Raw genomic sequence first — 72,089 nt, forward strand, 5'->3', positions numbered from 1 at the left:
TAACTAAATAGTAACTCACAGCCACTTGGAAAAGTAACTGTAATCAGATTACTGGCTTGTAAAAAGTAACAAGTTAGATTACTATTTACTGAAAAAAGTAATCAGATTACAGTAACTAGTTACTTAGTAACTACTGGCATCACTGATATGCAAATATACAGTACTGTTACCCATAGATCCTAACAGAGATTATATACATATGATGGGGAGGAGACTGTACATTAGGAGGGGGTGGGGGCGGGTGGGAGAAAAAATATACATACGGTGGGGAGCAGCACTGTACATGTGTTTCTTTTTCCATACAGCAGACATTAAACATCTGAATTGATGAACCTTGTGTTTCCATTTCTTTCCATATAGCAGCCATTAAACTTCTGAATTGATGAACCTTGTTTTTACACATAGCAGACATTAATTAAACTTCTGAATTGATGAACCTTGTGTTTCTGTGTGGTCATGCTGGACCTACAAAAGGCCTTCGACACTGTCAATCACACCATTCTGATTGACAAGCTAAAAGCAATTGGTTTTGATAGTCTATCAGTGAGCTGGATGCAATCCTACCTGGAGGGGAGAGAGCAGATGGTGGAGGTAAACGGTATCCCCCCCCCTCACAGTAAGCTGTGGTGTTCCACAAGGAAGCATACTAGGTCCGCTACTGTTCCTAATTTATGCAAATGACATGTCGTCAGCTTGTGACTGCAACTTGTTCCTGTTTGCGGACGACTCAGCCCTGCTGGTCTCTGACAAGAACAAGTTACAGGTTGAAAAAACCCTCAGCTCAGAACTAGGCAAAATCTGCATATGGCTCGCTGATAACAAACTATCATTACACATGGGCAAAACAGAGTCCATTCTCTTCGGTTCAAATAACAAACTCAGCAAGACCGACGGCTTCTCAGTTACAGTGGGTGACAATATTGTCACAAGGAAAGAAGATATTACCTACCTGGGTTCCATCCTAGAGGCAAATCTTTCCTGTGACAAAATGGCATCCAATGTAATAAAAAAAGTCAACCAACGAACTCGATTCTTGTACCGGATCTCCTCACTGGTAAACAAGAATACCCTGAAGACTCTGGCAGGAGCACTCATTCAAGAGTACTACGACTATGCTTGCACCTCATGGTACCAAAGCACCTCAAAGGCACTAAAAACAAAATTACAAACATCTCAAAACAAACTGGTCAGACTACTGCTTGACCTTACTCCTAGAACCCACCTCACCCCTGCCCACTTTGACAACCTAGGATGGCTTAGAGTAGACGACAGAGTACAGCAACTTGCAATGGGCCTGGTCTACAAGATACACTACACGACCAAGGTACCCATGTACATGTCAAAATACTTCCCAAAGGTCAGTGAATACCACGATCACAACACCAGAGGGAGCTCCACAAATCATGTTAAACCCAGATTCGGCTCAAACAAGGGACTAAACACGTTTTGCAATTATGCCACATCAATGTGGAACGCCCTACCCAAAGCTGTAAAGGAATGTGAATCACTACCCACTTTCAAAAACACTCTCAAAAAACACCTACGGGAGACTGCAATTCTAAACTGGCCCCTGTAAATGTCCTAACACAACCCCCTCCAATGTACAGTAAATTACCAAGTATGGTCTTGTCAATATTCCAATGTACAGTTTTGTTTGTACACTACAGTTGTACAGTGAACCCCACCCACCCCTCCTACCCAACCCCCCCCCCCCCCCACTCCTACCCACCCCCCCCCCCCCCCCCCCCCACCCAACCACCTCCAGTGTACAGTCCCCCCAATGTACAGTTTCTACGTCAAATGTATATACTCTTTTTTTTCTGGACTCTTTTTGTATCACAAACAGTACTGTATTTGCAAATCTGGTATGCCATAAATGTATAGATGTAGCAGTACTGTCTATCTGTATGTCATGTATGTCATATATGTTACGATGAATTGAAAATGGGGGACCCTGATGTAAACAAGACGAAAGTCTTTCTCTGGTCTGCATCCCCTTAACAATTGTATGTATTGATCTGTACTGTACTGTACTGTACCCATTCTGCAATCTGTTAATAAAGTTTTCAATCAATCAATCAATCAATACAGCAGACATTAAACTACTTATTGAAACCTATGATCAGAATAGTCATTCTAATGATTCTTTCAGTAGTTTCAGACTAACTTCTTCTCAATTAATTAAATAACAGTGATTGTTCATTTAGCTGGGGACTCCCTGCTGCCTGAAACTGCTTTAACTAGGCTCCGTAGCAGAGTAGCGTGGAGGGATAGGGGCGGTCCCCTTTTCGAGAACCTCTGCTGCTCCATTCGTCGTTTAATGTAGACGACTACGTGAGCACCAATAGAAAGTCCACTAGCCGATGCGTATCCAATCAGCAACCCGGAGCGCCCGCCTCCGACAGGGATTCTCCTTCAATGCAAAGTGTCTTATTTTGGCGGCGGCTGTGCGGAAAACATGGCGGAACTTTTGAAAGGTATGAGGACAACACGCGAACGTATATTCATCAGCCGTGTGATTTTTCAGGCATATACTGTTATTATTATTTTACCTTGATGTATGTCTTGTATCATGTATGTGTATTCGATACAACCTTACGAGTTAGTGGTCTGTTAATTTAGTTTATTGTGCTTGTGCTCACTTCACGCGCCAAAACAAAGCGCTGCTAGTCACATACTAGTTGGCCAAACAACAGTTCAGAAATGGCGTTTTGACCGCTGTTCTGGGATCGTACTGTCTTCGATATCCACTACCCGACTTAACCGAAGGTAAACGTTAACTCCGAGTTGGTGAAGAAAGCTGCCAGCTAACCTCAGCGCTTCTTCTCCTGCTCCACAGGTTGCTATGTGCCCTGCAAGGTTTCCTTGGAAGACCTGGAGGTCGAGTGCCGCCGACAGAGGATCTACTGCAAAACTCTCGGGGTCCACAGACACAACTTTGACGACTATGAGGTTGAATACCTCTGTGACTACAAAAAGACAAAGGTAATTTAGCGTGATACATGTTGTATACTGTGTCTATTGCGTGGTGCTGTCCCTCCCCGTGTGCACCGATGAATGAATGAACTTTATTTAACAGATTGCAGAATGGGTACAATACAGTACGGCTCAATACACACAATTGTTAAGGGGATGCAGACCAGAGAAAGACGTTTGTCTTGTTTACATCAGGGTCCCCCTTTTTCAATTCATAGGTCCTGTTATTGTCGTATTGGTGTATGTCTAATTAGTTAATGTCTGCAATATTTCCCGATAAGATTATTTCCTGTCCATTTCATTGTATCTGGCGAATAAAAGTTTTTGCTTCTGAGTGATGTGGAAGGACAACATATTTATATAGTAGACCCGGTAACTTGAGTAACGTAAACAAGACTAAAGTCTCTCTCTGGTCTGCATCCTCTTGGCAGTTGTTTGTTTGTATTGAGCCGTACTGTATTGTACCCATTCTGCAATCTGTTAATAAAGTTTTCTATCATTCAATCAATCACGTTACTACAGTAGGCTACCTACCACTGTCAGACGTGCTGCTCATATGGACCATCAATGATTTCATACATCTAAGATATAATATAGATGATAACTATTCATCTGTCTTGGACAATATTTCTGTCCCATCTCTTGACATGTTGTCTCTCGAGAGTCGCCACTAGTACTATAGTGTCTCACAGAATATAACTATGCTTGTGGCAAGGCATTCAAGACTATAAAAGTTCTGCGAAAGTTCCAACACTGGTCCTACTGTCCACAATGCCTCCCTCCCTCCCTGACGGGCTAATTATTTTCTATGCCTGCTGCTTTGACACAGACCAAATCCCCCACCTGTGCTCACTCTGACCACTGCAGAGGTGGTCCCACTATGAGCACTAAGCAAAGTGAGCACACGGAAGGCTGCATTCCGGTACGGGTCCTTCTAGACTTCCTGACCAACAGACCCTTGTCTGTGAGGTTAGGTAACCATACCTCCTCCACCCTGACCCTTGGCACAGGTGTCCTCAGGGCTGTGTTGTGAGCTCCCTCTTTAGCCACGACTGCTTGCCAATCCACCATTAGGGCTTCAGGATTTTGGGAAATAATCTAATTGTGATTTTTCTGACAGATATTGCGATATTGCAATTTGTGATTATAAAATATTTTTTTAAAGCAGCCCCACAGAGGTTTATTGTAAAATGCGGCTTGCATCTGGCCTATGCGGTGGGTCTTTTCAGGACACCGAGCCTGAAAATGTTTCTTTTTAGGTTTATCTTTTTTTATTGGAAGAATTAGTAGATATTTATACATTTCAGTTATCCAAATTATACAACTGCCATTTCCTTCCCCATTCCTATCGCCTAATCCCACCCCATCCCACCCAGTGAGGGTGACGACAAACACATGTAAAAATAAGAAAAAAAATTAAAGAAAAAAATAAAGATTTAAATAATTAAACATAAGTACAGATGTGGCAGACAAAGCTACGCAAAAGAAATGAAGTAAAATTAAAAGAAAACAAAAGAGAAAAAAAAAATATATATATATAAATAGGAAAGACCGTAGTAATAATAATATATAATATAAGTAATATTCTCCATTTTAGTAGCGTGATTTCCAGATGGTATAACAAATAAAATGGAAAGTAAATTTAACACCCTTAGCAGACCACCACAATGCCATCTCCCCAGCCATACGTGGGCTAGCAGTGTCAGGAAGGTAGATAGGGGGGTCATGGGGTCCCAAATTTGGAAAGAGTCATATGGGTTTTGAAATGAGATGGGAAGGGCTGCCATGTTTTGTGGGATGTATCTGTGTGGCCTTGTGTTGTAAATCTGATTTTCTCTATATGTATAAGAGACATGACATCCCTCATCCAGTGTAAGTGTGAAGGGCGAGTGGCTGCCTTCCAGTTGAATAGGATGAGGCGTCTGGCAATGAGTGAGGCAAAGGCCATGGCATTGGATTGCCCAGTAGATATTGCAGCGTTCTCCAGTGTCAGACCAAATAATGCAATAAGAGGGCATGGGTCAATATTCATAAAAAATATGTCTGAATAAGATTTAAAAATGGAAGTCCAGAAAGGGGCCAGTACTGGACAATGCCAAAACATATGAATAAGTGAGCCAGGGGCTTGGTGGCACCGGTCGCATGTGGGATCCATGCCAGGATTTATCTTCGCCAGTCTAGTCTTTGACCAATATAGACTGTGGAGGAGCTTGAACTGTATCAGTGAATGGCGGGCACATATTGAAGAAGAGTGTATTCGGGCAAGAGCATTTTCCCATTCTTTGTCTGTAAATTGATGATTTAGATCGGACTCCCAGTTTTGTCTTATAGCCAATACTGAGGAGGATAGGGATATGATGTTATATAGTTTAGATATTGAGCCTTTGATTACAACCTTCACCTCCAAGAAAATGTTTCTTTTTACCTGGGAATCGATACCGGTACCCAACGGTACCTTTTTTTCTGTACTTTACTCTCCCTCTCTGAAGTCTAAACTTCACAACACACAATCTAAAACCCCTAACCTCCCTCTCCCAAACCGATCTTGTATCTCAATGGGACTTCCTGGTTAAATAAATGTAAAAAAAATGTAAAATAAAAATATTGCGATTTCTTTTTTGTTAATTGCATAATTCCAATTCGCGATTAATCGTGCAGCCCTATGCACCACTCAAACTTAACAGTCATGTTTGGACGACACCACTGTGCTGAATCACTGACCATGACGATCAGCGGGGCTGAAGTGGAACGTGTGTCCAGCTTAACATTTCTCGGGAGTCCACATCAGCGAGGACCTCTCTCCTGGACACCCAATACCGCTTCCTTATAACGAAGCCCCAACACTGCCTGTATTTTCTGAGGAGTGCGTGCCAAAATCCTCCAACTTCTACCGCTATACCATAGAGAGCATCCTGACCAGCTGCATCAGCTGACCAGAAAGCCCTGCAGCAGGTCGTCAAGGTGGCCCAGTATATATATATCACTGCCACCCAGCTTCCAGCTATAAAAGACATTTATCACAAACACTGCCTGCGTAGATGTCTCAGCATAAGCAGAGATCGCACCCACCCCAACCATGGCCTGTTCTCCCCCTGCCCCTCTGGGAGGAGGTGTTATAGGATCCTCAGAGCCTGTACTACCAGGCTCCGAAACGGCTTCTTCGAGTTCTTCCCCCAAGCTGTTACCCATCTAAAACCTGGGTACATGTATGCTGAACACTACCCACCCCCCCTGAACCCCTAATTTGCCACACTCGCTCAAGCACACGCACACTCCCAGGGCTCTACGCTAACCTTTTTCACTAGGGGCACAGGTGCTCCTAAATGAAAAAGTTAGGAGCACACAAAGAAATTTAGGAGCACCCAAAAATATTTAGGAGCACAGTGAAAATATTTCAAGTACATTTTTTTTTTTTTATAAATGTATATTTGTACTGTGCGTGCATGTGTGTAAATTAGCTCTTGCTACAACCCTGCATGTTTACATTTTGTATTTTGTACTTGATGTTCATTAACATGTGCTGTCCCTATCAAATAAACTATCAAATCAAACTACTGCTACAAAAGTAACAGTCACTTAACTTTAGCTTTTGCCCCTTTTATGCATACAATGCCTATGTTTTGGCTGTGTTGCTCTTCTAGAGAAATAATCCTTTCAGGGTTGCCTATTGAAATACTGTACACCTCCAGTACAGAAACATTGTTTATGAGTTTGCGTGTCAGGTAGACCATTGATTGACAGTCGAGTCTGCCAATTACGTCACACTGCTTGCACTCCGGCCGTCCGGCGCTGCAGCTGGACCCTATTGCCCACCTCTGCTGTTCATAACGCTAGCCAAGTTAGCTGTACACACATACACAGTGGGCCAGTTACTTTGGTGTAGGGGTGTAACAATGCATCGATCCTAAGGGGAAAATTCAACTGCATCGATTTGAAAATGTTAGAATCGATTATCGCAATTTGAATGTGTACACAGTGTTATGTTGTTATCATGTCCGTTACAGTCAACACAACGGCATACGCTTACTGCATCAACGTTATGATTAACAAAGCAAGGCATTCGTTTTGTTGCATTAACGTTATATTACTATTGCTATCGCTAAATCTAGGTGTTCTAAAATATATTGCTATTGGTAAGACTAGAAGTTACATGTCTCGGGAAACTCTCGCATATCGCAATGGTGGCGTTTCAGGAAGTAAACAAGCCAAATGAGAGCTTCCGATTGGTCATTTGCTTTCTTTCTCATGAAACCAGTCACGTCACTCTACTGTGATTGGACCGTTGGCTTGAGTGCAATGTGGGACTTGTAGTTTTTTAACGATCTCGCGGCGGAGGAAAAAAAAGACGAGAGGCTATAATCTGTACTAGTCGCACAGCGTGCGCGTAATTGATTTTTACGGTTCGCACACACATATTTTTAGGGGCATATGCGAGCAATTTGGTCGCACTGTAGAGCCCTGACTCCTATACCCTCACCTGACCCCTACACAGACACACATTATCATACACCCCGCTCCTGCACTATATTGACTTGTCATGTTTACATGCTATTTGCACAACAGCTCCATACATGACTCTACCTCATTCAATGCTATTTGCAGCTCAATTACATGATTCTATCTTATTCAGTGTAAGTCTACAAATATGATGAAATTCTTGTTATTTTTATTTTCATCCATAGATTATCTTTAGCCCTGCTGTGTTTTTAATCTGTATTTATCTGATGGTATGTATGTGCCCCCCCATTTTTTTTGCACTGTTTGATGAAGCCACAGCTCTCCTTTTTAGGGCTGTACCGAATAGTTCGAAACTTCATTCATAACGTTGACATTCGAATTCTAAATCTAAATTCTTCACAGTTGCAGATAAAGATTAGTCTATACTAATAGTATTATACTATTATAGTATATGACTTGTCATAAAAATTTAAATAAAACATTTATCAATGATGTAGCTTATCTGCATCCGCTCGGCGCTCCATCAAGACGTCACCATCACTTTCGTACCAACCATGCCATTATTGGATTATTTATGTTGACGAAACTGACTAGTTATATGCAATTCAGTTGCTTTTAACTTGACCTTATTATAGCCAAATCATACATCTATGGATAGGGGAAAAGCTCATCTTTCCAATGGCAGTGTTAAATCTGGATTTAGTAATTTCCTCGCAGATTTACGATAAAAGAGATAGAATTAGCATTTGTCTGAAGATTTTTGTTTTCACACGTGTCTGCACATTGTGTTAATGACATGCAATTGAATTGAAAAGATTGCTTTGAGCGCCACCAACGGCATACATTACACAGTACATTACAGACACATGCTGCGATCGCGGGGGGGAAATCATCGGCTCAACGCAAGATTGATAACATATAGTCCTTACCTCATCTATGATGTACTGCAAAAAGAATAATCCAATTATCTGATCGCCATTCCAAATACTGATCGCGGTCGTGTGTCCAACGTTATCCACCAAAACACATTAACCGGCGGTGCTCGAGTGTCCCCAATCCATGTGTTATAAACGTTACTCATGCCCGAGAAGGAAAACCTGGACCGGACTTCTTAGATCGACGTACAGCCCAAGCCAGAGTGTTTCCAATGATGTGCAATACCGGCCGCAAGGCGTTAGGCGGCGGTATTGGCCGTTTGCGATCTCGGAGCCATTCCCAATGATAACATCAGGCTGGATGGATGAATTATGAATGGATATAGCGAATAAAAGAAATAACGATTAAAACCTGGGTTTTCTCGGGTTTGGCGCTCAAGCGATGGCGAGTTAACCCGATTTATCCCGGGTCTGGCGCTGAATGTGTTAAAGGGGACATGCATTGCTATTCCTTTCACTATTTGGGCAACTTTACACAATTCCTGTGAGTCTATGGAACACATCTGAAAATAAAAAAATGCATTGTTTTATATTTTTAATCAAGTACTCTAAAGCAGGGGTTCTCAACCTTTCTGCTGCCAAGGCACCCCTGTGTTCAATAAAATATTCCAGGGCACCCCTACATACGATAAAGACTTTTCCGGTCCTGTCTTTTTTGCTACAATGATGACAAAGGTGCTTGCTTTCAAAATAATGTTTATTTAAGAAACCGGGAAACACGTGTGTGTATATGCAGGCTATATAATGCATTATTAGCAGGTGTTTCAGGTCTAAATGGCTTAGTACTGTTGACATTACACTGCTTGTGGTAGTAAATCAAATGGCAAATTACAGAGAATTATCACTAAAGTGCTATCTGTTGCAGCTGCACTCTTTTCCATAAAAATACCATATTTGGATAAGTGTGACCATTTCTCAAACTGAAAATCATGTATTTTTTTTTAAATACAGAAAAGGATCACTAAAGTGCTATCTGTTGCAGCTGCACTGTTCTCCATAAAAATAGCATATTTGGATAAGTGTGAACATTTTACAGAAAAGGATCACCAAGTTACCATTTCTCAAAAAATATAAATAAATACAGAAAATAAGCACTTGTTCACTCAGTGGACATTTCTAGCTCAATGCAAGGTCTGCTGCTGCTGGCTAATAATACGGTCAATACGTGGGGAGATCTTTGACAAGGCAACACGCATGTCATCCTCAAGGCTCAACTTGGCCCTATATTTTGTTTTCAGAGCTGTCATGGATGAAAAGCCAGCTTCACACAGATATGTGGTGCTGAATGGTATCAACACCTTAATTGCTGCAGTGCATCATGATATACTTGGTACTCAGCACCACACTATGAAACGAGCTCTCCGGGTGGTATCAGATGAGATTTCAATGAGTTCTTCCAAGAGTTTGGATGGAGATGTGTCAGGAAGCTTTGTCTAAATGTTGTCTGTAAAGTTTTTTTTATCCAGAGTAACTTGGTGATCCTTTTCTGTGTTTTATTAAATAATGATTTTGAGAAATGGTCAAACTTATCCCAATATGGTATTTTCATGGAAAACAGTGCAGCTGCAACAGATAGCACTTTAGTGATAATTTTCTGTAATCCAAAAATAATAATTTTTTTTTCCTCAAGGCACCCCTGGCAGCTCTCTGAGGCACCCTAGGGTGCCGCGGCACCCCTGTTGAGAACCGCTGCTCTAAAGCAAAAATGTTCCACTTCAAGATTTCAAGCTGTTTTGTGCTGGGCTCCGCCCATAAGCGCTTTTAGTGACAGTCACCCACAGTCTGCGACTGGCAGAGAGAGAGATAGAACGATTGAGGGGGATACTAATTCATTTCGCTGCGCGGGGGCATAATCCCACGGGACAATATATATACCCCTGTGAATATTATTGCACGGATCGGAATATGGGCATGCGCATGGGAGCGTGCGCAACGATATTTTGACAGTGATATGGGAGTGCTCTTGACTGCGGTGGAGAAGCTCCATCCCCGCGAGCACACACATTTACACACACTCCCACGCGGTCGGGAGGTTGTGTGTGTCCCTCTCTATCTCTCGCTCGTTCTCTGCTGTGTCGGCACCCACGCACGTCAACCCGTTTGAGGAAGTAATTCCACTCGCTCTGTTGTTGAGCGAATTGTTGATTGTGGGAGGTGACTACAACCAGTGCCTTACTTACGTCAGCAAAACGGTAAAATCAGAATGGCTTAGTTGAGTGAGGGAGGATCTCGTGGACTCGAGACTAGACTGATGAGTCAAAATGAGAATTAGAGAAACAGACCCCATTGATATAAACCCCCATTGCTAGGAAACCATGCTAAACACTGGAAAAGGCCATTTATAAGACACAGGACATTTAAACAAATTTTATTTCTAGCAAGGCATAGGAATAATAAAATGTATGTGGCAATGGGTATACTATTTCATATATATAATATAATATGCAAAATACTACAATAATATGCACATATTGACATTGAAAGCATTATAGGAATGGCATGGTTGGCCATGACCACCCTCTCAGTAATTTGATTCTAGACTGGCAATGGTAGGGGAAACACTGCGTTGCTCGCAGAGTTTTCCTTACACATAGAAACAGCGGAGAGAGCGAGAGAATTTTAGACCATTGGCTACTTTTCTCGCAGAGTTTTCCTTACACATAGAAACTGCTGTCACAGAGCTGTCAAACGAAGGGCTCAATAGCTAGATGTCATAGCTTCTAAAATTTAAGGTCCACGCTGCTCTGTGTATATTATGAAATTACACTTGTGCGTTGACACGCCCACTACGCAAAACCATTACTCGCACACTGTGCTCCTAAATGATTTCCCCGGTTCGCACAAATGAAATGAAATGAGTGAAATGCTTGCACTGTAGAGCCCTAGTAAGGCTGTCCCCGAAGCCTGTTTTTGGGATTCGAACTTCGTCAGGGTTTTTCGAACGAACATTCGAACCTTCGTTTTTAATAAAATTAAAAAAAGGTTCAATATATATATATATTTTCTTATCCTCACTAAATCCTCAATTTGAATAAAGTGATTAATCTGATTAAATTTGTCTTTTTTTTATCAACTTTCCAGACCCAGCCCAGGGAGAAGCCCCAGCCCAACTAAATCAACTTTCTTTAATGAATATAACTCATCAGTTTCTTTTAATACTATAATATTAGTGTAGCCTAATCTTTATCTGCAACTGTGAATAAAAAACCCCATTGGTTTAAACAGAATTAATAGAATTTATTTTGAATGCCAACGTAACGAACGAACGTTTGGGCTCAGCCCTAAGCCCTGGTGAGGAGGTTATAAAGAGTCCAGATTTTGCTATCAGCACTAGAAGAAAAGGGAAATCCCTCAAAACGGAAACGTTCTATAGTGTTGTCCCTGCGTGTTTCAGCTCAAAGCTGAACGTTCTATAGTGTTGTCCCTGCGCGTTTCAGCTCAAAGCTGAGCGTTCTAGTGTTGTCCCTGCATGTTTCAGCTCATAAATGGAGCGCTCTACAGCGTCTTGTCACATGACACTACTACAAAAATTATTATATTGCAAATACTTTTACCTGCAATGCTACTGTAAACCTATGGCATTATGCTGTCTTCCATTGGATCTCCCCAGTAATGACCATTCAACTCTTATTATATAGGCCTAATATTCCTGGGCTTGAGTGTCATACAAAAAAGGAGGTGATTAACCTGGTTCTGAACCGTTGTGTTTCAGGAGGAGTTTAACCTGGCATGTGTTCTAAACTGTTGTGTTTCAGGAGGAGTTTAACCTGGCATGTGTTCTGAACTGTTGTTTCAGGAGGAGGAGTTCTACCTGGTTAAATGGAAGGGCTACTCGGAATCAGAGAACACGTGGGAACCCCGAAAGAACCTCAAATGCGTCAAGCTGATGAAACGGTTCCATGAGGACTTGGAGCGGGAGCTGAGGCGCCAGAAGAGGCGCTGCATCCCCAAACGACTTGACAAAGAGGTCTCTTCCATCCTAGTCCAGAGAGCTAAACTCCGCCAGAGACTCCAGCGCTGGGAGGATCACTTGAACAGGACCCGCAACCACCCGGGCCGCATCCTCGTCATGAACCAAGTGGACCTGGAGGGCCCGCCCAAAGACTTCTCCTACATCAACAACTACAAGGTAGGGCAAGGCATCGTGCTGAACGAAATGGCGGTTGGCTGCGACTGCAAGGACTGTTTGGAGGAGCCTGTGAACGGATGTTGCCCTGGGGCCTCGCTGCACCGCATGGCCTACAACGACCGTGGGCAGTTGCGGGTGCGAGCGGGGCAGCCCATATACGAATGCAACTCGCGCTGCTGCTGTGGCCCCGACTGCCCCAACCGGGTGGTGCAGAAGGGCATCCAGTTTGACCTTTGCATCTTCAAGACGGAGAATGGCCGGGGCTGGGGCCTGCGCACTCTGCAGCATATCAGGAAGAACACCTTTGTCATGGAGTACGTTGGAGAGGTAAGCCTTTCTGAAGTATCTTATGTATATTTAATAGGGGTGGAACGGTTCGGTTCGTATCACGGTTTTGTGGTAACTGTTTTCGGTTCGGTTCGATATATACATTGTTTTTTATTAAAAAAAAATGTACACTCCAAAAATGTAAACATGCTTCTCATTTATTAATTTAAAAAAAAAAAAGCTTTACAGCGGTTTGCCATAAATAATGTTTGGCACACAAAGACCGAACTGACTGAAAAATATAGGCTACGGTACATTTGTCAAAGTATTAACTTAGTGCAAACAAACAAAATAATTAAACCTTTCTATTTTTGTGGCCACATTATAGACAAAGGCCACCAACTTAAAGTATGCATATGCTCATTCAGCACTAGACTTTCCTTTCTTTAAAATAAACACAAAAAAACAATGTCAACCATGTTTAAATTCCCTGATTGTCACTCAGTTCTTAACGCATTGTCTGCCAGGCATTGTGCCCATCCTTATGCCTAGTCTGCCAGTGCTGTAACCCTATGGAGATGTTTACCTTCTTTGCAGGGCTATAACTTTTAAAATATTATAGCTATATCGACATTACTATGGCCATTCAACATCGGGTATCTTATAGTTCCGGATGTGGGAACGTTATATTTTTCATTCATACATTGTTGTGTTAGTACCGTCGAGAATATAAGTGTTTTTAATGTTTTCTGCAGTAATTCCTAAAACGTGAGTTATAGGCCCTGACTCGTATGATAGATTATCGATTGCCGTTTCTTTCCTATACACGATATATTAAAAAATTCAAGTTTCAAGTTCAAGTTTCTTTAATATTTGTCATACAGAAGTACAGAATACTTTTATACAAAATGCTTCTTACTGTTACGCTCCAGAGACTGTGCAAGACAAGATAAGTATGAAATAAAATAACATAGTAAAATTAGAAGTAAAAAAATTAGGTCACAGTGTTCAGTTTAGACATATGTACAATGTTCGATGCAGAATAGACGTAGTTACCATACAATATACAATACTGTGCAGTGTACTAATATACAATACTATATAGTGCAAGGCAGAAATGGGACGAGGTGCAATTTAGGTACAATTCACAGTAGGTGTACGAGTTGTAGTGCAAATCCTTTATCAATAAATATAAAGTGTAAAGTGTGTTTGTGTGATCTAAAGTGTGGAGAGTGGGTGCTGCAGTGTGTTGTTTGTTTGAGTGAGTGTGTGCGTGTGGGTGTGTGTGCTGTGTGCATTTGATGGTTGTTGCATAGTGTTTATTGTTCGTTTAGCAGCCTGATGGCCTGGGGATAGAAGCTTCTTCTGTATATGATCGGTATACATTATGCTTAATCATGTGTGAAGGAAGGGGGGGGGTCGTTTATATTTCCTTGATCGTCAGTAGCGTCTTTTCTTACTATGGGTTGATACGTTGGTCAGATGGATTGCCGTGAAATGAATAAACAATCGGGCTGAAAATAATGTTATATTCCTCTTACCGTTCGCCGATGAGACTGGAGGAAAAATATTGACGTCGATCTGCTAGATCCATTTCCCATTTGTATGACGCAATAAACGCCTAAATCATATTGATTATTGCGTTTCGAAAGCGATCCCATGCACTCGAGTGTGTATCTAGACCCACGCTACAAGATATTACTGCCGGAGGAATTTCCTTGATGCACCGAGCGCCACTTCCGGTTTGGCCTGGAGTGTAACTCGTCCCGACATCAACCAAGCGGCGGTATTGAGGCGTTGCAATATCAGACAGGGGCCAGCTGCAGTCCCGGAGGGAGGCTGGATGAATTATGAATGCCATGGCGAAAAAACTAAATATTGATCCCAAAAACGAGTTAACTCGTTTCTGGCGCGCAACGCATGGCGGGCAATAATGACTTTACTATACTAGTTTTTATGTCCAATGTGTTAATGGAAAGATTAGTTTTCCGCTTGAAATTAAAGTGCAGTATTTGAAATACAATGAAAGGAATATGGCTGGATTTCTTATCAAAAGGAAAAGTGTCACTGTTATTTAAAATAAATATATAAACAAACAAATTAGAAGGCCATCAATATAAAATGCAGCATAAATCAAACTAACACACTGTACTGTTTCAAAACAACACATTTTTTAAATACGCACATTGTCTGTCTACATTTATTTAGACTAACATTATTTAAATATTGAGTGCAACACAGTAATTATTGTGAAACTGTGGTGGGTTAACGTAATTCTGTGAGTTGGAACTATCTATGGGTTGGGGGACCGCACAGACAATTTAGTGTGTCGTACCACTACCTTCAGACAATCTCGACTTTTTTTTTTTTGATCCACTTCTCCCATTTTCTATATTTTCTCCCATCGCAATTTCGTATCATCCAATTCAACCCTCCCCTGTCACGAACGCTGTTTCTTGCCTCCCACAAGCCGGCTGCAATGTGGACTAAGTCATACATAGCACAAGTCCCCTCCCCGGTACTTGAGGTAACAGCAGTCGCATCTTTTCACCTGCGCAGCTCGATCTCTCAGTGACGAGGAGTAACGCGTGGGAGGCTCACGCTGCCCCCGACACTTCCTGATTCTACTGCGCAGGCGCACCAACCGACCTGTAGGAGTCGCTGTCCACAACGCCTGATCCCCACCCATCAGTTTCCCACCCCCTAATACGGCCAATGTGTATTAGTATGAACGACCAGCTAAAGTGAAAGCAATGTGGAGCGTCTCTGCATTCGTGGCGAGCGCCTTGCCCACTACGCCACGTAGCCGCCCTCAGACCATCTCGACTCTTAACGTTACCGGAGTTGAATCGAGTTGATAACATGCAGTGGAAAAGCGGCAATAGTCCCGTTTGGAGTTAGTAAACACAGTTGGATGTTGAATAAACGCCTATCATTGTCTTTCAACACCCCGCCTCTCAGACTCATTTTCTCCTCTGCTAGCTAGTAGCTAGGGTAACAGTTCACTGGCTATATTAAAGCTGGCGGTCTACCATAGTTAAAGTGTGTTGTGTTGTACACTACAAACTGCTAACGTTATGGCAAGATGTGTGTAGGCCTATGTAATGTTAATGGCTATGTTTTTAAAGTCGTAATGATGATTGATTTATATTTCACTTGCCTTTTCCACAAACTGACTAGCACCTGCTGCTACTGCTGCACCTTACTGCTGCACCTCTCGCCTCGTTTAGGAGCCTCCGAGCACTTTAGTAATGTATTCAGGCGATGCGGCGCCAAACCGATTATTAAGTGACAGCCCTAATTCTCTTCCATCCAAACAGCTTTTTTGCCTTTTTAGCTAAGAAGAATAAAATTGTATTGTCCACTCCCCGTGTGGAAATTACTTTGCTGCAACAGAACGGCAATGTGATACAAAAGAGATACAAAATATGGAGTAAAAAAGATAAATACCGGTAAGTCACTTGAAAAAATATCCAGCAACACTTGGAAAACAGTGGAAAAACTTTAAATAAAAATTCCATGTGTTGTTAAAACTAAACACCATGGTGCTCTAGAACAGTGTTTCTCAACTGGTGGGTCGTGGATGTGTGTGTAATTTTTTTAATTTTTTTTTAATATATATATATATATATATATATATATATATATATATATATTTTTTTTTTCCCACTAACTATCTTTGTGAAAGTGGCTTCTCAGCTCTGGTCCAGCTGAAGACAAAGCGGAGGAACAGATTGGACATTGAGCATGACCTCAGAGTTGCTTTGTCTACCATCACCCCAGACTTTGAGACTCTTGTCAGGAGCAAATTTAACAAGTGCCTTGTTGCCTTGTATAGATAATTACACCCCATCACAAAATACACTTTAATACATTCCACTAATACTCCTAAATGTTTTATTTTATTGATTTAAGTTGATTTCATTCCTTTCGTTTTGTTTTATTGCACTTTTGGGAGTTAAGGCTTTTATTTTGAAATCGACACCCTTACTTTTCCGGTCCTCCGGGACACACATCCTGCCTGCTTTCTGGTGGCGAGCCAGTCCCACCTGAACTCCGTGGGCTCGTGCTGCAGATGTCGATGTGTTCCTAATGCTGCTGCATATTGTTGCCTTTGTAACCTAACAGGAGGGAAATAAAGACAGTCAACAGTCATCCATGTCTGTCGTCCTTAACACAACGCCGTCAGAGTACACCGGTCACACAAACAACATCCCCAGTTATCCCATTAGTTCCCTGCGATGTTAAGCTAAGAAGTCTGCTAAGAAGGATATATTATTTATTATTTTATTTCATTGGGTTTTTAGCCCTTAGTTGCACTTTTGTTGCAACCCCAGTTATCCCATTAGTTCCCCCAAACTTACTGTAGGTCTGTTATGTTAAGCTAAGAAGTCTGCTAAGAAGCATAATTATTTATTATTATTTTATTTCATTGGGTTTTTAGCCCTAGATGCACTTTTGTTGCAACCCCAGTTATCCCATTAGTTCCCCCAAACTTAGGTCTGTTATGTTAAGCTAAGAAATATGCTAAGAAGCATATTATTTATTATTATTTTATTTCATTGGGTTTTTAGCCCTAGTTGCACTTTTGTTGCTATCCCATTAGTTCCCCCAAACTTAGGTATGTTATGTTAAGGTAAAAAGTTTGCTAAGAAGCATTATTATTATTATTTTATTTCATTGGGTTTTTAGCCCTAGTTGCACTTTTGTTGCAACCCCAGTTATCCCATTAGTTCCCACAAACTTAGGTCTGTTATGTTAAGCTAAAAAATCTGCTAAGAAGCATATTATTTATTATTTTATTTCATTCAGTTTTTAGCAATAGTTGCACTTTTGTTGCAACCCCAGTTATCCCATTAGTTCCCCCAAATTTAGGTCTGTTATGTTAAGCTAAGAAATCTGCTAAGAAGCATATATTATTTATTATTATTTTATTTCATTGGGTTTTTAGCAATAGTTGCACTTTTGTTGCCCTTTTTGTGTTTATTTCATGTTTTGAAAGATTGCGTATTACTGCAATTTTTTTTTTACATAGATCATAGTGGTTCAAAATTTTGGGTCGGGACTTAACTCTTTCCTCGCCTATCGCGTTGTACGACGTGTTTCAAGTTCATGCGAATTCTGCCAATCCACGGTGTACGACGTTATTGAGATCATATTTCATATTTTCGCCATGTTATTCATATTTCCCTCACGGAGCCTTGTCTGATGCTGTGGGACTCGGCACAACTCTGCAACGCTTCAATACTGCCACCTGGTGGATGATCGGCGAGTTGCCAAACTGGAAATGGCCGGTTGGATATCGGTGCGTCTCCTAAATCCGTCCGGCCACTCGCATATCGTTGCAGGACTCTAGCTGCCATAACTCAATAATCGACATGATTTGGGCGTGTACTATTATTATACAAACCGGAAATGGATCGACTCGATCCCCATCAAATAACTGGGATCTTTTTGCTCCAGTATCATCGCCCAACGGTAAGAGGAGGCTGACGTTACTTTCAGCCTGTTTGTTTATTATTATCCATACAAACTGCTCTGATCTATTATCACCCATACTACATAAAGCATTTAACGACGATCACGGAATTATAAACGACCCCCCCCCCCTCCGTTCACCCGCGCATGATCAGTCATAACGTTTAGGACCATGTACAGTTGAAATGTTTAATATAGCGTGGATCGAGGGGGCGGCTACGTGGCGTAGTGGGCAAGGCGCTCGCCACAAAATGCTGGAGACGCTGGGCTCGTCAGTTCGAGCCCAGCGCTCCACATTTGCTTTCAGTTTAGCTGGTCGTCCGTACTAATACACATTGGCCGTATTAGGGGGTGGGAAACTGATGGGTGGGGATCGGGCGTTGTAGACGGCGACTCCTACAGGTCGGTTGGTGCGCCTGCGCAGTAGAATCAGGAAGTGTCGGGGGCAGCGTGAGCCTCCCACGCGTTACTCCTCGCCACTGAGAGATCGAGCTGCGCAGGTGAAAAGATGCGACTGCTGTTACCTCAAGTACCGGAGGGGACTTGTGCTATGTATGACTTAGTCCACATTGCAGCCGGCTTGTGGGAGGCAAGAAACAGCGTCCGTGACAGGGGAGGGTTGAATTGGATGATACGAAATTGGGATGGGAGAAAATATAGAAAATGGGAGAAAAGGTGGAGCAAAAAAAAAAAAACGTGGATCGGCAACAAACGGCATTTGATCATCTATATATGCATTTATGCCTATATCTCACGTTCTAGGAATTACTGCAGAAAACGATAAAAACATATTTATATTCTAGACGGTATTTTCGTATGAATGTGTGAATGAAAAAGTAAAACGTTCCTACATCCTGAACGATAGATAATCGATGTTGAATGGGCCATAGTAATGTCAATTTAGCAATACAATTTAAAAAGTTATAGCCCTGCAAAGAAGGTGAACATCTCCATAGACTTACAGTGCTGGCAGAGAATGGTATAAGATGATCAAACTCTGTGGCAGTTAATGTGTTAATGACTAAGGAAAATGTTGGGTCCCAAGGCTAGACCAGTTGAGAACCACTGCTCTAGAATACCCTTCCTATTCCACATGTGTTGTACTTAAAACTATAAACTCCATGGTGCTCTAGAATACAAATGATGGGAATCACCAGAGGCCTCACAACAATACAATCATAATACTAGAGTCACAATATTGTAATATTGATATTTATTACCTTTTTTCAACATCCCAATGGAAAACCTTATATACATCATCTGTTTTATCTAATAAGATAACGATTTCAGTCTGTTTATCTCGTTTCCAATCATTATTATTGCAGTAAAATGGGATTGTCAAGCAAAATTTATTTAAAATGTATACATGGCATCATTGTATCGATAATATATCTGCACAGTGCACACTAGGCCTGGGCGGTATGCTTTTTTTCACACCGTTATACCTTCATGACGTCATACCCCGGTGCACGGTATTTGACGGTATGACTTTCATTCATCAGCGAGCGGGGGGGGGGGGGGGGGGGGGGGGGGGGGGCGGCGCAGCTAAATATGTACTCGTTATTATCACCATACATAACGCTTGCTTATATTGAAACACGTTGAGATTAGGGCCGTTCTTTCAACCTGAAAGTGGACTTTCTTCAACCTCGAGGTAAACAAATCACAGAAGGTAGCCACTGCCACCTGCCGGCACCATCCAGGTATCGACGTGAGCTAGTTGCATTAGGATTAAAAAATGTCAACACTCACTCACCCCGTTTTATATTACATTCCCAAAGAAGTGCCTCCGTCTCTCGTAGTCTCGTTGTGCTGGATGAAGTCACTGGTGGCGAGTCGACTCATGGCCCGAGGGTTTTGCTTAAATCCAAACAGACTGCAGTCCTTTAATTGTCCAAATGCGAGAGAGCTCATCGTGGGCTGGAGTGACGGTGGTTAACTTCGACGCTTCATCGTTCAATAACATCATATTATTAATATTATTATTGCTTAAGCTTTAGCAGCTGCTCAGAGTTAGAGGAAATGCATACAGGTAGGTTAGTGTGACGCACATCTGTGTTCTCCTCACGTGACTCACAATAGCCAATCAATCATTAGGAAACAGAATTTGTCGCTTGTGACGTGGGAAGCACGCAAAGTGCAATTAAATACATTATAGAATAACGTAAATGTATTTGCTGATATATTTAAATTGTTACATAATGCACAGTGTACATAATAATAATATAGGTCTTTCTTAAATCATCCCTGTTGTAATAAATTCGTTACATTTTAAATTTGTCCCCGTTGTAATACATTCGTAATTTTTCCATCAATAAAACAGTTACAACTTCTATATGTTTCAGATTTATTTACACATGCACACAAATGTTTCAACGGATAACTTAAACTTAGGCCCTAATTAAATATGAAAACAATAAATAAATGGCATAAATGTTCTCAACAGAGAATGAAAATGACTTGCATAAGGCAGAAATAGTACAAATGGCACTTTTGGCTGAACAAGATAGAAAAATAGGGCCAGCCTATACAAATAAAAAGGCTGATAACTTAAACTTAGGCCCTAATTAAATATGAAAACAATAAATAAATGGCATAAATGTTCTCAACGGAGAATGAAAATAAGGGGAATAAACTTTTTATAAACTTAAAATAATTTAGGCTATAAGGAGGACAGCTTAACTAAAAAGGATTAATATAATAACTTCAACAAAAAACCTGTAATAAGCCTACAAGCATGGCATATGGTTTAGTACTGTAACCGTCTAGCCGAATATGAAATGGCTAATCAATTCACATTTATCTCGCGGACCTCAACCTATAGGTTCTTTGCTAAAGAAGACAAGCATATTAACTTTCTCTGGCTTTAGTTGTGCGCGTTGGGGTGTCACCGTGTTCCCTGCGGTGCTGAAAATACGCTCAGACGCTGCACTTGACGCACATATGCAGAGGTATTTGCGCGCCACCCTGGACAGCAACGGTAAACGTTCTCGTTTAACTTCCACCACTGAAGTGGGTTTTCCCCCGTGTCGATTGTGTCCTCCTGTGTGTAACACGACCAGCTCTGCGTGTGCTCGCTCCACTACAGTGAGGACTGGTCTCGCTGCAACCGCTCTCCTTGCCAGCAGACTGGCCAACGTGGCTTTCTTCTTCTTGGCGGGCTGCTCTTCTCCGCATCTTGTTGCGCGCTCTCTCCTTCCTCCACTCTGATTTGAACTTGACTCCTTCCCAGCACTATCATCTCCGTCTCAATCTCCCGTTTTGTCTCATCCACATCATTGCTGTATATTCACGGGTAGCGGGTGTCTACAAAGGTGCAGTTTCGCAGCAGTTTTTGCACAGAGGCATTGTCATATTTGGCGTCCAGCTTGCAACATCCCCGACTTCAGCTGAGCGGTTAACTCCACATCACTTTCCGATGGAGCCAGAATGTCCTTCTTAGGAGTTGTAGAATGGGGAGGATGGATGAGCTGGTCACATACGCTTCACCCGACAGCGCATCTGTGAATGTGCTCACTGGTTCCAGTCCCGCGTTGACCGCTTTAAGGACATCAATGTCTTGCCATGTCAGTTGGTTTGTTGCCCGTCTGGTCATCTGCCAGCACCTGTCGAATGGCTCGAGCTTGCTCAATTATCCGACCAATCATATGTTGCTTCGAACCCCAGCGAGTAGGGCAGTCCTGCACATGGAAATATAGTATTAATATTTAATTATGGCCGAAAATAATAATAATAATAATAGCCTAATAATAACGCTAATAATAGAAGCATTGCATAGTTACAGCAAGCAAGCATGTAAGCTATAAATTATAATTATTATAACTAATAGAGGTGTATCCTTATTTACCTAACCTAAGCAAATGACAGGATAGCTATAATTTGGATAGAATAATGATTTGCCAACTAAGCTTACCGTTATGAGACTATGCTCAGGTAGTCCCAACTCTTGCTGCTTTTCTTTAGTTCCCTCTTTCGTGGCCAGCTGTGGGAGAAGGCGGCTATGATGGTCCGGCATACTTCAAATGCCCTATCAGTCTTATTCTTCTGGTCTGCCAGTGAATTGGTTACGGCCAGGTTAAGGTTGTGCCCAAAACAATTGAGCCACGGCCACTTAAGGTTTTTTGTTACTGCTGCAGCCTGGATGTTTGCTGCGTTGTCGGTGGTTATGGCCAACAGTTTATTATCATCCAAACCCCAATCTGTGAGTGCATCGCTGAGGGCTTCACTGATGTTGTCGGCTGTGTGATTTTCTGGGAAAAAGCTGGTTTGAAGGCATTTTGATCCCAGTTCCCAGTCAGACGTTATGAAGTGCGCCGTCAAAGACATGTAGGGTACCATGTTTTGTGATGACCACATGTCTGTTGTCAACGCATAGTTGCCTGCCCCCATCACAAGCGATTTCACTTCTTCCCGAACTTTATTGTACAGGTTGGGTATTGCTTTTTGTGAGATATTTTCGTCCGGGTAATTTATACTGGGGATCCAACGTGTTGACCATATCGCGGAAAGCATGTTTCTCAACGGTATTAAATGATACCATATCTTTAGCAATATATCTGGTTACTGCCTCTGTGCACGTTTTCCACTTGTCGCTATCTTTTTTGTATTTTATTGATTTTGCAAAAGCACCCGATATTGTTGGTTGACCCGTTGTCGACTTGGCTGCGGTAACGTTGCTCCTTGATGACGATGGCTTCAGTTTTGATGCAGTTATAGGGTGGTGTACTTTAAGGTGTGAACGGAGGTTTGATGTGTTACCATCTTTTGCTACAACAGTCTTCTTGCAAATAATACACACAGCTTCGTTGGGGTTGACTGGCTCACCTTTTTCATTCGGAGTGAATCCAAATTAGTCCCAAACGGGCGCAGAAGCATTTTTTCTTTTAACCAATTCTCCGAGTTCGGGGCCGCCACATGCTGCCATCTTGCTCACTCAGCTCAGCTCTGTGCGGGGAAATACGGACCGCCTCCCCTGCCCTCTGCTGGCCGTGCTGTGTGTGTGTGTGCACGCACTTCAACTCGCACTTCAACCAACTCGAAAGTTAACTCCGTTTCACTAATGGAAACCGAAACCCAATGCCGTCCCTGTATAAACTCCGTTTCAGTGGAAATAGAAACTTAAACCAAACTCTGATTTTGACGGTGTTGAAAATCAATACCGTCGGTATTTCTAAATACCCCGGTATACCTTAATACGTCATACCGCCCAAGCCTACTGCACACAAAATATTGCAATATATTGCTGTATCGACCCCCCCCCCCCATAGAATACTCTTCCTATTTTGCATGTGTTGTTAAAACTATAAAAACAACATGCTCTAGAATACCCTTCCCAATTCCCATTCCATGTGATAAAACTATACAGCCAGAATGTAATATGTGATGGATAACGCATTGTTTGATAGCAGATCGAGTCAATGTCACATGTTCGAGTAAATCCTTAACAATCTATCCATCAATCTTCAATTAATTAACATCCCTAAACGTTAAAGATCAAAGAAAGCGTTCTGCAGATATCGAGCATCATGTTGTTGCCACATCACCGTGGTAACTCTAATGTGTTGTTAAAACTATAAAAACCAATGTGCTCTATACCTTTTCTATTCCACAATGTACCAAGCCAAACTCCTTATGTGGCAAATAAAGTTGATTCTGACTGCTGGATTTTTATTACCTCTAAAGTTTAGTTTGATTTAAATACCTCTGTAGACTAATGTGACAGACTCGTATGTGGAAGTAGTTGCATCACTGCTAAAATGGTGCCACCTTCGTCGTGTCTCTTCCAGATCATCACAACAGACGAAGCAGAGAAGAGGGGCCATCTGTATGACCGACAGGGCTCCACCTACCTGTTTGACCTGGACTATGTCGAGGATGTGTACACAGTGGATGCTGCTCATCTAGGCAACGTCTCCCATTTCGTCAACCACAGCGTGAGTATATTCATAGTTCAATAACATCGCTTGATACTGTATCGGCATGAGGTTCTTGGCGCTGAATTTGAAAATGTAATTGATAAGAAATAGACTCAAACGTTAATAAAGCAGTTTGGTTATGCAGGCAGTGTAATACAGATCTAACTGCTCGGGGTGTAACGGACGATACACGTTTCAGATTTCATACTGTGGTCAACTTGTCATGATTTTGATTTTCGCTTCTTTATGCCTTTAAATGTATTCATACTACATGGCTTTTACAGAATTATAGATTATATATATATATATATATATATATATATATATATATATATATTAGTGCTGTCAGGCGATTAAAAAAATTAATCTAATTAATTACAGGATTTGTAATTAATTAATCTAATTAATCGCATTTTAATCGCATAACCATTTTATGCCTGATATTCTATATTATATAATCATATTTCAAATTGCATGTGTCCGGATGGCAGAATTCAGTACTGTATCTACAAAACCTTCTGTTAAATCATCTTCCATCTATTAATTTGCTTAGATTTTTCAGGTCTGGTCAATTTGAGCATGGTGTTATTCACAGTCAAAGATACAAAAAAATGTATTGATATTCTCATTTGGTTCATTACAATTTACTCAAAATAAAATTTTCATTCAATCAATCACCGCGCAGATTGATTGATTGAATGAAAATGTTATTAACAGATTGCAGAATGGGTACAATACAGTACGGCACACAATTGTTAAGGGGATGCAGACCAGGGAATCCATTCTTTGTGGATCTAGCCCACAGTATTTCTGACACTGGGAATACATTCCCTGAGATAGATCTCCCTAGAATCAGATACCAAGAACATGCAAATGGACCATATTAAAAAATAAAAAAAGTCTGTAAATGTGTATTCTACATTATTATGGAATGAATGAGATACAAAAAAAATATTATATAAAAAAAAAAAAAAAAAAAAAAAATTTTTTTTTTTGTAATTAATTTTGAGTTAATTTTCATAACGCGATAATTTGCTGTGTAATTAATTAATCTAATTAACGCGATAAACTGACAGCCCTAATATATATACATACCAGACCGCTTTGTTTGGCTCAGAACAATATTTTCTTTAATTTCAAAGTCTTAAAGGTGCTATAAATAACATTCAGCCCCTAAATGTCGCACTAGACTAGAGCAGTGGTTCCCAAAGTCGGGGTCGCGACCCAAAGGTGGGCTGCGAGCAGCCACGGGAGGGCCGCGAGATTATTAAAAAAAAAAACGTTTTTTTTTATTTTTGTCAGGTCACTGAACTTAGAAGCAGGCCAGGACAGTGTTTCTAGTTGTATTCAAAAATTCTATTCTAAAATGTGACTATATGGTTTTATATTAACTAAATAAATAAACAAAAAATGAAAAATCTACTTATTTCAACGAACATTTCAAACTAAATAACAGATTATGCACATAAAACGCTGAAAACAACCGAAGCAACAATAGTATTTTAATGAGGCTATTATTATTATTATCATTATTATTTTGCAACAAGTTAGCCCTCTCATAAATAGCACATATAAATGAATAACTAACTTGAACTAACTTAATAGGATTGAACTTTATTTGGCTTAAAAAATCACAACCTTTTTTTAAATTATAAATTGATGATGATAATTATTTTGGGGAAAAGCAATACTTTTATTCCGCACCTTTCTAAAAGATCTGGATGTTTTATTTATGATGAATGGATTATTTATTTATTTTTTATTATAAATGATTACCGTACTCTACATGAAATGTTATCTTTAGTACCTTTAAACAATGAAAGATTAGCCTTAAACCATTATGCTAATAGTAGTAGCCATTGCCATACGACCAGTTAAACTGAGGGGGGGGGGGGGGGGGGGGGGGGGGGGGGGGGGGGGGGGGGGACCTAGGGGACCTAGGGGACCTAGGGAAGAGAAGGAGAGCGGTCGATGGTTTTACATTTTGATGTACTGTATTGAATCTTTTTCTAATTTTCAATTCTGTATTGAGATTAGGGCTGCACGATTCTTGCTAAAATGTGAATCACGATTTTTCTCTAAGAATTGAGATCACGATTCTCTCACAGACACGATTCTTATGTTTTCAATCAAATCATTTATTGTTCTCTTTCTTAACACATTGGGTGCTAACGATGAATGGCAAATTATTGCTTGGTTGCCACCACTCTAATCAATGAGAGGACGAGCACATTTGCGAACGCTTAAACTATATCTTAAATTATGGCTATGTGTCTAATACACCCGTCGCTTATCAATGACTTGCTTGCAGTCAACATGTACGAAACGGATTGTTTTTTCATCAGTACATTTCCGTTTTATACCGTTTTGAATAAGAGTATAGTTTTGGAAATTTCTAGAAAGAAAAGATTCTGCAGTAAATAATAGCCATTTACTGGAATACACACAACACGTTGTCATTTTCCGGCTGATTTATGAATAGTTTTCAAATAAAGGCTAGATTATCGATAGTATATGTGTACTTATGCATGCTAGAGAAGTGGGCTGAAAATCGATGTATCTATGCCGTGCCTGGCGCTAACGTTACGCACACACTGTACAAACACAGGAGACACGCTGTGATGGCGGTGATAGGAACATCTGATTACCCCAATACTGGTCAAATAAAGTCCTTACCTCAGATCAGATGTTCTGCAAAAAGATTAATCCAATTCCTGATCGCCATTCCAAATATCGATCGCGTTTATTGATCCAACGTTATACCTTGAAACACATAATCGACGCTTCTTCCAGTGCCCTCAGTGGATGCAATAGTCTCAGGTTACATGCCTCAGAGGTAAAATGTGGAGCCCGGAGTTTTTTTTCCTGATGCATTCCCATCGACTCCATTCCAAGGGGTGCAATACCATCCGGGAGACAATAGGGGGCGGTATTTGCCCTTTTTGAGCTCAGCCATTCACAATGATAACGTGAGGCTGGATGATGAAAAATGAATGGATATCGCGAATAAAAGAAATAACGATTAAATAATGAGATTTCTCGTCATTGGCACACAACGAATGGATATCGCTAATAAAAGAAATAACGATTAAATAATGAGATTTCTCGTCGTTGGCATCCAATGTGTTAAACAGACAACATAACATATGAAAGTGCTTCACTTAAACTTAAACATAACATATATGAAAGTGCTTGACTTAAACTTAAAAGTCTCTTCTAACATACAAAATAACTCAAGTCAGAATCGTCATCATTAAAAAAGAAAAGAAAAGGTCTATGAATCGAGGTCGAGTTTTTTTTCCAATTAATTGGGATCAATAAAAACAAATTAACTACATGTACTATCAAAGCAAATTGGTATGACCTGAATACAGGGCAAAAGATACCAGTACAACTAGCATATAGAGCAAAGTAAACAAAGATAGGCCTATATCCTTCAAATGCACCGAGTTACATTTCCAATACACCAGAGATGTTGATTCTTCAGACACTTTCCAAGTATGAAAACTATCTAATACGACCAAGAAGTTCCTGACGTAAGATTCTCTGGTCTCCTTCTGCAGTGCAACCCCAACCTGCAGGTGTACAATGTGTTCATAGACAACCTCGATGAGAGGCTCCCAAGAATAGCTTTATTTTCAACACGGTCCATCCGGGCAGGAGAGGAGCTCACCTTCGACTACAAGATGCAAAGTAAGTTTGTTATTTTGACCCAGTTACCTGCGACTGCCAGTTAGGGTTGGGTACCGTTCACATTTGAACCGTTACCTGTGAATCGATACCGGTACCCAACGGTACCTTTTTTAGTCTCTAAAAATGTTATCCACCTACCTCAGTTGTAAAAATTGTGTCCAAACTTCAAATGATTTATTATCATTATTTATTTAGAACAATTGGTTAATATATAATATTGCAGTGAGCGTTGTCTGCATCTAGCTTTGTAAAGTGTAACCACACCTGCGACCGTTTTCGGCTTGCCATTGCCCCTACTGCTTTGTTGCTGAATCAAGTAAAATCCTAGGTAAGCGTGTATTGTGCGCGTGAACATTGACGTGAAGAAACGTTGACATCACCGGACTAAAAAATAACTTGATTCGGTCGTTACCCTTAACACTTTCAGTGCCACGCTGTTTGGTTAAAGTTACCCTTAGAATGCCAGCCTTCTAGTTGTTTCCGTGGTCATTGCACTATGTTTACGAAGCTGTGTGTCACGTGTTCTGTATTATAGCTGTATGAGACACAGTGTGGCTCATTTTGACAAACATTACTTGTAGTCCAGCATGGGAATAATAGTTTGTTTCCACACGCTGTAGTTTGTAGTTTATTACACACTAAACATTGCACATTTCCAAGATAATAGTATTTTTTCATAGATCGTGAGATAAAACATATGTGCAATAAGCCCAAACCGTTCTGGCTGATCCCCTGAAACCCTGAATACTCTCATATCAAAGGTATATGACTATATATGTATCATCACAAAATTAGTTTTAACTCAACTATGATCGCGTGGGAGTCAAAGATATTTTGCCAGTGATATGCGAGTGGAGAAGCTCCAGCCCCGCGCGCACACACATTTACGGGAGGTTGTGTGTGTTTCCCCAAGAGAAGCTCCTGTCCCTCTATCTCTCTTCCTCTCTATCTCTCTCGTTCGTTCTCTGCCTCTCTCTGTCGGCACCCGCTTGAGGAAGTGTCGGTATTTCCACTCGCTCTGTTGTTGAGCGAATGGTTGCGCTACAACCACAGGCATTAAAGCATTCCATCTCCAGACGGATTTGCGTCAATTTGATTTGGAGTTCCGTCAATTTGATTCGGAGTCTGACAGAATTGGCTACCTGGTATAATATGATTTGTAGATGCATACAGATTGAAACTAAATTGAGCCAATCAGAGGCGTCAAATATCATGAAAAAGGTTTTTTTTTTCTATCGCGGCGCGGCCGCGCCAAGCAGTCATTGGCGAGCTGCGGAGCAATAATGGCACCACTCAGCGACTCGAGAGACAGGATTACGCTGCTCGCTCCGCGGTTGCAGCTGGAGGCTATTGGGCGAGTGACATTTGAGAGGTCTGTCCGCCACATGGCGGGTAACAAAATAGTCATGTAAAATAATTACAACTGCGGTGTGTTTTGGTTTTACGACGGTTGCCTTTTTTGCAGCCTCGAGCGTCAACTCTCCTTGTTTACCGACGTCACATCCACCACCTGCTTGCACTGTAACGCTGCTATACAGATTAGCTAACGTTAGCTTAATAGCATCGGTTAAATGGAAGGAGTAAGCCGGCCACTAAAAAGAAAAACCACCGCGGTTTTCTCAGACGAAAAGGATGAGCGGCACCACCCAACAAAAGAAAGTTTCGAGCGGAATGGAAGTTTGAAGATAGCGGTGTTTCAAGAGACTGGCTAGGCTACTGGGGGCTGTAGTGGTGTGTTAACTTGTTCCGTGTTCCACAACTATGTCATTGTCGTGTTACTTCACAGTACAAATACGTGAGTCCCCTGTTGTGGTTGTGAGTATCCTTTATTAGCTTAACTCCGTAGCAACATCACACAGGTGTATGTGTAGACAGTCTCCTCCCCACCGTATATTCTCTCCCCACCGTATGTATCTTTTTTCTCCCACCCACCCACCCACCCCCTCCTAATGTACAGTCTCCTCCCCATCATATGTATATACTCTGTCAGGATCTATGGGTAACATTACTGTATATTTGCATATCGTATATATGTCACAAATGTAACATTACTACTATATACCTGTAGTATGTCATGTATGTCCATATGCCATAAATGTCATGTATGTTGTGTATGTCATAAATGTCACTATGAATTGAAAATGGGGGACCCTGATGTAAACAAGACAAACGTCTTTCTCTGGTCTGCATCCCCTTAACAATTGTGTGTATTGAGCCGTACTGTATTGTACCCATTCTGCAATCTGTTAAATATTGATTGATTGAACATTTTATTAACAGATTGCAGAATGGGTACAATACAGTACAGCTCAATACACACAATTGTTAAGGGGGGGGGGGGGGGGGGGGTATATTGACGAGGCTTGACAACAGAGGTTCAAAGATAACTTCACATTTATTGGCTATTCGTTTCTTTATATTGCTTTTATTTTGGGACTCTCTCGAAAACGAGATACTGTATCTCAATGTGGTTTTCCCAATAAAGAATTTCAATATTTTATCCATCGGGCTGCTCCCGTTTCCAACTCTGTGTTGACAATGACATCCTGGTGTGACATCATCAACTACGGCGTTCAAACCTATTACATCACGCTCTCTCTCTCTCTCTCTCTCTCTCTCTCTCTCTCTCTCTCTCTCTCTCTCTCTACGTTGTCAAACATCAAAACATGTACACTTAAGTTAAGTTATGTTGGAAAGTTATGTTGGAGTTTTATTGTGTTTGAGTTGTTTGAGGGAAAGAAACCTGACCTGCTGTAATTTTTATTTTCACTTTGTGCCGCTTGATTTAATTGTATTTCATGAAAAAAGTGTTTTTCTGAGATGGAAGTAACTTGAGAAAAGGTTTTGCATTTTTCTATTGCAGTTTTGCACAATAAATGTTCTTAAAATACCTCTGTACTATGTGAAATATGTCCTAGTAATACAAGAGTACAGTAATAGCTGCCATACCAGTGGTTTACCCCTTCAGAAGCATTTATATAGACATTTTAAGATAAATGAATATACCGTATACCGTTACCGTCTATGCTTCAAATTATACCGTGATGTAAATTTTAGACCATACCGTCCAGCCCTAATGCATTCCCGTTTTATACCGTGGTGAATATAAGTATGCTTTTAGAGCGGCCTAGGGTAATTCATGGGAGGCTGGTAATAGCCCCCAACGTGTATTATACTAAATGCATTGGCGTTCCGTCCCTACACACGCTACAATTAAAAAAAATCAAATGCATATTATGTTCCATCATGAATGCATGAAAGGGTGGGGGGTTAATGCTTTGATCGTCACCAACGGAATACGTTATGGACTAGCGTTACACACATACGCTCGGATCGCAATGAAGGCATGCTTTGATCAATGCAAGATTGATATCGTATAGCCCTTACCTTGACTAGGATCTGCCACAAAAAGAATATTCCAATTATCTGATCGCGAGTTGCAGTATTGGTGTCGATCGTGTCGCCAACATAATCTGCCATACGTCATCCATCTGGAGCATTTGACACTCCTCAAGCTGATTGGGACAACCGCTCCCCTTGCCCGACATGGAGAAGTCCGCCCGGACCTATATAAGCGACGCACAGCCGTGGGCGGCTACGTGGCGTAGTGGGCAAGGCGCTCGCCACGAATGCGGAGACGCTGGGGTCGCCTGTTCGAGCCCAGCGCTCCACATTGCTTTCAGTTTAGCTGGTCGTTCATACTAATACACATTGGCCGTATTAGGGGGTGGGAAACTGATGGGTGGGGATCGGGCGTTGTGGACAGCGACTCCTACAGGTCGGTTGGTGCGCCTGCGCAGTAGAATCAGGAAGTGTCGGGGGCAGCGTGAGCCTCCCACGCGTTACTCCTCGCCACTGAGAGATCGAGCTGCGCAGGTGAAAAGATGCGACTGCTGTTACCTCAAGTACCGGAGGGGACTTGTGCTATGTATGACTTAGTCCACATTGCAGCCGGCTTGTGGGAGGCAAGAAACAGCGTTCGTGACAGGGGAGGGTTGAATTGGATGATACGAAATTGGGATGGTAGAAAATATAGAAAAATGGGAGAAAGTGGATACAAAAAAAATAAGCGACGCACAGCCCAAGACAGTTTCAAAGGGTGCTCGATACCGCCGCCTGGTAGGATGCGGCCGGTATTGCACTTTTGGGATCTCAGACCCATTCCCTATGATAACACCAGTCTCCCTGGATGGATAATGAATGGAAATATCGAATAAAAAAAAAACTGCCAAAACCCGACTATACTTGGGTCTGGCGCTGAACGTTCCGCGAGTTAACCCGACTATCATCGGGTCTGGCGCGGAATGAGTTAAATGTGAAAAAAGAAAAGAAAAAAAAAGAAAATGCAATGATATTTGTTCATTACAATTAGGTATCTATTTTTAGGTGAATTTTCAGAAAATATGGCTAGGGCTTAAGAGGTTTAGCTCATTGCCTTTTGTGGGGCAACAGTGTGATGGTCAGTTTAACATCAGAAGATTAAAGAGAAAAGTGTTTTGCTGAACTTCCTATGTCTTCCTGTACAGTTGATCCAGTGGACACAGAAAGCACCAGAATGGACTCCAGTTTCAGTTTAGCAGGACTCCCAGGCTCTCCAAAAAAGCGGACTCGAGTGGAGTGCAGATGTGGCTCGGACTCCTGTCGAAAGTACCTGTTCTGACGTGGGACTGCGCAGAGGACTTCAGGTCTGACTCATGGTTCAAAAATAAAGTTTTTTTGTTTTCTTTTGTGGGGTTGGGGGTTCATATGTTGTTTTCTATCTCCTTCACTTTCCTCCTGGCATCCACAATCACATCTCCCGTCCTTTCTGCTCTTTCTTTACCTCCCATCCACCCACTTGTTTCTTTACCTGCTCCCATCCACCCACTTGTTTCTTTACCTGCTCCCATCCACCCACTTCTGTCTTTACCGCCCATCCACCCACTCCTTTTTGAACCGTCATTCAGGCCTTTAAGGAGTTTGAAAAATGTGTACATATTTTTTTATAAGATTTTTATTTCTGTTTAACTTAAAGTGGCTTTAAAAGGGAACACCACCCAAATTAAGAATTCCAATATGTTATTTCCATAGTAGAGTGAAGTTCAATCAACATTTGTGAATATAAGCTACTTTCTCCCGAAACCAGAGAAGTGAAACTCAAACTTGTGATGTCATCGGGTATAAAGTCAGGAGCTGATCCATAGACAATGAATGGGAGTAGTGTTCTCAGTCCTGAAAATGATATTGTACCAGCTTCAGACTTTATACTTGATCACAAATTTGAGTTTTAGCACTCTATTTTTTGGAGTTGTGAGATAATTTGTGTTCACTAATATTTTTGGGTTGTCTTAGCCCATAGGAGTAACATGTATGATTTCTTAAATTGGGTGCAGTTCCCCTTTTTAACTGTCCCAATTCTTATTCTCAAGCAAAAAGTCACCCTGAAGCAATTTTTATTTTTGTGAACATGAACAGCTTGCTCTCTAAGCTGGAAAGCAGGAAGCCCACTCCTTGTCGGCTTCATTAGCAGTAAATTGGAGACTTTGTGAGCCCTTAGAAATGTTAAATGAGTCATATTTCATTGTAGAGACAACCGTTATGAACCAGAAAATATGCACATATACCATCAGTGTGACCACAAATTCATGCTCCCACTTGCTGTCAGTGCAGTAACTCTAGGATTTGTTTCTAGATGATGTCATCCAGATCATGAGTCATGTTTACAAATCAGCACCAAACTGTCCGATATTGTATCAATCTTTTTTTTCTTAAAACGTTTTTATTTTTTAAAATGTTCTATTTAATTGGAGTGGGCTTTATTAACACATTGACCGCCAATCACGTTGTACGACGGGGTTGCTGGTCATGCGAATTCTGCCAAGCCACGACGTTATTGAGATCATATTTAATTTTTTCGCCATGGTATTCATAATTTCGCCACCCAGCCTCTGCTGAGACAGTGGGACTCTGCACAAAGTGCAATGCTTCAATACCGCCGCCTGGTGGATGATCGGGCGAGTTACAACCGGAAATGGATCTGGTGATCTCTGTGCATCTGGGAAATCCGTCCGGCAGTCACATATTGTTGCGGGACTCTAGACACACATCCGTGTATATGGATCGCTGCCATAACTCAATAATCGATATGATTTGGGCGTTTATTGCGCCATACAAACCGGAAATGGATCTAGTCGATCAACGTCAAATAAGTGGGATCTTTTTCCTCCAGTCTCATCGGCGAACGGTAAGAGGACGGTAACGTTATTTTCAAGGCGATTGTACATTTCTTTATTTACAAACCATCTGATCAATAAATCAACCCATACTACATAAAGCATTTACTGACGATCACGGAAACGACCCCCCCCCCGTTCATCCGCGCATGATGAGTCAAAACGTTTAGGATCATGTACAGTTGAAATTTTTAATATAGCGTGTATCGGCAACAAACGGCAGTTGGTAATCTATATATGCGTTTATGCCTATAACTCACGTTCTAGGAATTACTGCAGAAAACGATAAAAACATACTTATATTCTAGACGGTATTTTTGGAAGAATCTATGAATGAAAAAGTATAACGTTCCTACATCCTGAACGATAGATAATCGATGTTGAATGGGCCATAGTAATGTCAATTTAGCAATACAATTTCAAAAGTTATAGCCCTGCAAAGAAGGTGAACATCTCCATAGGCTTAGACTGGTGGCAGTGATCATACATTGATGGATAGAAGCATGGCAGTCGATGTGTTAAAGGTGCTGTAAGTGATATGGGCATTTAGGCTATAACCTGTCAAAATAGGCATTTCAGATACAATATTAATTAGGATCTAGCAATTGCATACCCTATTTCTCACCTAAATGTTGTCAGAAACATATTTTAGTGAACCGAGTGTTTACGATCAAGTCATCGTGTTTCTCATGCTACCTGCACCCCACTTTGTGGTGTTCTCTCTCCTGATTGGATAAAGTGGGAAGTGGGAACAGGATACCAGAAAATATATTTTCTGCTATTGGAATGTAGAGCTATTTAATACAATACTACCGGTACTTACAGCACCTTGAAGTATTTTGTCAAAGTTATTGGGTTAATTGTGGTCTATGTATTTTAGCGATGTAGTCAAATGTATTGGGTAAATTGTGGCCTATATATTTTTTTTTAGCAATGTAAAGTTTTTTTTCACGTCTGGTGTTGGCTAATTCATGAAATATGATTTTGGCAGTGTGACACTGTGTGATGATTGAATGTATTTTGGGGAAGCCCATTTCCAAAACATCTGATAATGGGAGTCTGGAAGCTGTTTCTGCTCAGTGTGTCACTGTGGTCATGAGGTACATTTCCTTTTCAGGGACGCAGAGTTTCAGCCTCTACTGACAAACCAACGAAAGCCCATGTAACTGAATTTGACTTTGTCTTGCACACAATACACATAATTTATCTGATTGGTTCCTGATCAGCCCATGCTGAAAATATAAAACGTCCACTACATGCGCTCATGAATCAACAAGTAAATTCCAATGTTTACATACATTCAGTAGAGTTTATATTTTTTGCATCAGTTTTTTTCTTTTTTTTTTTCTTCATTATGCCTGCTTGGTCAATCTGTCAGATCAGAAGTCTTTTCTAATAAACAGATTTTTTAATAAACTTTTTCTCCATGGTGATTGCATCATAGTAGATACGATGGAAATGTACTTTCCCCTAAAGAGATTCTATTCTTAAATGTTCTAATTATATATTTGGATAACCCTCCGCTTGCGTCTTATTTTGTTTCATATCCATGTAATAAATGTGTAACTTAAAGGGAAGATCCACCTTAAAATGGATTTCATGTGTTATTTCTATAATCCTCCAGGGCCTCCAAGTTGGAGCTGTACAGAAACCTGGTAACAGATGCTCAGCCGACCTATTTGGTAACGGATGCTCTGCACCTGGGTTTCCTGTGTGTCCAAAGTGGCTGCAGTTTTAGTTGCTATTCATAACAAACCACATATTCTCAACAGAACTTTAAGTTATAAAATAACTGTTATTATGGCTACTAAAATCAAGAATAATAGTTGAATTTTAACCTGACACGAGAGTCAGGATGTAGCTTTCTTGCTTCTTGTTTTAATGTAGACTCTTGTAGAGCATGTTGATACAGTATAGGAGTAAAACTGAAGCAATAATAACATACATCATGTTACTCATACAACTAGCAAATGTATAGACAGTATGTTTGCTAAATAATTATCTGTAAAACCAGAATTACAAAAACTGCTCAAAATATAATAAATGTAACTCATTCTATTGTTTTACATATGCACTTGTGCGGTCGTCAATGTCTTTCTCTAAGGACTTCTTACTATCTTTGCTGGGCGGTGTTCTAACCTGCTCTTGGACTGCTACTTATTTTCAACCTAGAACCTATTGTTCTAGCATCTGGCATAGCTGTAGCTATGTAGCTCTGCCTGGCTCCAAGAAACAAGTAGGAACACCCTCAAATGTCCTTTTGAAACACTAAAATGCCTGTAGTAGTGTAATGTTTTTATTTAATACATACATACCAACTTAGCCTGACACGTCAAGACCCATGTACATACATACCAACTTAGCCTGACACGTCAAGACCATGTACATACATACCAACTTAGCCTGACACGTCAAGACCATGTACATACATACCAACTTAGCCTGACACGTCAGACTCATGGAAAGTATATCGGGTCCATACATTTTTGGACAGCAACACAATTTTCATCATTTTGGCTCTACTCGACCACAATGGATTTGAAATAGCATGGGTACATCTTCTGGTTGAGCTGTAAGACCTACATTTCCACAAAACTCGATGTAATGGCTCAACTAAAATAATTTGAAGCCCACGTCGCTGTCGAATCGATCAGAAAGTGTCTCTTTATGGCATCAAATATTGATGACATCACATATTGGAATCTTGCTGCTCAGATTTCCAGCTTAGGGAGACTGTTGTTTTGTGTTACTTACTTACTTACTTAACTTTTAAGATCATTGGGAACAATGTAAATGCATTTTCCTTTTTTTAATTCCTCCTGTGTCATTTGAAAACATTCATGCGTTTATTGGAAAACACTTTGCTGTGCTGTCAAGTTTATGGACTTCCAACATTTCTGAAGTGACCATGAATATGAGCACCATGTTATGGCTCCGATTGTGGACTCTTCACTAAGTCTCCTTTTGTCATTAAACTGTCCGTCCCTGTGCGGTGTCTTTTATCTGAAAGGTGGAAAGCGCATTGTAAATAAATGCTTTATATAGATATTGTGTCTTTTTTATGATATTGTTCCAACGTTTATTTACACTTGATTCCTATGTACTGTTTTATGTGTTTGGGCATCGGTGGCCTAAAGATCGCCAGTTTGTTCCCCTGTACCGACAAGAAGAATCTGGATGGGAACTGAGTGAAGAACGCTCTCCTGTCGTTCTGTACCAACTGTTGCAGTGCTTTTGAGCAAGGCATTTCACCCCCAACTGCTCCAGTCGAGTTGCTCAGTGGCCAACATGTTCAGATTGGGGTTGTACTTGGCAGCTCCCAGGTGTGACTGTGAAGCAGGGCGTTGCTGAAACTGAGCATTTGTGTTCAGAGAACCTACCCATGTAAATGAAAGGTACCTTTATCTTGCATAATATGTTCCATCGTTCTTCAAGTGTGGTGCCAAGTTGGTATATACAGCCACAATGGACTTGAAATGAAACAATCAAACAGTGTAGGAATTACGACAGTTTCTACATGTGCACCCCCCTAATTCCTAAAGCACATATTGATTGTTATATTTCAAATCCATTGTGGTGGACCGTGGAGTACAGAGCCAAAATGATAAATTGTGTTGACATCCAAATATTTGTGTGTCTGATGTACTTTCTATGAGTCTACGTCAAATGTATATACTCCCTTTTCTTGACTCCTTCTGTATCACAAACGGTACTGTATTTGCAAATCTGGTATGTCATAAATGTATAGATGTAGCAGTACTGACTATCTGTATGTCATGTATGTCATATATGTCCTGATGAATTGAAAATGGGGGACCCTGATGTAAACAAGACGAAAGTCTTTCTCTGGTCTGCATCCCCTTAACAATTGTGTGTATTGAGCTGTACTGTATTGTACCCATTCTGCAATCTGTTAATAAAGTTTTCAATCAATCAATCAAAGTCTGACGTGTCAGGCTAAGTTGGTATGTATGTACATGGGTCTGACGTGTCAGGCGAAGTTGGTATTTATGTATTAAATTAAAAATATTACACTACAGGCTTTTCAGTGTTTCAAAAGGACATGTCTGAGGATGTTACTTACTTGTTTCTTGCTACTATGGACTGAACTGGAGCCAGGCAGAGCTACAGCTATGCCAGTTGCTAGAACAATAGGTTATAGGTTGAAAATAAGTGGCAGTCTCCTTTTACCCATTATGTTAGTGCTATGCCGTTTACTGTTGTTTACCATCACAAGTGATGTGACCGGTTCTGGTGCAGCATACCACTAGATGGTGCCATTGTTTAGATATTAATTCAGTAGATGAAATGATGGCCTTTAGAAGACAGTAGAGTAGAATATATTCCCATTGAATTTTATGTTAACCATGTAAATTCTTGTTGAACCTAATAACGTCAGGTATTCGCTTCATAAAAAAACATTGGACTCATTAAACATGGAGATTTACAGGACTTAATCAGGAGGGTGAACATGATGGCACCTGGGTGTTGTCTTCGACCAGGCCATGAACCTAGACGAACATGTCAAAACACTCGCACGCACCTGCTTTTTTCACCTCAGAAATATTCCAAAACTACGCACCATCATATCTCACTCTGAACTAGAACTGTCCGTGCATGCTTTTATTTCCTCTAGGCTTGACTACTGCAACTCACTTTTCACCTGTCTCACTAAATCATCCACAGACCAACTACAAATGGTCCAAAATGCTGCAGCCAGGCTACTCAAGGTCAAAAAAATCATGTCACATCACTCCCATTCTGGTATCCCTGCACTGGCTCCTGGTACACTATAGAATACACTTCAAAGTCCTCACTTTCACTTTCAGAGCACTCCACGGTCAGGCCCCTATCTACATCACTGAGCTCATCCATCCCTACACCAACACCCGCTCACTCAGATCTGCCGATCAGCACCTCCTGGTGGTCCCCAGGTCCAGGCTCAAAACAAGGGGTGATCGAGCCTTCGAGGTGACGGCACCAAGGCTCTGGAATGCTCTCCACCAGGACCTGCGAACTGCCCCCTCAGAAAACTCTTTTAAAAAAACAACTAAAAACACATTTGTTTAGACAGGCCTTTGGTGATACATAGGCACCCTTTTTGTCCTCACTGTTCCTATTTTTATTTTTTTTATTAGTGACAATAATTTTATTCTATTTTATTTGGTTTCACTGTTTTTAACGGCTGTCTGTTGTCATTTATTTCTGATTTTTGTTTGTGTTCTTATATACTAGCTGTAGTGTAAAGCACCCTGTGCATTTGTGCTGTGAAGGGTGCTATATAAATAAAGGTCATTCATTCATTTTTTAGTGGCCTATTCAGTCAAATCGTTGACTAATGTCTTGTCCTCCCCACCCTCACAGGAATCTAGGCTTGTAGAAAACATAACTGCTGAACTTCCTCTGCTCCTTCTCTCAGCTCAGCTTGTAGAAAACATTACTATCCTTCCTCTCTGATCCTTCTCTCCTCAGCTCAGCTTGTAGAAAACATTACTATCCTTCCTCTCTGATCCTTCTCTCAGCTCAGCTTGTAGAAAACATTACTATCCTTCCTCTCTGCTCCTTCTCTCAGCTCAGCTTGTAGAAAACATTACTATCCTTCCTCTCTGCTCATCATCTCAGCTTGTAGAAAACATAGCTACTATCTTTCCTCTGCTCCTTCTCTCAGCTCACATACTTTTCGATTGGGATGCAGACCATAGTTATTTTTAAATAGCAATAGGCATTGGTGAGATTTTCCCTTCTCATCCTGCATCACATTTTAACATAATTGAAAGGATAAGTATATATATATATATATATATATATATATAAAAAGTAATTGTCATAGTCATAGTTGGCACTTCATAAAATATTTTTAGGAAAATGTACAATGCCTGGGTTTGTCGCAATGATGAATTATACTTACCAAAGCAAACAGTAAGGCATAAAACAGTTTTGACAGCTATAGTCAGGATCATAGAAGAAATGCATTGTAGGTTTGTCTTTTCATAGGCTGTTTTGACAATAAGAAACATTTTATTACACCAGTGAATGTCACAGATGATGGGGAAATTAAGGGGAATGTCACAGATTTTAAGAATTCACACATGTCATTGCTGTGCCCCAGGACAGTATTTGTGAACAGGCACTGCTCTCTCGTAAAGCTAGAAATCAAAGAGAACACTGATGTCACTGGGATGTAAAGTCTGGGGCTGCTCCTTAGACAGTGAACAGGGCTCTGACTTAGTGAGGCCCATTCAAATGCATTTTGCCTTTAAAATGTTTGCGTGAGCTCTTGGAAATGAGGTTCATATTCTAGCATTGGTAGAAGGTCTAAACCAGAATTAAAAGCTAATTTGGGTGTAAGAGCTCACAAAGATTGTATGGCCTCAAAGTCAGAGCATCAATACTTTTCTATGGAGCAGGCCCAGATGCTATATCAAGGTGACAACCGATTGGAGGGTTCTTTCTCAGATTTTTATCTATAGGAGAGAGTGGTGCAGGATCACACATATTGACTGAACTATACCGGGGCACGATTCTTAAAACGAGTGGCATTTCTCTTTTAGAAGCGCAAGGAGGAAGCCGTCTCTTTTGTTATCTGTCTGCGGCCGCCGGCCAGGGAGCCATGTGGTCAGTTTGCTCTGAATCCCCTGGTGTGGTGACAGTCGCCTCCTCCACCTGTAAGACCTGGTGTGGTGACAGTCCCCTCCTCCACCTGTAAGACCTGGTGTGGTGACAGTCCCCTCCTCCACCTGTAAGACCTGGTGTGGTGACAGTCCCCTCCTCCACCTGTAAGACCTGGTGTGGTGACAGTCCCCTCCTCCACCTGTAAGACCTGGTGTGGTGACAGTCCCCTCCTCCACCTGTAAGACCTGGCCCCATCTGTATAGTAAATGCACTGCATTTATATAACGCTTTATCCAAATCGCTTTACAACCCATGCATCACATTCACCCTTTCACTCACATTCACACACCGACGGTACAATCGGGAGCAGTTAGGGTTTAAGTGCCTTGCTCAAGGTCATGCATGCTGCTGGAATCGAATCGGAAACCTTCTGATTACCAGACGACCGCTCTACCTCCTGAGCCACTGTCACCCTTGACATAGTATAGTATACAGGGTTCGCACAAGGTCCTTGAAGTGTTTAAAGGGCATGATTTTTTATTTAAAAAAGTCAAGGCCTGGAATTACTTGAAAACAGCCCATTTTTTAACAAGGTGCTTAACTCTTTCAGCGCCAGAGGCCTAGCCCATCTTAGTTCCTACTGTGCCACCACTCTAAGAGATAGGGCTGCGTGGCGGTGTTTGCAGGGATATATATATATATTATTTTTTTGTATTTTCTTTTTTTTATTATTTTTTAAACATAAACATAACAACAAATTAGACTCACAAGCATTAACAGTAAACATCCAATGAAATCACCATTTGAATCATTATAAATGTGGTTTACGAGATATATACCTAATACTTGCTATCTAATACCCTACATACATATGCTCTTGCTCGCTCACCCCCCCCGGACCCCCACTTGGATAATCCATCCATTTTCTTTCGTTTCTAACCAGGCACTACACTTCATATGCTAGCTTTTATTCTCTCCACCACTTCTAACCAGATTGCAATGTTGGTTTCACTGACCCCTAAAATTCTTGCTGTATATATTTCTAGATAAATCACATCGAGATAAGTAAGAACCCATACCTTCCGGCACATTTTTTCTGGTTGAATCCATCGTGATGCTATCAGCTTTTTAGCAGCTGTGAGACCAGATAAAACTAGTCTCTTTAGCTGTATAGGGGCTGCAAACTGAAATACATCATTCAACAGCAATACAGAGGGATGTACAGGTATGTTCAGAGATAAGAATACTGATAATTGCTGGGACACTTCTTTCCAAAATATTTTAACCGGTGGGCAATCCCAATACATGTGCATGAATGTACCCTCATCCCCATTTCTACATAAGGAACATAGGGAGTCTTGTTTAAGTCCCATTCAGTTCAATCGTATAGGAGTCAGGTATGTCCTATGAATATAATTAAGATTAATTTGTTGATGGTCCGGGTTACATGACGCAATTCGAACGTTTGCACAGACTTCTTGCCAATCAAAATCTATTTCCAAGTCTGGTATATCCCTCCTCCAGACTGAGTCTAGGGGGAGGATTCCATATGAAGACGTTAGTAAGTGATGATAAAAATCAGATACGAATCCTCTCGATGTCTTTCTTTCATAGAAGAATTTGTGATATCTGTGGTGCTCAATTGGTATCCTTAATGGGACTCCATGAGCCTTCAAACAATCCAATAACTGTGCGTAAACATAATATGTGGAACTGGTGAGGTAATTTTTTTTATGTATATCTTGATAGCTACAAAAACCCTGTTTGTTGAAAACATCTCCCAATGTGTGTATGCCCTGCTTTTCCCATTTGGGGTATCTTATAGGTTGTTTTCCAATAAGGAGTGCATTTTTATTGAATAGGGGAGTATGGCTATGCCATTTATGTTGGTTAGAATATTTTTTTTTGTGTTTCACACCATATCCGGATCACATGTGTAATAAGGGGGCCAAATTTCAATTCGCATTGCTTAATTGATAATATGGTGTATACTATGTCCTGCAGTCTATGTGGTGCTACTATATTTTCTTCTAAGTTTCTCCAGGATACAGATGCTTGGGAGTCAAACCAGGTTGTCAGTGGTCTTAAAGAGTATGCTTTAAAATAGTGGTAAAAGTCTGGAAATGCCAAACCTCCGTCGGCTTTGTTTCTCTGTGCGGTGGATCTTTTTATTCATGGAGGTTTGTTATTCCAAATAAATGTATATGCGGTGGAGTGTAATTTTTTCCAGTAACCATCAGGAGGGGGTAACTGTAACATTGAGCTAATGAAGTTGATTCTAGGTAAAACATCCATCTTAACTAGTGATACTCGTGCCTGTACTGAGTTTTTAAGTTTGGACCACCTGTCAAAGTCATTTTTGATATTATCTTGGATTTTTGTGTAATTGTACTTCACCGTTTGGCTTATAGTAGGGAATACCTCAATTCCTAAACATCTGAAGTGTTTAACCATTGGTATTTCTTCTGGAAGGAGTATATTCTCTGCAGGGGCATTAAGTGGAAGGAAAGCCGACTTTGGCCAATTTATCCTAAATCCCGATAGATTGCCAAAGTCATCAATCAACTTGAGAAGATGAGGCATTGAGGTTTTAGGGTTTTGCATGAACAATATTACGTCGTCCGCATATAAACGAATATGATGTTGTGTGCCCTTAATTGCGATTGGTTCTATGGATTGGGATTGTCTTATATATTGTGCTAAAGGCTCTAATGATAAAGCGAATAGTCCGGGACTAAGAGGGCAACCCTGTCTGGAAGAGTGCGATACCGTAAAGATTTCGGAGGTGATTATACCTGTTGTAATCATGGCCGATGGGTCTTTGTATAATACTTTAATCATATCAATGAATCCTTTTCCTAACCCCATCCTTTCTAATACTGCCCATAGATAAGACCATTCCAACCTATCAAAGGCTTTCATCGCATCCAGGGACAGCATCGCCTTAGGTGTGGTGTCATCCTTGCTGGCATCTAGCACATGTAGTAACCGTCTTATATTATCTGTGATCAAGCGGCCTCTTATGAAGCCAGTCTGGTCAGGATGAACTAAAGACGTCATATGCTTTTGAAGTCTGATGGCTAATGGAGTACAGCTTGATGTCGGTTCCGATAACTACCGCAATCGGTGGGGTCTTTGTCTTTTTTAAGGAGGACTGTTATGAGTGCAATATTGTCGTTCTTATGGAAGTTCCCCTCCTTGATTGAATATAGAATCATATTAAGTAATAGGGGTCCAATTACATCCCAACATGAGAGGTACATTTCTGGTGGGATACCGTCTCTTCCAGGAGGCAGGGCTATATCTATATCTAAACTGGAGAGGGTATTTGAGAATACATTTGTGGGTGTAATAATAGACCACAAACTCAACTGGAAACCTCAAGTCAAATATGTCAGGACTAAATTGGCACGGAGTGTTGGTGTTTTATGCAAGATAAGACACATTCTTAAACAAAAAAAAACACTGTATACACTGTACTGTACACTCCTCCTACCATATATGAGCTACTGTGCGGAGGTGTGGGGTAATACCTACAAACGCACTCTACAGCCAATATGCACCATGCAAAAAAAAGCAATAAGAATAATCAACAATGTAGGATATTATGAACAGACCAATAACTTATTTATAAAGCTACAAGCATTGAAATGTATGGACCTAGTGGATTTCAAAACTGCCCTCATTGTATACAAAGCCAGATACAAACTAATCCCAGGCAACATTCAAAAATGGTTCAGAGACAGGGAAGGAGAATATAACTTAAGAGGGAGAGGGAATCTTAAACAACAAATGGTACACACTACGCTGAAACGCATGTGCATATTGGTGTGTGGAGTGAAGTTGTGGAATAATTTACCTGAATACATCAAACTGAGTAAACATATGGCACAATTTAAAAAGCAGCTAAAGAAATCGACATTAGAGAAATACAGAAATGAGTAATGAGGATAAACTAAGTTATGTTATATTGTGTTATGTAGTGCTGTACTATATTCACTGCTGTCAAGTGAATAATTAAAATTTTATCTTTTATTATAAGTAAAAGTATATTCTATATTGTAATATACTAAATTATGTTATATCTAGTAAAATTAATGGAAGAACAAATATAAATGTAAGGGGGTAGGGATCAATAAGCTTAGCTTCCCTCTACTCCTTTTTTGGACATGTCTGCCAACTAAACACATTGCTCTTGACCTTTTGTTTATAATTCCTTTTTTTTTTAATGTTTTAAAAAAAAGTTTTTTTATAAAATTCTTTTTTTTTATGATTGTTTGGTTTGACGGAGCTAGATACCGTGATTTGTTTGGAGGAATATGGAGAATTACATGTTCAAAAATACACTTTTTCATTCATTCATTCATTCATTCATTCATTCATTCATTCATTCATTCATGGTTGGATCAAAGCAGGATTGATGTCATATAGTCCTTACCTTCACTAGGAGGTACCCCAAAAAGAATATTCCAATAGTCTGATCGCGATTTCCAGTATTGGTGTCCATCGTGTCACCAACATAATCCACCACAACACATATTGTAAGTGTTAAATACAATAATATACAGTGAAGTAGATGGCATTGTATCATGTTCATCAAGTATCCTGGAGCATGGAACACCCGTTTATAATGGGCAATTTTCTAAATAGAAATATCTAAATTTAAGTTTTTGGAGTGACACTAATTATGTTCCAAATCTTCTGAATTGCACCTAAGCTTAAAAGGTTATTAGCATGCCAGCATGTCTCAACTAGCAGCACTTTTATCCAATCATGTGCATTCCACATAGGGACATGGGAAGTAGGGAGGGCATACACGCATGCAACATGTAAACAACATTAATGGTGGACCTGCTGCCAACATCAAGGATTTCTTTGGGTGGAAAGCAATACTTCTGAACCTTTTTATTTTAACACGGATTTGAACCCAGGATGTTGCAATTGCGCAGTATGTGTCTTAACGTGGTGCGCCCCATTCTGAACCTTTCTGAAAGCTCTGCATGTGTTTTCTCATGATTAGTCTACATACAAATTTTATCTATAGCACCTTCAAACAATCAAAAAGATCAAGGCCATAGGATCGAGACCTCTGCCAAGAACCTTCGCAAACGGCATGCTACCATGTCCTCCCTCCTCACCCCCCCCCCCCCCACCCCCTCCCCCCTAATCTCTCTCTGCCGAAGACTTTGCAATCGTCTTTGAGGAAAAAGTGGAGAACATCCGCAGCTCCTTCTCCCAACCCCCACACATTCCAAATACTGAATCGAGAACCTCATCCTTCACACTGTCATCTTTCTCTCCCATTACAGAAGCTGAGACCCTAACATTGGTAACGTTGAACCGTCTGACTACATGCCAGCTGGATCAGTTACCCTCCCCACTCCTCCAGACCATAGCACCAGACATCCTCCCATTCCTAAGGGCAACCATCAACTCCTCTCTCAACTCGGGGGTGGTCCCCACCTCCCTAAAACAAGTCACACCGCTCATAAAAAAAACCAACCCTGAACCCCACCGCCATAGGCAACTATCGTCCTGTCTCTCTTCTCTCCTTCCTTTCTAAAACACTTGAACGTGCTATATCCAACCAACTTACTGCTTATCTCTTACAGAATGACCTCCTAGACTCTAATCAGTCAGGCTTCCGGACTGGCCACTCCACAGAAACGGCCCTCATTGCGGTCACAGAGGCACTTCACTTAGCAAAAGCGAAAGGCCGCTCCTCTGTCCTGATTCTCCTAGATCTATCTGCAGCCTTCGACACAGTCAACCATCAGATCCTCCTCACGTCCCTCGCAGGAATGGGAGTGGCTGGCTCTGCGCTGACATGGCTGACATCATACCTCAATGACCACTCCTACCAAGTGTCATGGAGAGGGACCCTGTCGGCCACCCGCCCCCTGCGGACGGGTGTCCCCCAGGGCTCGGTCCTAGGACCCCTTCTCTTCTCCCTCTACACTAAATCACTGGGTAACATTATCACGTCTCATGGCTTCTCGTATCATTGCTATGCCGATGATACTCAACTCTTCCTCTCCTTCCCTCCCTCAGATATCCACGTCTCTGAGTGGATCTCGGCCTGTCTGTCTGACATCTCCGCCTGGATAACGACCAACCACCTCAAACTGAACCTAAGCAAAACAGAATTGCTCCACCTGCCGGCCAAATCCTCCCCCCTGACCGACCTTTCCATCACAGTCGAGAATGCAGCTGTGACCGTGTCCCCGACCGCCAAGAACCTTGGTGTTGTCCTCGACGACCAGTTGAACTTCTCCGGGGGGGCAGGGCACTTTATACACCAAATACTTAGTAATTATTGTACACAGCACACAATAGACAATAAAGCTCTGGGAAAGCTGTGCTACTACTACACACTGAGCCTGGGCTCTCAAACATGTTAGGGGGCTAATTGAACTACCACCCATTTCCAGATGGGCTCCCCTAAACCATCCTGACTAGCGGGGTGCCTTGAATTTACCAACTTAAAATGACCAAAAGGGAGACAAGGAAAAAACATGGCTGCCTACAATACTTGCACTATACTAAAAACACAGGGTTGGTGGGGAAGGGACAAACAATGGGCCAGACAATCTACAAACAAATGGGAAAAATGTACGAGCTGCCCTCAGGTCAGCTAAAATAGCCCGAATGCGAGAGTCAGCCGCAACTAGGCCACAAGAAAGCTGGCTTCTGTAATACGAGGGGACTGAGCATGTGCAGGGGTAAGAATCCACAGAGTGATTGTGCTTCCAGAACCACTCTTCTCCAGTTGTTGTAGACTAGAGGATATAGGTCGACCTGTCAACGGAGAGCTGAATGAGTGGCTCATTCGTTAATAGTTCAATATCCAACATCAACATGTGAGCAGAAAATAATGCTACTTATCTCGCTCTGTAGTGGTTGGGTTGGAAGAAGCTGGGTTGGCATTGTAGAGGCTTGAAGAACTGTCGCAGATAATGTGAAGAGAAGCGGTGTCGTGTAATGTCAGACTTCCCCCCCATAGGAACCAGTCTGACATTCCATATCTCCGTCCTGGTTTTATCTTCAAGGCTTAGGCCCATGATGTCATCGTCTTCCTATAGGAATGCTTATGAGAGACAGCAGAAGGAGGAGTGTGGAAAGTATAATACACAGTAACCAATACCACACAAACAATAAAGCCTGTGACCTCCAATTACATAGTCTAGCTGCCTCTCATGATTGCAAATCAAGGTTGAATGTCAGTGTTACTAGTGGGGCTTCACATGGCCTCAGGCCACCGACTGTTTACACAGTCTCTGGTTACAAGTCAACCTGTGACACTACTAGTTGAAAAAAAAGCTAATGATGGAAAATCCAATATGGCAGACATGGTGGTCCTATTGGCAAAGTTGTAGACCAAGGATATGTGTATATGTGAACAAAATCTTGTATCAATCCGACTTGTGATGTACACTCTTATTGTATTGTATCACATCTTATCAATGTGATATTTGTATGTATGGATATAAGTATTGGCACACCAATATCTATCGTTGTGGCAAATTGTATGTATCATCTTTTACACAAGCAACATTCTGGGGGCATTGCGCAGCAAAGTGGCGTCACATGTTGACGTGGTTTCGCAGAGAAGCGTCATTCTGTCAGCCTCAATTCATGATGAAATGTTTGTGATATTTCAATGCATAAAATCCTGCATTTTCTTTAAAGACTTGAGGCAGTCTGCTTTAGTAAATATGGGTCATGGTTTACATCCATAGATCGGTGTACTGATGGGGGTTGGGGGGACTTTGTCTTCTGGCGTGAGAAGAACCACCTGCAGCTCAGTGTTGTGAAGACACAGGAGCTGTTGGTGGATTTGTGAAGGGAACCTCAGTGACCATCCAGGGAGCTGAGGACCCAGTCCTTTAAAGACCTTTGTGCTTCATACTGACAACGAGCTGAGAAGAAGCTTTTGTTCCTATGAAACCTCAGGTCATAGGAGGAGGCTCAATGAAACCTCAGATCATAGGAGGAGGTTCTCATAATGAAACCTCAGAGCATAGGAGGAGGCTCAATGAAACCTCAGATCATAGGAGGAGGCTCATAATGAAACCCCAGGTCATAGGAGGAGGCTCATAATGAAACCTCAGGTCATAGGAGGAGGCTCATAATGAAACCCCAGGTCATAGGAGGAGGCTCATAATGAAACCTCAGGTCATAGGAGGAGGCTCATAATGAAACCTCAGGTCATAGGAGGAGGCTCAATGAAACCCCAGGTCATAGGAGGAGGCTCATAATGAAACCCCAGGTCATAGGAGGAGGCTCATAATGAAACCTCAGGTCATAGGAGGAGGCTCATAATGAAACCCCAGGTCATAGGAGGAGGCTCATAATGAAACCTCAGGTCATAGGAGGAGGCTCATAATGAAACCTCAGGTCATAGGAGGAGGCTCATAATGAAACCCCAGGTCATAGGAGGAGGCTCATAATGAAACCTCAGGTCATAGGAGGAGGCTCATAATGAAACCTCAGGTCATAGGAGGAGGCTCATAATGAAACCTCAGGTCATAGGAGGAGGCTCATAATGAAACCTCAGGTCATAGGAGGAGGCTCATAATGAAACCCCAGGTCATAGGAGGAGGCTCATAATGAAACCCCAGGTCATAGGAGGAGGCTCATAATGAAACCTCAGGTAATGGGAGGAGGCTCATAATGAAACCCCAGGTCATAGGAGGAGGCTCTCATAATGAAACCTCAGGTCATAGGAGGAGGCTCATAATGAAACCCCAGGTCACAGGAGGAGGCTCTCATAATGAAACCTCATGTCATAGGAGGAGGCTCATAATGAAACCCCAGGTCACAGGAGGAGGCTCATAATGAAACCTCAGGTCATAGGAGGAGGCTCATAATGAAACCCCAGGTCATAGGAGGAGGCTCATAATGAAACCTCAGGTAATGGGAGGAGGCTCTCATAATGAAACCCCAGGTCATAGGAGGAGGCTCTCATAATGAAACCCCAGGTCATAGGAGGAGGCTCTCATAATGAAACCCCAGGTCATAGGAGGAGGCTCTCATAATGAAACCCCAGGTCATAGGAGGAGGCTCATAATGGAAAGGTCTTCTCTCAAGTCCAGCTCAGAGTGAAGAGCTCCTCCAGCCAGTGGCTAACATTGCAGGGGTGCTGCTCCCAGCATCTTGACTGTACTCGCTCGTATCTGTCACTCCAATTACTCTTTCAATAATACATCTTTATCATTTCATGTGTAGAATATGAGCCTAGCCCGAAAATTATTGGTCTGTTGCAGATTTGCAACAGAACAATAACTGCTTCCTTCAGCAAGTATGAAAAGTTTACCATTGCTTTATTTGTTTTTCTGTGCTGTTAATTGTGGTAGTTTAATTATACCAAACGTACACAGACAAAAGACAGTTAATCATAATAATCTCTCAATAATTTCAAAGGAAATTTATTTTTCATTACAAAACCAACAACAAAAATTTGAAATGGCCAGAGACATGCTGAACAGCTTCAACCAGTTTTTTTTCTCATAATAATACAGAAAGAAAAAAAAACACCACCACCTTCTGATTTGCTTCCATGATATTAAGGGAGAAGTCAGAAGAAATGTAAATGGATATTCTTCAAACCTCTGGTCTTTCATGTTTGATTTTAACGTTGCAGGTTGCTTCTTTTCTCCTTTGACGTTTAATCTTGAAGGTTAAACGGACAAAGGATTTGCTAAATTCATAGGCCACGTCTCTTTTTCAAAACACAGTTGTACTGCATCATTGAGGTTCTTCAGCAGATGGAAATAGATGTGTTTTTGAGGAAATATTCTCTTAAACGTCCCACTATTGTGCGCATTGACCACAATAACCAACACTGGAGGATTTGTAATAAAGAAATTATTTAGGCATTCAGTTGTCAAATTCGTCCACTTTGGGCTATTTATAGAGCCTAACTTATATACAAAAAAGGCAGAAGCTAAGAATAGAAAGGCAATTAGGAGTTTTGATGTCAGTGATATTTCAAGGTGTTTTCAAAATGGGGACAATTCATGTTTGGCCATCTTTTAAATGTAGATTACATCAATTAAGTCTTTTTAATCTTTTTATTCATTCTTCACCGACACATTCGGAAAGAAACAAGTGTGCACAATTGTACTCGACTCGGAACGAGCCCTGTCTGTCTCAAACGATTTTTTTAGGAACCTAATAATAAAAATCAAGGGATTTAGAGTGAATTTCATTGGTTTTAAGCACCTTCGAATCCTCGTCATGAACACGGTTAGGAGAAGGGATACAGAGGAAGCATTTATAAGAGTCATCTCTTCAAAATGCAGTCTATGACCCCCTTCCCCCGGCTGCCCCAACGCACCACCCTCCGACCCCGCGTGCTCCATCCCTCTAGCCATCATCGATATGTCCGCACATTCATACTGTAACGTAGAGAAACACACACACACACACGGTAAAAATACGATGATCGGGAACTCCCTTTTTGCCACACACCTCACTGCATCCTCAAAGTTAGACAGCTGTCCATATAATACACATGAAATAGTACAGAGGTCACAGTTAATTTACAAAAGATAGTCTGCCTGAAGCAACTGAAAAAAAGCACTGTCCGGCGTGTCTGCTTATAAAAAAAACATAACCCCCTCATCTCCCTTCCTCTCCAACACAACCCACCATCCACACGTCTGCTCTCTAGCTTCGTCCTCATAGATCAAAATGTATACGTCCAGTCTTCTCTCTCTCTGTCTCTCTTCCCCACGTGGCTATGAGAGAGTAGGGGGCGGGCCTAAGGAAAAGAAAGGGGAATTCCATAATAATCCAGGAAGGGCTTTTTGTCAAAATCCTTCAGTCTTTTTAAAATAATTTCTTTTATTAAAGTTTCCTCAGTTCTTCACTTAAAAGTGGACGTTCCCATTGTTAAAATTGTCTCTTTTTTTTCCTTCTCTCTTTTTTTTCCCAATTCCCATCATTGTCTGTAACAGGGGTTCCTGTTAGGGAAAGAGAGATGTGTCCAAATGTCACTAGTGATGTGTTTTCTCCATTGGTTTCAATACCCCCCCTCCCTTTTTTAAATCACTTCAGCACGTACAGAAGAGGCATACATCTGTCAGCTCTTTGTTGAATTGGTTTCAACTATTGTATGGAGTAAGGCCTTAATAAACGCTGAACATATAAAATGGCAATGACATTTCTGTGGCTTGTTGTTATTGGTAGATGATGTTATTAGTAGATGTTATTGTTAGATGTTGTTATTGGGTAGATCTCAGCTTGTTATGGGTGGATGTTGGCTTGTTATTGGTAGACATCGCCGGTTACACCACAGAGAAGAGGGGAGCCACTAGAAAACCCAAAACCCCCACACAGTTTAGCCTCGGCATTAAGGGCCATCACGTTGTCAAGACATTCACTTAAGATATTACAATCTCTGTGTCCTGCCCTACACTTAATCACAATCCACTTCAAGTCAAAGATCATTTTTGAGAGGAACAAACAAACAAAGAAAAAAATAACACAGTTCATCAATTTATCAAGATGTGTGCAAAAATAGTCACAGGCAAAATGTTGCCCTCTATCCCACCCTCATACCCCCAAGACCTTCCCAAAATGATGGTCATAATCCCGTCCTTATCTAGAAATAAAAGTTGTAATTTCTAACATCCTCTGCACATTCTTATGACGTTAATATGGACTCTCCACAATAATCAGTTCAGAATCTCAACTCAATATTTAAAGGTGCTGTAGGTGAGGTGTGGTTTTCGGTGGTGGCCATTTTAGCTCCACTATCCTGCCCCCATGGCTGTTGCTTAGTAACTGCTTATTCAGTGCCAGCTGATATTTGGAATACCCTCTCACCGTGGTGATGTCACAGAGGGCATTGTTTGCATATTTGCGGCCAACCGTTTAGCAGTATGGTGCCCATAGCAAAACCTGACCAAGCTCTATCAGCGGTAACATTTTGCTGAATGATAAAAATTTCTTTCCCCCATAAACGGCGATATTTTATTTTATTCAACGTTATGAGAAAGTTTCAGTTATTACTAGAGCACTGCCTTTTTATTTGTATATATCTTTTTTATAAATTAATGTGTGGCTCACTCCTCCAACCAATCAGGGAAGCTCTCGGAAAGGGAGGGTTCCCCCTTGTATTCCTGTCAATCGTTAATTAATACCACATGCACTCCATACTGTAGTATGGTGGGATGTAAGGGTCTGTAGCAGAATGGGTTATAGGAAAGGAGGGAGAGAGAATTGTGTTTCTACCTTTAATTACAGTATAAGACACTTTGATTCATCAACATTCTGGTAGCAGTATTAGAACTGAAGTGAGCTGTGATGAGATGTGACCAGCAGTGCATGAAAACCTCTTGGGTCGTGTGAATGTATTGATTTGAGTTGTAACAAACAGGTATGTAATGATATTAACCCCTAGAACCATAGACCCATTGTTGGGGGACAGGGGATCGTTTAGCTGGAGATAGAAGGTCAACAGTAGATGCCACATAGTAGTGGTGACATCATCTGAAATCTGGGAACCCGAAGATCCATTATTTTGAGATGCAGCTCAGCACCATGTGGCAAGTCTTTCTAGCCATGAATCTGTAATAAACACTTGTGTTTTGGTTAGGTGCCTAATTCAAATGTTGAAAGTTTAGAGAGTATAAAGGCTTAGAACATTATGATGGAAGTGTATGATGGCCGTTCACATACTCAGTTACGTCTCATAAGTTGTTGCAGCAATTTTTGAGTTGATAAATTCGTTACACAGATTTGGTGCACAATTTAACAATTTTTGACCACTTTGAGAATTGATAAACATGGTCAAAACCCCCCAAAATACCACATTAAGACACCAAGACCTTGAGGAACACCATAAAACCTTTGACATTTGGAGATTTCTGTAAGAATTGCATTTTCCAGCGATTGGATGGCGAGCGCAGAAACCCCCCTTATTGTAAATATACCTGGGAAAGCCATACATCCACTGAATGGCCCAGGTCTATAGTCTGTGGTTGTAAGGTTTCATGAGGCTGGTATTATCCTAGAGGTCACAATAGGTCAATGAAATGGCTACTATGGGGACTAACATCATCACACGTGAATACAATTGAGATTGTTGGATCCATAGGAGTCTGAGCTTTTCAGTCACCCCCAATTTATGCAATTTCTCGACTGTTTAGTGACCCCAGTATGCAGAAATATTCAAACACACCATTTTCAGAATAGGCGAAAATAACACATTTATACTGCATGCAAAAAACTGCATGGTTTTTGCCCAAAACTGTATGAAATTAGCATAAAGTGGGAATGTCTGTAAAGGGGAGACGCATGGCTGGCTACCCATAGAACCCATGTTCATTCAGATATCTTGAGGTGAGAAGTCAAGGGACCCCTTTGAAAATGGCCAGGCTAGTTTTTCCCTCAACAACATTTTACCAAAATTTTGAGCATTCTTTAACCCCCATCCCGACAGGCTAGCACAACGTGGTTGGTAGCAAAGGATTCCTTAGATGATCTAGTTTCATACCAGTGTCTTCACTCTAGCTTTAAGAGCTACAGCCTCTGAAAGACCGCAATGTCGGCAAGCGGGTCTCTCAGGGTTAAGAGAGCTCAATGTTGTGACATCGGTCATGGCTGATCACATATATACTGAGCTCCCATATATTTCCATAATCTCAAATCAAAGCATCTGTTTAACAATCCTGCTGTTTAACTGCTGCTGATACTCAGCTGATATTCTCTAATACTAGTCCTTGCCCTTAAAGGATACACAGCATGAACCGTGTCCTGTATCATCTCCTGGTCTTCTTTCATTTTGTAATCATATTTGATTAGGAACAGCACACATACATTTCCATGTAATCATATATGCTGTCATGTCAAAGGGGTGTTTGTCTGTTCTTAGAACTCTTTTTTTTTCCAGAGTAACAGCTGTATGGAACACAAATTAGTTTTCAGGATAGGCAGGTGAGCAGATAACAGACAAGTAAATTAATAAAACGGTTCATGGAAACTGGATGTGTGCGAACGTGATATATTTGACACAAAACATTTTTTTTTACCGTTACTGTTGCCTTTGATTCAAGCAGAGAGAGGAAGCAGTGATGCTGCATTTTCCTTTAAGTCGTTCAGGAGTTCCAACAGACAATCATTCATCTACATTTGGAGAAGCAGGTCGACAGGATGAACAACATAAACTTCAGGGCAATCGTCTTTACGCAACAATTTCAGCCATACGGACCTTCAGCCATAAGGACCTTCACATAAAATTGCTGTGATAAAACAAACAAGCTGCTTTTCTTCACATATCGAGCATCATCAGTGGTTTTTCAGGTGCAAGTAGGAATACATGCAATTTCACTCTCAACATGTTTTGGGGTGGATATTCTCACTGATGGAGGTTGGCTGTACTGCAGTATTCAGAAATCTTGATCAAAGAGCATTGTCCCTATAGGAAAGAAATATCAACAAAATGTGAAGAACCTACTAGAATTAGGGATGCTGCCCCAATATGGATACCACTTCTGATATTGGGCTGATACTCAACTATAACAGTATTGAAATTTGAGAATTTCCCCATTACTAAAATCCAATACCATGAACCATTTGGAACATGTCAGAATTCCAAGTAGCGGCATTTCCAGCCTTTTTCACACATGGTAGGATGTTAAATCTCTCTAGTGGAGACATTTGGATTACCGGTAGATCTAAAGCATGTTTGCCCAATGACCCTAAACGAATGGCCTAAACTAGGTCTATAGGCTACTGCTCAGTAAAAGTAATGGATCGGACTGATACTTGGTACCATCCGATACTTAGAGTTGAGGACTCGATATTGCAGATGAAAAAGTGTTACCAGTCCATCCCTAAATAATATGTGTGTTCTTAGAATAAGTCCACATGCCAGGGTGTCATGCTTCCAGGCTAAAGTGAGGTGATCAACATTGTCTTTGTTTTCATGCCTTACAAAGTTATTCCTCAGTTGGACAGCAGCGACGGCCAAATGTTGTGATAATAGGTCAGCAAAACATGTTTAGTTTGAAATGAGAAGATTAGATCTAACAAAAAACAGTGGTTTGGTGGGAAATCTACTAGCCAGTTAACAAATGTAGGAGAACATTTATGGACGCATTTTGTCATGTAAATCCAGAGACCACGCCTCACTCCGCCCAGTGCATCTATAAACAATTTGGGTCATGCATTATAAGACCTGGACAAAATTATTCAATACATGGAGATAATTGACTGTAATGACATTTACCACTGCACGGGATGTGATGTAATCCCTTGTGCCATAAACTAGCACTTATGCAAGTATTGAACGCCAGGCGTGCCAGTGTTTTTTCTTATTGTGTCGCTGGTTGTGTCTGTGGCATACAAGGGGATTGTGAGTATTTGCAAATCAATCTAATGTTTTGCTGTGATTGGTTGGAGAATCTATACAGTGGTATATTTTCCATTTGTACTCTGCGATTCTGAACACATTATTTGTGTCCGTAGCAGGTGTTTCTGGACATGTCTGCACCAGGCAAGTCTTAAGTTAATCTTCTGCACGATAAGAGGCAATGTAGGAACTTAGTTTAAAGGTTAAAGGAATGGGGGTGTGGGGACGAGTTATCATGTGGGCACCTTCCTGTCAGATGTTTTGTTGAGTTAGGCCCACGACACCTCCTCTGGGCCCAAAAGTAAGTCCTAGCATCCTAGAACCAGTCACATTATTATCATCGATCAGACTTACACCCATTTATACTACACTTTATACTACGCTATACCACATATTTTGGCAACATCTACCATATGACTGACTCTTCGTGTATGCCGTAATGCTAAGCATAATACGTTTCCTTTGATAAAGAGGTATTTCCACAAAACTCCATGTTGCTCCTTCTATTTCAGTTTTTTTCAGTAACTCAGTGGTTCACATTGAGCTCAGGGCACTTTCACACCAGTTAGTCCTGCTTGTCTGGGTTGGTGTGTGAACACGGTAATACAATTCAGGTCCGCAGCAAACAACTGCACCCCAGTCCACCTGTTTGAGGTGGTCTCTGTCCGCTTCCAGGCAAACCCTGGTGTGGTTTGTTTGAGGTATGACAGCAATCAGTCCAAAACCATGAAATTACCCCCAAAAATACCCCCATATAATGAAGCTGATTGGACAGTTTTTGTTGACATCTTTCCATATCTCCAAATGTGCAATCTTTCATCATCACAAGGTTATTATTTTCGCTTTTAGTGAGTTCAAAATAATTGTATCAAACGATGACACTAATCAAACGTCTTGCATGCTTCAGGTGACAGTAGACAGTAGCCTAATTATTCACCAACAGTGAATTGGAAAATGTTGATTGTAATTTGTGCCAAATGTATACCTTTTTAAATAAATGTTTCCACATATGTTAGCATTCAAAATGATCTCAAACTAAAGGCTGACCTGCATGATACCATAGCTTTGTGTAGCAAGTTTGGTTCGTTTGTCAATTGGCAACGTGAAACAAAACCAAACCAATAAAAACTATTTCAAACAGACTTAGGTGTGAAAATGCCCTCAGTCAGCACCATCTCCCATTGAATCAAAGGCCACAGTAACTCAAAAACAATCACTACACCACCTTTCCTGCCCCTCCCCCCACCCTCCACCCCTCATAATCTCCCAACCCCCTTCTCTGTGCACAGATTAGCATCTCTGCTCACATGACACAGTAAGGCTCTGGTGGCACATGAGGTTTAGTCCTGCAGCAGGCTGGTAGGTGGGCCAGGAGCCCTTTCTGCAGATCTTTGTTGAGGAAGAAGCAGACAATGGGGTTGACCCCGGCTTGGGCAAAGCTCATCCACACGGTGGTGGAGAGGTACCGGTGTGGTATTGTGCAGGCCTTGACGAACACCCGCCAGTAGCAAGCCACGATGTAGGGAGACCAGAGCACCAGGAAAAGCAGGGTGATCACGTAAAACATCCTGCCGAGCTGCTTCTCCGCCTTGAACTCATCCATGCCCAGCAGGCGCCGGTTCTGGTTGTGCAAGTTCTGGCGGATTCCCAGCAGAGTGGGCGGCATGGGGCCCCGGCCGAAGCCTGCAATCCAGTTGGCCGCTGCTTGGCCGGTGGCCCCCGGCCCGTGGAAGGTCCAGTTTTGGCTGATGGCCGGCACCATCTGCACAGGCTTCATCTTGCGGTGTTTGTACTCGAAAAGTAGTAGCTTCATGTAGACCACGTGCGTCGCCAGAATGAGCACAGCGAGCATCAGCATGAAGCCCAGCGTGTCGTTAGCCTTGAAATAGCGATGCTCGAAGATGCACTGGTCCTCCTCTCTAATGAACTTGTAGGTGCCCACATCGAACACAGGCGGGAAGGCCATCGCCACCGACAGTGTCCACACCATGCACACCACAGCCACGCACGTCCAGAAGGTCATGCGCTTTGAGTAAAATCGGTGGTGGGCGATGGCCATGTAGCGTGTCACGCTGATGCAGAAGAGCATGAAGGCGGCATGGAAGCAGAAAAGCACTGCCATGAAGGCCACCACTTTGCAGCTCAGAACACTGTAGGTCCAGGCCGAGCCGTTCTTGATCGACACCAGCACAAAGGGGAAGCAGACGGCCGAGCGAATGGTGTCGGCCAGGCACAGGTCCAACAGGAAGTAATAAGGTGCCTTGTGCAGGGCCCGGTCTCTCAGCACCAGCAGAGATACCACCAGGTTGCCCACCAGGCTAATGCAGATGATCAGCCCCAGTAGGACCAGTTTGATGTAGGTAGAGACGGGCGAGGAAGAACCCCCGGCCACCATACCTCCTGTGGTGGCCGCCACTGCTCCCAGGGGCCCGCCTGGCCCTTCGCTGCTCTCGTTTCCGTTCGCCATCCCGCGCGCCCCTCCTCCCGTGCCACGCCCTCTTTTATGACCAGAGCCACCCCTCCACCGCCTCCCCCTCCAGCTGCCCTTGCCTTCGTCCTCGTGGTTGCCTCCGCTCTTGAGCTCACACAGAACCGGAACTCAATCCGCATTGCCCCATTTCGAGCAGGGCCCCTCACTTCTGGTGGAGTGTTACGCCTCGCTTCCTCCTCTTCACAGAGAATCTGGGGGAAACAAGAGAAGGCTGATGATTAGGAGTCTGGATGGACCGTGTGCATAGACGTACAAAGTAGTGATGCACCGATGTGAAAATTGTGGCCGATACCGATAACCGATATTAATATTGCTGTTCTGGCCGATACCGATATTTACCGATGTCGATATCTTTGTATAGAAAACACTTTTTTATGATAATCAAATAAAGAGCTATTTTCCAAAACGCATATTTTTTTTTTACTTTTGTAACTTATTTTCAGAAATTACTGATATTTTGAAACTATTTAAGGCCAAAACATGTAAAAAGAAAAAAAAAAGATAATATTTATATATTTTTTGGCCCATATCGACCCTATCTTGATATCGGACCGATACCGATGTGTAAAAAAAACTGCCATATCGGCCGCCGATATATCGTGCATCACTAATACAAAGAATACAAGAATATTTGTGTAGCTTTGCAGGATGACACAGGATGTAAACAATGCAAGAGCAGTAACGGGATGTTAAATCATAGGAATATTTTGTGTTCAGTTTATCTGATTAATACATTTTTGTTATTACTTATTAAAAGGTAGAATCTGTAATTCCATCAAACAGCGAACTCTAGGCAAAAAAGCCCCGCTTGGTAGTGTGCTCGCTTTGTTTTGATCTGAGGTGTGGGTAACTTAGGCTGCGGTTACATTAGGGCCAAAACTATTAGTTTCAGTTTAGTTTTTCAGAACGCTACGTTATGGCAGGCAAGTTAGACGTCGTTTTGTCTCCTGACCACCGAGTGATGTATATACATGTAGTACAATGCCAAAGCAGTAGGTGGCGATGTAGTTCAAACATGAAGGCCATTTTCAACCAATCAGAAAGGTTGAACGAGTCACTCCACATCCTGCTCAAAATCTCAGAAAGCCACCATCTTTAAATACCTCTCATGAGCCATTTAGCAACATAGCATTTATTTTTCAGCAAGAAAACAAAGTGCAATAAACAAAAACGGATACATTCACTGTGTGTTCTGCCTCATTTGTTGATGATTTGTTGATGAAACAAAACTAACATAAACACAATTGACCACCAAGAGCGGAGTTTAGTCTCACAAAAAGATCGCCGATTTTGTTAGCTTACGTGCTAACGTGATTGGGATATGCCATTATAACAGTATAGCATTGTGGCTATCGTACATTAACCTAGTAATGAATGGATGAAAACGTTATTTAACAGATTGCAGAATGGGTATAATACAAACAATTGTTAAGGGGATGCAGACTGTTGTACTTTGGACTGGGTTCCTTATAACAATAACTTGACAACACATGATCTTAGTTTAGCCGCAGCTACAGGCAATCTGAGGAGGACGCAGCTGATATCCTGTATAGGTCCAGCCAGGGGAGAATTTGGCGTCTGTGTTTACTACTGCGCATGTGCGTTGTGCAAGAATGGCTCCGTATCCGGCTTGCGCAAATTACATGGCACTGTTGTCGACGAGTTTCCAAAACGAAAACACCCCTTCAGCGTTGCCGCTAGGAAAATGCGTTTTCCTGCCAAAATGTCGTTTCCTTTTAACTTGGACATGCAAACGTAATCATTCGAAAATACAACGTTGCTGTTTTTCCCCAGTGTAACCATGGCCTTATTATAGTGTGAATTTCTCCAGACCTCTCTTGGCAGAGCCTGAGGTGTGGCCAGCAATAACAACCCCTCCCTCCCCTATCCCCACTCAACTCCAACCCACACATTAGACCAAAACAAAACATGTAAACAAAGTGCAATATGAAGAGGGTCTCTTTTACCTAGAGGTCACTGTTTGACGACATTACAGATTCTACCTTTAATTTTTACCTGATTTAATGTGATTCAGGTCGCACACAAACGCACTTACAATATCATAGGGGTGCACTATTTTGTAATGTTGTGAGTTAGTTCATTTTAACACATTCTGCGCCAAACCCGAGATAAGTCATGTTAACTCGCCATGCGTTGGACGCCAGACCCAAGATATCTCGGGTTTTGGTAGTTTTTTCTTTTATTCAATATTTTTATTCATTATTCATCCACTGACCTCGTGTTGCCATAGGAAAGCATTTTGAGATCGCCAAAGTGCAATACCGGCCGCATCCTGCCAGATGGCAGTGTCGCCCACCCTTTGAAACCTTATATCTAACCATGTGTTACACTCAAATGTCTCCGGGGCGCTATATGTAGATGGAGCCGAGTAAGTCGCTTCATCCGACCACTTCTAAACGCATCTGGCACACTCGATCCATAAGTTGTGCCAAATTATGTCCGGGACCAGATGGACACCAATACTGGAAATCGCGATCAGACAATTGGAATATTCTTTTTGGAATACCCCCGACCAAAGGTAAGGACTATCTGACATACATTTCAGCTTGATCCAACAATGTTTTGATATCGATCCAGTTGATCAGCTTCTGTAGTGTTCAACACGAATGCCGTTACTGGCCATCAAAGCATAAAAAAACAACCCCTCCCCCCATTTCATGCATTCATGATGAAACATATTAAATACCTATTATATATATTTGATTTGGAAATAGTAACGTGTCCAGGCAAGAAACGCCAACGCTTATAGTAGAATACACGTAGCGCCCTATAACTCAGCGTTTCAGGAATTATCCCGGATCACTCCTAAACTATACTTATTCACCACGGGATAACGCGCGAACGTACGCATGAAAAGATTCTCTCTTTTTTGCATGTTCGACGGAAGAAATTCACTGTCAAATGACTATAGTATTGTCTCCATAGCTATAATATAGAATATAGATATAGCTCTCCAAACATAGTGACGCACAGTTAAAATATGTTATGGAAACGTGGCACATTAGCCACAAGGACCCAACTAATCCCTGGCGCTGAATGTGTTAATGTGCAGGACTGTGTAGTCAACTGTAGTAGAACCAACTGGAAGGAAGAATTTCTCTGGGGAGGGGTCGATGAAGCCGAGCTCTCGAGACACAAACATGTGGTAAGTTTTATGTCCGATGTCCTCCTCACCACAGAACGATAGGATTAGGTTTGAAAATCGGCAAAGTGGCCCTTTTCAATAAAGCAAATACAAAACAAGGAATTGTTCAATTCAAATTGAACTATATACATCGTTATTGTCTGCATTACCTTTACCCTTTTTCTTATTCTCTGCATTGCTTTTATTCTGTCTATTTTATGCTCATTGTATGTCTATTTTATTGCTGTGAAGAACTTTGGGCTGCAATTCTTGAAATGAAAGGTGCTATACAAATGAAGTTTATTATTATTTATATTTTCTACAGTATTACAAAGTGGTACCAGAGGATATAAGCATTAAATGCAGGGAGAAATCGCTCACAAACTGATATCAACACATTACTGCCCCATAGACCACATAGAGGCTCGGGGTCTGATATCTATATATTACATTTTACAGAGACCAAATTGATTGACACATCAATTGATGTGTCGTTGAATTATAAAGCCTGAGAATAGGAAAGCATCCACACACAAAATCAATCAATGATTTCTCCAACATGCAAAACAGAGGTTCACACAGGCATCTGCTGTAGCATGCTGCGGGAACAGCTTCTTCCCCCTCAGCACCAATCACATCAGCTGTTTTCTCCACACGCTACATGGCATGCCAGCAACTAGTCTGTCACTGTAATTACCTCGCTTGTTGCTAGGCTACAACACCTTGCCTCCTTTCCCTGTTCTATATGTGTGTGTGTGTGTGTGTGTGTGTGTGTGTGTGTGTGTGTGTGTGTGTGTGTGTGTGTGTGTGTGTGTGTGTGTGTGTGTGTGTGTGTGTGTGTGTGTGTGTGTGTGTGTGTGTGTGTGTGTGTGTGTGTGCAGATGGCAGGGTGTGGAAAGGACTCTGTGTTGTATGTATGAATGTATGTGTGTGTGTATGTGTGTGTGTATGGAGGGACACTCAAGGAAAAAAGGATCAGGATGGGGATATTTTTTTAAACAAAGTGCGGTATGGAACGAGAGTTATAGAGAGCGTTACAGACACTGGAGCACAGAAAAGAAAGGGGGTGTTCCCACTCCATGCACAATAGTTCGTTTTCCATGCACTTGATGCATCGGGAACAGGGACCCCTGACGAGGTGTTATTGTGGAGTTGGGACACCTGCGCGGGTGTGGATGAGTGCAGTAGTTCACTCGCTCTCTCGCTCACTCACTCACTCGATTGCCTTGTGTGTAGGCAGTCTTATTTGTATTGCATACGGTAACAAATCATTTATATTGAGGTGAGCTTCCAGAATGATGGCGGGGGAACACGCAGATGATGATGATGATGACTCTGGTGTGTCACACAGTGCAACAGGCTGGAGAGAGCAGCCCAGGCCTGTTGTTTCAACACAAGCATACTAATGTCTTTCTGTCACAGTAATTACAACAACGTGTTGCTAAGCTACAGGACCCCTCTGCCCAGTGTTCTGCATGTGTAGCTGTACTGTATGTTATTAACTATCGAGATTACAATTAATGACTAAAATGAGGGAGTAGTGATGTGTCAGAATAACCAACGAGTCTGACGAATCTTATCGACTTGTTTGTTTTGTTATGTCGTCAACTAAATATGTTTGAGACACTATTCTTGCTGCGCAAAAACCAAACCAAACGAGGATACCAATTGCCATGGATGTGAAACATTTACACCCAATTCCATTTAGGCATCATGCATTTGGCGTTGTTATAAATTAGAATCAGGTAATAATTATGTATAATTTTAAACAGTAGTGTTTGCTCGTGCACCCCAACATACAGAGTACTATGGGCTTGTCAAGTTCAATCTTAGGACACTTTGGTAAAAGCTTATCCGGTATTACATGGGCCCCCACGTAATACTTGTCCTGTGCGAATATAGTTGTAATTTTGACAAAAAAGAAATGTGAAGCTCCACACCCATGGCCAGAATTAACACTGTTTTCCTTTCCCGTTTACCAGAAATATTGTCCTTTTAAACTGAATTTAGGGTCAGGAGGTCAAGTGATGTTTCGCTATAGTGCAAAGCATGGAACACAGCATCAGCTGATTTGAAGGAAAAAAGGAAAAAAACTGAACATACCAACAAACCCAATGCTAAATACATCTAGCGCAACCGTTTCTAACTTGACGTCATAGTTACTTCCTGTTGCAGTGTTTGCTGATACAAGTTGAGTTGAAGCCCCCTCCCCATGCAATGCCCCTGGAATGCTAGCTTAAGGTGAGACACACACCCCAGGTGAATAGGGTAAGAAATTTAACTAATAGATATCACAATGAAACTTCCCCAGTTGATTACTTATATTAAGACAAGACTTTCTTGTATTACAAGTTTTCTGAAATTGTATGTTTAAATATGCAAATGAGGCATGATCTACTTAAATATGCACTAATTTGCATATAATTCCAGGACAGAAATCTGAACATTGGATAAAGCCATTAAAATTATAGTTTCATTTTGCGTGTGTGTGTTTATGTACAGTATCCTCACAGTATCCTGCATCAGCTGCTGCATCGTTAATAAGGTTTATATGGAATTTGTTAATCTATTTGTTAGTCTATTCCACTATATCCGCACGATTGGGTTTAGTTCTTATTTATTTAGTAATTTGCAGTGTGTGTGTGTGTAATGCTCACGATGCCTCATTGAGTCATGACTATAAATGTAAAACGTAATTGTTAATGATACAAATATTGTCGTATTTATTATTATTATAATTATTTAATTCCGAGGATGTCTGTAGATGCGACGTGAATGCAATCACCAACTATTTATCCCAAAGGAAGCTCTTTACCAGTTTCATCACCTGTGCATTGTATGTTATATTTCACTTTACTGTTACATTTGCACTCTGGTTGGATGCCAAACTTATTTTTGTTGTATTGTACTTGTGCTGTATAATGACAATACATTTTAATCTAATAAAAAGTGTATCAGTCGCAAATTGCTTTTGTGCTACCTGTTGAATATTTCCCCCATAAGGGTCAACACGAACCAGATGCATGGATAGCCTCTCCTTATAAGGAGGTGGCAGGGCGTTTTTGTATGCAAATGATGAAGGTGTACGAGAATGCGCTTCCAGTTTAAGAATGAGTGACGTTCTTCATTCATGGGAACCCAGCTGCGATGATTTTGGCAACGAAGACTTCACTCATTCAGGAATCCGGAGGAGGATTTTCGTTAATTTGTTAGTACAAACTTTTTACGAAGATAGTTACGAAGATGTTCGAGAATGAGGTCCAATGTTACGAAACCAAAACAGTCAAAACAACAAAATACACTATTGGAATTACATACTCATCGTTACAGATTGTTTTTCAACGGTTTCGCGTTTTGGACGTGGATGATTGTTTATAGCGTTCAACGAAAAAAAGCTGTGAATAACACGATAGCGAATGACAAGGGATACTAACGTCAGAGTAGTCCTAGTCTTGGATTGGTTGAAGACTGGCGAGGCATATTGTAGTAGTTTTTATTATCGGGCGATTACTTTGACCTCTGCAATATAAAGCCATATAAAATGGGTTTAGAAAGAACCTGAGTTGTCTGAATCACAATTTCAGACTCTAGGAAAAAGCTCAAGAAGCCACTTTTTGCTCTTTTGTTGATTTTTTATTTTTTTATCCACTTTTTCTCCCATTTTCTATTTTTCTCCCATCCCAATTTTCGTATCATCCAATTCAACCCTCCCCTGTCTTTGAACGCTGTTTCATGCCTCCCACAAGCCGGCTGCAATGTGGACTAAGTCATACATAGCACGAGTCCCCTCCGATACTGGAGGTAACAGCAGTCGCATCTTTCCACCTGCGCGGCTCGATCTTTCAGCATCAGGGGTCTAGGCTTTGGAGGGGCCCCACCCCCGTCACTTCCTGATTCTACTGCGCAGGCGCACCAACTGACCTGTAGGAGTCGCTGTCCACAACGCCTGATCCCCACCCATCAGTTTCCCTCCCCCTAATACTGCCAATGTGTATTAGTGCGGACGACCAGCTAAACTGAAAGCAATGTGGAGCGCTGGGCTCGAACAGGGAGGCGAACCTGTTCGAGCCCAGTCTCCAGTATTCGTGGTGAGTGCCTTGCCCACTGCACCACGTAGCCGCCCTTTTGTTGACTTTTCTGAAGCTTTTGACCATGTAGACAACGGAACATGCTCTGGGACAAACTATCGATACTGGGTCTACATGCCCTGAACTGCCTTACTGCCATGTATGAAAACGTTAAGTGTTGTGTTCGTCAAGTCAAGTGTGTTGTGTTCGTGTACTACAGATTGGTTCCCAGTCGACAGTGGACTATCTCCCATTATTTTCTCAATGTACATAAATGATCTATCTCTGGCAATCAAGGCCTCAGGCAAGGGTGTCTGTATATATATATAAAAAAAAAAAAAATGCATTACAATATGCAGATTACATTGTTTTAATTTCTGAAACTGAAGAGGGGTTGCAGGAGATGCTAGACCTTGTCCATAGCTGCTGTCAAGACTGGAAATTGAACATACAAGTTTACAAAACAAAGGTGGTGCATTTTAGAAATGCATCAATGCCCCGAACTATGTCCAGCTTTTCCTGTGCCCCTTTTCCATTGGAAGTTGTTCTTTAAAGAGTATAAATATTTGGGGCCGTTCTTAACTCATTGAACGCCAAAAATGATTTTTTTTTTTTTTTTATGATTATTATTATTATTATTATTATTATTATTATTATTATTATTATTATTATTATTATTATTATTATTATTATTATTATTATTATTATTATTATTATTATTATTATTATTATTATTATTATTATTATTATTATTATTATTATTATTATTATTATTATTATTATTATTATTATTATTATTATTATTATTAATATTATTATACTAAACAGTCAGGCAGACCTTGGTGTGTGATCCCTGAAGCTCTGAGGGAATTGGAATTGAAATGACGACAGTATCACCTACCTTTTAAACTGGGCTAGTTTAGTGTGGGGGGCTCACACGCCGGAGTTTAGAGCACTCGAGCAGTGGTAGAGAGGTACCAATGGCGATTGCGAACTTTTGGAGATTATTATGAAGAGGACAAAACGATCACACTTATGGATGATAACGTGCGTTTTCACCAGACTACATTGGACTCAGAACTTCTGGTAAATCATAAAAATACTATAGTCAAACCGGCCGAGGAGGTAACATATTCTGTTCAACGCTGGATGTAACGTTATCTGTTATCTGGATGTAACGTTACCCTGGCGCTGCCAGGGCCAACTAACATTATATTTATTGTTCCTGTTCTGATCCAAGACACTTGGAGCAAGAGTGGACAGGGTTTTGGTGGACCTGCTGACAAACGTCTCTTACCGAACCCCATCAGACCTGCTCACTAAGGTCTCATGTGAGCCGTATGCATGCCCGCCTCTCTTGGCTTAACGTTGAAAATAGATTGTCTTTTAATTAGGGATGCTCGATATTGGCTTTTTTACCAATACCGATATACCGATATTGTCCAACTCTTAATTTCCGATACCGATATCAACCGATACCGATATATGCAGGGTTTCCCCACCCAATTTTTTTTAATAATTTCAGGTAATTAATAACATTACATATCTCTTGTTGTGGAATTAACACAACATTATGCATACTTTTGACAATAAATTAAATCTGAATTTGTTCTTACTTGCTTGCCTGGGTAAATAAAGGCTATAGAAATGTAAAAAAAAAATTGAAAACCGATACCGATATTTTCCGATATCACATGTTAATGCCGATATCGGCCGATAATATCGGTAGGCCGATAATATCGGACATCCCTACTTTTAATATACTTGTGCTGTTCAAGTTGGTCATGAGCAGTAAAACTCCTGTTTTTATACATAATCAGATTGTTTTTAGTAATACTGTGCACGAGCAGTACACTAGAGGTTCCAGTAGTGGGCAGCTTGAATTGCCAGGTCCTAGAACCAGCGCTTTGGGGAGATCTTTTATTTTTAGAGCATTAACTCTTTGGAATGGCCTGCCTCGGAACCTCTGCTGCATTTACAGTAGATTCACTTTTTAAAAGAATCTTAAATTGTTTTTAAATTGTTTTTAACACTGTAAAGTAATTTTTTATTTTTGTTTTACACTAATGTAATTTTAGCTATCTTAATTGTTACAGTAGTTTCATTATGCATTGTGTGTACTGACTTTTAATAATTTTGTTTTTGCAATAGTGATTGTTTTTGTATGTTTTTTTGTGTGTGGACCCCAGGAAGACTAGCTGGTTGCTATCGCACCAGCTAATGGGGATCCCTAATAAAATCAGAAATCAAATCATAAAACATGCCTTTGTAATGATCCCAGCGTCGGAAAATGAGTCCCGCGAGGGACCCCCCCCCCCTTGGTGGCCTTGTGAATAGAAACATTCTATATATGGTCATGTTTACCTTTGACCTGGAAATAATATAGTTGTCAGGCGAGCAACCCACACGAAATGCGCATGCTGCACAACACACGTCATGTCTCGCGTTCCAGAAAACGAGACTGGATTATTTTGAATCAGGACAGAGGAGAGGCCTTTTGCTTTTGCCAAGTGAAGTGCCTCTGTGACCGCAATGAGGGCCGTTTCTGTGGAGTGACCAGTCCTGAATCCTGACTGGTTAGGGTCTACTCTAGGAGATCATTCTGTAAGAGATAATCAGTGAGTTGGTTGGATACAGCATGTTCAAGTGTTTTAGAAAGGAAGGAGAGAAGAGAGACAGGACGATAGTTGCCTATGACGGTGGGGTTCAAGGTGGATTCATGATTCATGCATTCATGATGGAACATAATACATAATTCATGATGGAACATAATACATAATACCGATAATGTGGATTTGAATCCGGAACAATAGCGGGTTCAGGCGAGGAACGCTAGCGTCTACAATGTCATCGACGTGTAGGACTATAACTCAGCATTTCATGGATTACGATAGACCGCTCTAAAACCATATTTATATTCACCACGGTATAACACGGGAACGTATGGATGGACATTTTTTTTCTTTTTTGCATCTTGACCGGAAGAAACCCAGTGTCAAATGACTATAGTACTGTATCCATGGCTATAATATAGAATATGGTTATAGCTCTACAAACAAGGTGATCGATTACATGGGTCTAATGGTTGGCATGAGGCGATAACTTCCCGGAAGAGGCGTGGCACCCAAAGTGTTAATGAAACATGTTAAACATCTAGCAATTTATGCAAATAGAGCTCTGGGTGCGTGCAATCATATAGCCAAATGCAAAGCCATGGGTGGCTTTCCTTCTAAATGTTATACTACATTGTCTGAATCTCTACTTTTGTCCATTCTGCTGCTGCTTTCTGGGGCTACAATAAAAGTGATTGTTGCGTCAATGCTGTTTTTAACATCATGTAGATTCTACATTAGGAGTTGTTAGATACGCCTCAAACGCTGCCACATGTGGTGGTATGGGTTGGAAAGCTCTGTGGCAACACCAGTGGTTATGTCTTTTCAAGAATTGACAGACATGATGATTGACTCTGTAAACATGTGTTTCTGTGGGCTTCCCAGTTGACTAATGTAAAAAATTATATCTACACGAGAACCTTTTTATTTATTTTTTTGCATCATGCCCCACCTTGCCCACGCAGATATAGTCTATTATTCCAGAAATTATTTAGATAATTTTTACATTGCATTGTCAAAGACAGATGAACAGAAAAGGCTTCAGTTAATACATAAATCAGAGGGTAATAAACTACACACCTATTGCCTATTCAAGAGTGCTTTTGAAACAGAGCCGTACGTACAAAGTCTCATATCAAGGCAGTATATGAGCGCCTTCGCTAAATTCAGGCGTGACACACCTTTAGCTATTGAAACTGGTGAGTAGGTACACTAACACCATGGCTGTTTCTGTACCCTGTGTAACTGGTTCTATTGAAGCCCATGTACTTATACACTGTGAACTGTATGCAGACATTCATTCAGAACTGTTCAGAACTCTCAAACCATGTTGTCCATTTTAAGCATTTCGATGATAGAAATAAATTGCGTGTGACGAATGTGCCAAAGCCTGTCCCTAACAGACACTCTTTCATGACCGTTTAAATTTACAATACGACACTGTACGATTATATAACAAACAAACTGTTTGTATCTGTAACTGTTATAATAGTATAACAAACCGTGTGATTGTATAACAACATATCCTTTTGTAGTACTTTAATGTTTGTTAATTTTTTTAATAATTTTTTGCCTGTGTCTCACAACTACTCCAGGTGAGAGGTCCTCAACCCGTTGTCCCTGTCATTAGTGCGGTAATGTGTGTGTGCTGTGTTATTAGTAATGCCATGCTGTCTAATGCACCTTGCTCTGTATGATCTGTGTCGAAGAGTGACTCATGAATAAAACATATGTGTATCTTATCTATCTATCTAGTTACCATGGAAACTAATAGATTACGATATATAAAAAAGAAAATCTCAAAGATTAAGTTAAAACTTTTACCTTTATTGGTTGAAACAGTAAAATAATGAAATTATCTATCTCTCCGTCAAAGATTATTAACCTACACAATAGGGTAAATTGACTACATTTATATAGCGCTTTTATCCAAAGCGCTTTACAACGTATGCCTCACATTCAACCATTCACACACCAAAAATATACTGGGGTTTAACTTTTTCGAGGGTTTTGTTTTTCCAAGATGACAACAACCCGTAAAAGGTCTATAGCTACCGTGTGTATGAGGCAACTTTGGTTGCCTCATACGGAACTAGGCAAAATCTGCAGGCTAGCTGATAACAAACTATCATTACACATGGGCAAAACAGAGTCCATTCTCTTCGGTTCAAATAACAAACTCAGCAAGACCGACGGCTTCTCAGTTACAGTGGGTGACAATATTGTCACAAGGAAAGATGAAATTACCTACCTGGGTTCCATCCTAGAGGCAAATCTTTCCTGTGACAAAATGGCATCCAATGTAATCAAAAAAGTCAACCAATGAACTAGATTCTTGTACCGGATCTCCTCTCTGGTAAACAAGAACACCCTGAAGACTCTGGCAGGAGCACTCATTCAAGGTACTACGACTATGCTTGCACCTCATGGTACCAAAGCACCTCAAAGGCGCTAAAAACAAGATTACAAACATCACAAAACAAACTGGTCTGACTACTACTTGACCTTATCCCTAGAACCCACCTCACCCCTGCCCACTTTGACAACCTAGACGACAGAGTACAGCAACTTGCAATGGGCCTGGTCTACAAGATACACTATACGACTAAGGTACCCATGTACATGTCAAAATACTTCCCAAAGGTCAGTGAATACCACGACCACAACACCAGAGGAAGCTCAACAAATCATGTTAAACCCAGATTCGGCTCAAACAAGGGACTAAACACGTTTTGCAATTATGCCACATCAATGTGGAACGCCCTACCCAAAGCTGTAAAGGAATGTGAATCCCTACCCACATTCAAAACCGCTCTTAAAGAGCACCTACGGGAGGCTGCAATTCTAAACTGGCCACCGTAAATGTCCAAACCCCCCACCCCCTCCTAATAGACAGTCTCCTCCCCACCGCATGTATATATTCTCTCCCCGCCATATGTATATTTCTCTCCCACCCACCCACCCCCTCCAAATGTACAGTCTCCTCCCCACCGTATGTATATTTCTCTCCCACCCACCCACCCCCTCCTAATGTACAGTCCCCTCCCTATCATATGTATACTCTGTCAGGATCTATGGGTAACAGTACTGTATATTTGAATACCGTTTATGTCACAAATGTATCAGTTTTCATTCATTCATTCATTCATTCATTCATTCATTCATTCATTCATTCATTCATTCATTCATTCATTCATTCAGGTATACAGGAAGGATACCAGTGGGCATTTTGTACTAAACCACGTGAGCTAAAGAGAGCTTAGCGTTTGGTCAAGTTCATCTACAGTATGCACATCTACAGATACCATTGTTCATTGTGCCAAATTTGAGCCTCTGCCCATTAAAATCCAGTGCTGGATAGGAGTGTGTAGTGTGGGGATGGCTGGTTTAAGCAGCCATGCCTGCCATGGGTCAAGCTAATTAGACCTGGGAGCAGGGGTGACTGTGCACATGTTGCACATTGAGGTAATGAATGTGCACAAGTTGAATCTCCCATCCTCACACACACACACACACACACACACACACACACACACACACACACACACACACACACACACACACACACACACACACACACACACACACACACACACACACACACACACACACACACACACACACACACACACACACACACACATATAGAGAAGAGCTCTGTCATGACAAGAAGTAACATCTGCAATGGCTTGTACCATCTTGCCATTTCTCTTCGATAAAGGTCTGTGTTTGTACCAT

At 41.3% G+C, this 72,089-nt stretch overlaps 2 protein-coding genes across 3 annotated transcripts; one reads left to right on the forward strand and one right to left on the reverse strand.

Annotated features, from left to right (window-relative positions):
- Nucleotides 1–2,446: 2,446 nt before the first annotated feature.
- Nucleotides 2,447–35,415, forward strand: suv39h1a (SUV39H1 histone lysine methyltransferase a). Of its 2 annotated transcripts, XM_084332959.1 has the most exons (7): nucleotides 2,447–2,477; nucleotides 2,840–2,985; nucleotides 12,166–12,825; nucleotides 24,030–24,176; nucleotides 27,722–27,851; nucleotides 32,378–32,536; nucleotides 35,181–35,415. In XM_084332959.1, the coding sequence occupies exons 1-6, from the start codon at nucleotides 2,459–2,461 to the stop codon at nucleotides 32,509–32,511; spliced, it is 1,236 nt and encodes a 411-aa protein (XP_084189085.1). In that variant the 5' UTR covers nucleotides 2,447–2,458; the 3' UTR covers nucleotides 32,512–32,536; nucleotides 35,181–35,415. The 2 variants fall into 2 exon arrangements, with proteins under 2 accessions (XP_084189085.1, XP_084189084.1); XM_084332958.1 differs by having other exon boundaries at nucleotides 32,378–35,415.
- Nucleotides 35,416–57,339: 21,924 nt separating this feature from the next.
- Nucleotides 57,340–58,601, reverse strand: gpr173 (G protein-coupled receptor 173; the record flags this gene model as incomplete). The annotated part of the gene is made up of 1 exon (XM_084333052.1): nucleotides 57,340–58,601. The coding sequence occupies exon 1, from the start codon at nucleotides 58,501–58,503 to the stop codon at nucleotides 57,340–57,342; it is 1,164 nt and encodes a 387-aa protein (XP_084189178.1). The 5' UTR covers nucleotides 58,504–58,601.
- Nucleotides 58,602–72,089: the final 13,488 nt, after the last annotated feature.

The sequence above is a fragment of the Notolepis coatsorum genome (assembly GCF_963971535.1).
Source record: "Notolepis coatsorum genome assembly, chromosome: 17".
Taxonomy (NCBI): Eukaryota; Metazoa; Chordata; class Actinopteri; order Aulopiformes; family Paralepididae; genus Notolepis; species Notolepis coatsorum.

Bases quoted from the DNA above. Each gene is read 5' to 3' on its own strand.
- suv39h1a (XM_084332958.1), top strand. The intron at 2,986-12,165 runs GTAATTTAGCGT...CTGTTGTTTCAG, and splicing joins GTGACTACAAAAAGACAAAG to GAGGAGGAGTTCTACCTGGT. The intron at 24,177-27,721 runs GTGAGTATATTC...CTCCTTCTGCAG, and splicing joins CCCATTTCGTCAACCACAGC to TGCAACCCCAACCTGCAGGT.